The following is a 72,089-nucleotide window of genomic DNA, read 5'->3' as shown; positions in this document are numbered from 1 at the left end:
GCCAGTCGTCACTCCCTTCTCCCTGTTCCCTTCCTGGCACCTGAGGCTGTAAAAGCTGAATTATAGTTCCCTCTTCCTTATCTCTTCCTGACTCCTATGGCATCCAAGGACATGAGTTACTCGATGAGCCCAGCCTGACACCCAATGCCTAACACCCAAGGCTGTCAAGGAGGATCTATGTTCCAGAGATAAGACGCAGAGTGCCTGCTGCCTGGAGCCTGACTTCGACCCTCATGTCAGCAGATGCCTACTTCTTTGTTCTTTGTTAATTCCCCCTCGACCCCTCCCTATTCCCCTCGATGTATGCTTTAAAAACCAGCGTCTCAGCCTAATAAACGGAGACCTTGATAGAAAGGATCTACTTGGTCTTCGGCTCTTCTTTCTCTCCGGTCCCATTTTCTCCCAGGTTTGCATTCCCCCTTGCACCCACAAATAACTGAGTCCCACAAGACGGGATATTTTATGTTAGAATTTACCATTACTGATTGTTACTATTGTTTTCTATGTTACTGAAGTCTTTCTTAGATACTACAGTCCTACTCAGTAAGGGAAAGAGAATAATCTCTGGGAAGTTGAGGGAGAGAGGGATCTGAGAAAGAGAGAGGAGAAGGAGGGAAAGGAAGGGGTGTCTTAGTCAGGATTTCTATTCCTGAACAAATATCATGACCAAGAAGCAAGGTGGGGAGGAAAGGGTTTATTCAGCTTACACTTCCATAGTGCTGTTCATCACCAAAGGAAGTCAGGACTGGAACTCAAGGAGGTCAGAAAGCAGGAGCTAATGCAGAAGCCATGGAGGGATGTTCTTTACTGGCTTGCTCAGCCTGCTCTCTTATAGAATCCAAGACTATGAGCCCAGAGATGGCACCACCCACAAGGGTCCCTCCCCCCTTGATCACTAATTGAGAAAATGCCTTACAGCTGGATCTCATGGAGGGGAGGCATTTTCTCAACTGAAGCTCCTTTCTCTGTGATAACTCCAGCTTGTGTCAAGTTGACACACAAAACCAGCCAGTACAGGGGGCCAATTCAGATATGGAAAGAGATGGGGGAGAAGTACAGAGGTTCAGGAATTTGAAAGTAGGTGTGTAGCAATAGGGGAGGGGGAACATGGGGTAACCACTAGAAATTCCCAGATGCCAGGGACCAAGAGGTTCCCAGGACCCAACAGGAAGGACAGTAGCTGAAATACCTAACAAAAGGGAGATAGAACTTATAGAGACCATATCCAGTGAACAGGCTTGGCCCCCAGTTGAGGAATGGGGCCACTCACCCATCTCAAACATATTAATCCAGAATTCCTCCTGTCAAAAGGAAATGCAGGGACAAAGGGTTGAGCAAAAACTGAAGGAAAGGCCATCCAGAGTCTGCCTCACCTAGGGATCCATCCCATCTGCTAACACCAAACCCAGACACTTTTGCTGATGCCAAGTGTTTACTGACAGAAGCCCAGTTTAGCTGTCCCCTGAGAGGCTCTTCCAGAGCCGGACCAATACAGATGCGGACCGATACACAGCCACACATTAGACCCCAATGGAAAAGTTAGGGCAAGGACTGTGTAGCTGAAGGGGTTTGCAGCCTCATAGGAAGAACAATAGTATCAACCAACCAGACCCCCGAATCTACCAGGGACTAAACCATCTACCAAAGAGTACACAGGGTATACCTATGGGTCCAGGTGGATACGTAGCAATGGATTGCCTTAACACTGGGAGGGGAGCCCCTGGGTCCTGTGAAGGCTTGATGACCCAGAATAGGGGAATGCTAGGGCACTAAGGCAGGAGTGGGTGGGTGGGTGGGTGGAGGATCACCCTCATAGAAGCAGGGGGTAGGAAGGAAAGGATATAGGGCTTGTGGAGAGGAAATTGGGAAGGGAGATAACATTTGAAACGTTAAAAAATAAAATAACCAATAAAAATAAGACATAAAAAAAGAAATTTAATCATGAATTTCAATATTAAAAATGAAAAAAAAATGGAAGCGTTCATGGGGAGTAGCTGAGATCTGGCAACATTCGGCAGTGTCAGAGTCCCTAAAGAGACTAGAAGACGCCACTGGTAAAGTTCAACCTCAGTTTCAATGAGACCCCCATATTACTGGACATATCAGAGCCATGGGATGTCCACTATGGTGTTGGCAGATGTGGAGTGGAGCTGGCCTGAGCCTACAAGGCAAGTTTTGTGTGTGTGCTGCAGATGGCAAAGCCAGAGAAGTAGGACTAACCAAACCCTTTAGAGTACAGAATATCATGAGTGACTCCCAGATGTCAGATGTTGAACTCCACTGCTGGACTTACGTTTTACTTAAGTGTGATTGGAATAACCAATTATACAGGATAGTTTTGATTTTACAGGAATCCATAGTTAAGAGATTTAGAATATTAAAGATAATTTGTCTATTTAAATAATTGAAATTTTAAAACACAGAATCTTTTAAAGTGCTATATTTGTCTATATTATGATATTATTATGAAAATGGGGGAGAAACAAAAAGAGTAAGGTTATAGTTTAAGAACAATGTGCTTTTATGCCAACTTGACAAGAGGTAGACTTATAGACTTACAGTGGATAAATCTGATTATCAAGCTGACTTACCTTGGGGAAAAGAATCTCTTCTATAAAGAAATTCTAGGGGTTGGAGAGATGGTTCATCAGTTAAGAGCACTGGCTGCTCTTCCATAGGTCATGAGTTCAATTCCCAGTAGCCATATCGTGGCTTACAACAACCTATAATGTGATCTAATGCCATTTTCTGTCTGGCATGCAGTTGTACATTCAGTTAGAGCATTAATACACAAAAAATAAATCAATATTTTAGAAATTCTATGAAGAATTTCTTCTATCCTATTGACCTGTGGGACACTGTCTTGATTGATGATTGATGTATGAGGCCCCAGTCCACTATGGACCACACCATTCCTAGGTGGGTGCACATTGGCTGTATAGAAAAGCAAGCTGAACAAGACAGAAGTAGCAAGCATGGTTCTACTCTTGTTTCTATTTTAATAACCTGACAAGTTTCTGCCTTTGCTTTCCTCAATGATAGATTGCAACCCATAAGATCAAATAAACCCTTTCCTTCATATGTTGCTTTTGATAATGGTGTATATCACAACATCAGAAAGCAGACTAGGACCACCCAGAGAATATAGAAAACTTTTATATTAACTCACACTCTTTGCCTAATATAATCATCTCAGAGTCTATGCTCATTATCTATCTGCATCCTTTCCCCTGATATACTTTGTTTATTGCTACAAAGTGATGTATAAATTTATCACACATGCATACAATTGTAGTATAGTGATTTGCCATACTGTATATAATTTTTAACATTGCTGGATATTAAATCAGATACAACTATCCATTTCTCTTCATGCAATCTTTGTTCAAGTCTCTGTAATCTCTAAGACTATTTAATCATCATTTTAATGAGGATGTCTAACTTTAATTTTTCTTTTTTTTTTTTCATGTTGGTTCATCATCCATAGTGATGCCATAGCTATCTTCTGAAAACACAAATGGTAATACCATTTCCATGACCATTATTTTTCAGAAATTCCCTAAATAATGAAGGATATCTTCACATAAATATTTTTAATTTGTAGACTGTCCTATCACTGCAAAACATCACTATCCCCGTGACTTTGACAATTCTTCCATCTTGTTGTGGAGCCTCTTTCCACATTCTAGCATCTTCACTGGCCTTCTCACTTGCTTTATCAATAGAAGACAAAAATAACACAAACACAATTTCTGAGATTAGATTTAAAAGACCTGGTATCTTCTAATTTTATTTCCTGGAACATTTCTCTAAGTTAGCTATGCAAGGGAAACTCATTCACCTCTTAGAATGTAGGAGGCTTTGCAGAGAATAGCCAAGGTATCATAGCTAAAATTCAACACCAAGGGCCAGACAGATGAGAGAGGTCTTCTTCTATCTTCGAGACTAGTCAAATCCTACCCAAAATAAACACCTGAGTTACAGTTACAATCTCAGCATGAGGCTTTCAAGTAAGAGCAAAAGCAATCTAAAATTTAGAAAAAAAATATGGAAAATGAGATTTCAAAATGAATCTCCAATAAACATGAGAGTGCTAGCTAAATATTTGCATTGTAGCACATTTTTTTCACTTTGGCTTTTAACAGTTTCTTTTTAGGATACAACTCACATATCAAAACAACCATTCATTTGACATGAATACTGTAAGGTTTTTGTAATCTCACATAGTTTAAAACTGTCATTTCTGAAAATTACTTCAAAAAGAGTTACTCTTTAGCTAGTATATCTTACCCCTTTATGCTTCTCATCACCTAGCAGCCTTTTGCCTACTTTCATATCTCTATATTGTTTTTTTTTTGAACATCACGAGTAATTCATCATGTAAAAATGACATTTTGTGATTATCATCTTCCATACGTATTACGTTCAATGTCCGTCCATGTTGTTGTATGTAAAGTTGTTCTATTCCATCTATGACCAAACTACCTGCTATCATATGGGCATTCCATGTTTTGTTTACTCCTCAGTTCTTGGACCTTTAGGTTGATTCCCCCTTTTAGGTGTTGTAAATCTCATTTGTGTAACCTGTAAGCACTGGTATGCAAGTTGTTGTACTGATAGACATTTTAATTTCTCTTAACCGTGTGTCTATGATCAGAATTTATGAGTCAGATGATAAATATACATTTGAGCACGAAAATTGTTTCTAAAGCTTCTTCATAATTTCACATTGCTATTAAGTCAGTGAAGCTTCCAAATCTTTCCATATCTCTGCCAACACCATTTATAACCTGCTATTTTCATTCTAGCTGTTGTTGTGGTCTGAGACAGTGTCCAATTCTCGTTTTGATTTGCATCAGCTTTATGGTTAATGATGCCAACATCTCCATATATTTGTTAGAGAAATGTCTCTTGTCAATTTATTAGATTACTTATGGTCATCATGATTCAGTTATAATTATTCCATATAAGGAGATACAAACTCCTTATGAGACACATAATTTACAAAAGTCTCTATAGTCTTTGGTTGCTTTTTTTTGTATTTCTTTTCACTTCTCACTTCTCCCGTTGCTCTTTGAACCCAGGTCCTAACACATACTAGGCAATATTTCTATTAGTGAGGTACTCTCTCTGTCCTTTTCATTTTTTTTACTGATGATCATTTCAAACATTTATATAATGAGTTTTAGCCATTTCACCCCCATCTACCTCTCAACGCTGTTTTCCACTGGAAAGTGTCTTCTTCACACAGCTCTAGTTCTGTTTTTGCATATGTCGACTCAAGGAATTTAATAAGTTTCTCACATGAGCGTAGGTGGCTGAAAAGTTATTCACTGAAGCAAGGGAAACAACTCAGTGGCTACAGCACTACAGGAAACAACATGCCCCACTCCAGTAACTATTATCTTCCAATAGTCCATCAAGTGCTCTCATATGCACCCTCCTCTTTCTATGAGAAGCTGTTGATAGGCTTGTGCAGATTTTGTGTGTATAGCCACAGCTACAGTGAGTTTCCAGAAGACATCTGTTTGCTACATATCTCCCATGTTTGAACTCTAACATTCTTCCCATTTCCTCTGCCATGATATTCCCAAAGCCTTAGAGGAGATGATATAAATGTTCCATTTAGTACAAAGAGCTCTAGCATAACTTATTCTTGGCACTCTGGACAGTTATGGGTTTCTGCAATAACCACCACCCTGCTATAGTAAGAAAGTTTTCAGATGATGGCTCTGCTGACTATTATGGGGATAACCAGTCACCTTCTTTTACTAATTTTGAAAGTAAAATCACTTCATTCTAATTAACTCACAAATAAAATATCAAACAGCTGGTTTAAAGAAGCCATTCCAACTTTTGCCCAGACTAAAATTTCCTATCAACAAATGTCCATACATTTAGAACAGCCATTCTGAAACCAGGGAGTTTTGTTTGGGGCTTAACACTTCTGCTATCAATTGTGTGTTTGCTTCCTTATATCCATAACACAAAAAGAAAAGCCTACAGTAGATTTAAAACTAGAAAATGGATAGCTTTATATATTCTTTGACAACTCATATATTTATTTGCTTTCATTTCACCCTTTTCTGTAGGGTTGCCTTACCCCTTTCCCATCAACAGAATAGTCTTTTTTTCTTTTTCTCTCCCTTTCCTTTTTCTTTCTTGTCTTTTTTCTCCCCTACCCCCTTCCTGTGACTACTTTTTTTTAAACTAGTTCCTTGAGAATTGCATAGGTATTTTGATATCTACCCCTTCCAGTTCCCCTCAGATCCACCTGTACCTGTACCTTACCAGCCCAACTCATTTTTAGAGGAAAAAAAGTAACGATCAGTGTTATCCAACTGGGAATTCTGAGACCTCCAGCAGTAACTATATTGACAACATGTGCCTACTGGTATCATTGCTGGGTCTAGAGAGGTCAAAGGCCCTAGGGGAGAATCTGTTAAATAAACATAGTATTAACCCAAATCTAATGACTTACTGTTATGTAAAGAGATTAATGCATGTCTCAGCCCTCATCAGAGAAATTTTTATCTGTAGTAGATGGTAATTAGTCCAGAGAATAAATGACTATGGAGTAGCCATCCTTAAAAGAGACATCTTTATCACACCTCTCCTCCAAAGGCTCAGGGATTATGTCAATCACTTTCTGATTGGATTTGAAGGCTACTTCACAGGAAGGAACTCATTGCTGACTCTGTAAATCTAAGCAAGGGCCTGTCATTGTAAAAGCCATAGCCTCTAGAAAAGAACCTACAGTGAATGTTTTACTTAATGGTCATTTTATCAGACTACCTGCTATATGTTTATGCTAATGGCATATAGAAAAAGGTACTGCTTTTTATAAGTGTTTAGTAACTCTAGGTATTTATAATAGAGTCTTCTATTGTTTTGTTTTGTTTTGTTTTGTTTTTTCAAGACAGGGTTGCTCTGTGTATCCCTAGCTGCCCTATAACTTGCTCTATACTCCAACCTGACCTTTAACTTAGATGCCTCACAAATGCTGGGATTAAAAGTGTGTGCCGAGGAAATGAAAATGAAGCCACAACGTACCCAAACCTTTGGGACACAATGAAAGCATTTCTAAGAGGGAAACTCATAGCTATGAGTGCCTTCAAGAAAAAACGGGAGAGAGCACATACTAGCAGCTTGACAACACATCTAAAAGCTCTAGAAAAAAAGGAAGCAAATTCACCCAAGAGGAGTAGACGGCAGGAAATAATCAAACTCAGGGGTGAAATCAACCAAGTGGAAACAAGAAGAACTATTCAAAGAATTAACCAAATGAGGAGTTGGTTCTTTGAGAAAATCAACAAGATAGATAAACCCTTAGCTAGACTCACTAAAGGGCACAGGGACAAAATCCTAATTAACAAAATCAGAAATGAAAAGGGAGACATAACAACAGATCCTGAAGAAATCCAAAACACCATCAGATCCTTCTACAAAAGGCTATACTCAACAAAACTGGAAAACCTGGACGAAATGGACAAATTTCTGGACAGATACCAGGTACCAAAGTTGAATCAGGATCAAGTTGACCTTCTAAACAGTCCCATATCCCCTAAAGAAATAGAAGCAGTTATTAATAGTCTCCCAGCCAAAAAAAGCCCAGGACCAGACGGGTTTAGTGCAGAGTTCTATCAGACCTTCAAAGAAGATCTAACTCCAGTTCTGCACAAACTTTTTCACAAGATAGAAGTAGAAGGTATTCTACCCAACTCATTTTATGAAGCCACTATTACTCTGATACCTAAACCACAGAAAGATCCAACAAAGATAGAGAACTTCAGACCAATTTCTCTTATGAACATCGATGCAAAAATCCTTAATAAAATTCTCGCTAACCGAATCCAAGAACACATTAAAGCAATCATCCATCCTGACCAAGTAGGTTTTATTCCAGGGATGCAGGGATGGTTTAATATACGAAAATCCATCAATGTAATCCATTATATAAACAAACTCAAAGACAAAAACCACATGATCATCTCGTTAGATGCAGAAAAAGCATTTGACAAGATCCAACACCCATTCATGATAAAAGTTCTGGAAAGATCAGGAATTCAAGGCCAATACCTAAACATGATAAAAGCAATCTACAGCAAACCAGTAGCCAACATCAAAGTAAATGGAGAGAAGCTGGAAGCAATCCCACTAAAATCAGGGACTAGACAAGGCTGCCCACTTTCTCCCTACCTTTTCAACATAGTACTTGAAGTATTAGCCAGAGCAATTCGACAACAAAAGGAGATCAAGGGGATACAAATTGGAAAAGAGGAAGTCAAAATATCACTTTTTGCAGATGATATGATAGTATATATAAGTGACCCTAAAAATTCCAACAGAGAACTCCTAAACCTGATAAACAGCTTCGGTGAAGTAGCTGGATATAAAATTAACTCAAACAAGTCAATGGCCTTTCTCTACACAAAGAATAAACAGGCTGAGAAAGAAATTAGGGAAACAACACCCTTCTCAATAGCCACAAATAATATAAAATATCTCGGCGTGACTCTAACGAAGGAAGTGAAAGATCTGTATGATAAAAACTTCAAGTCCCTGAAGAAAGAAATTAAAGAAGATCTCAGAAGATGGAAAGATCTCCCATGCTCATGGATTGGCAGGACCAACATTGTAAAAATGGCTATCTTGCCAAAAGCAATCTACAGATTCAATGCAATCCCCATTAAAATTCCAACTCAATTCTTCAACGAATTAGAAGGAGCAATTTGCAAATTCATCTGGAATAACAAAAAACCGAGGATAGCAAAAACTCTTCTCAAGGATAAAAGAACCTCTGGTGGAATCACCATGCCTGACCTAAAGCTTTACTACAGAGCAATTGTGATAAAAACTGCATGGTACTGGTATAGAGACAGACAAGTGGACCAATGGAATAGAATTGAAGACCCAGAAATGAACCCACACACCTATGGTCACTTGATCTTCGACAAGGGAGCCAAAACCATCCAGTGGAAGAAAGACAGCATTTTCAACAATTGGTGCTGGCACAACTGGTTGTTATCATGTAGAAGAATGCGAATCGATCCATACTTATCTCCTTGTACTAAGGTCAAATCTAAGTGGATCAAGGAACTTCACATAAAACCAGAGACACTGAAATTATAGAGGAGAAAGTGGGGAAAAGCCTTGAAGATATGGGCACAGGGGAAAAATTCCTGAACAGAACAGCAATGGCTTGTGCTGTAAGATCGAGAATTGACAAATGGGACCTAATGAAACTCCAAAGTTTCTGCAAGGCAAAAGACACTGTCTATAAGACAAAAAGACCACCAACAGACTGGGAAAGGATCTTTACCTATCCTAAATCAGATAGGGGACTAATATCCAACATATATAAAGAACTCAAGAAGGTGGACCTCAGAAAATCAAATAACCCCCTTAAAAAATGGGGCTCAGAACTGAACAAAGAATTCTCACCTGAGGAATACCGAATGGCAGAGAAGCACCTGAAAAAATGTTCAACATCCTTAATCATCAGGGAAATGCAAATCAAAACAACCCTGAGATTCCACCTCACACCAGTGAGAATGGCTAAGATCAAAAATTCAGGTGACAGCAGATGCTGGCGAGGATGTGGAGAAAGAGGAACACTCCTCCATTGTTGGTGGGATTGCAGGCTTGTACAACCACTCTGGAAATCAGTCTGGCGGTTCCTCAGAAAATTGGACATAGTACTACCGGAGGATCCAGCAATACCTCTCCTGGGCATATATCCAGAAGAAGCCCCAACTGGTAAGAAGGACACATGCTCCACTATGTTCATAGCAGCCTTATTTATAATAGCCAGAAACTGGAAAGAACCCAGATGCCCCTCAACAGAGGAATGGATACAGAAAATGTGGTACATCTACACAATGGAGTACTACTCAGCTATTAAAAAGAATGAATTTATGAAATTCCTAGCCAAATGGATGGACCTGGAGAGCATCATCCTGAGTGAGGTAACACAATCACAAAGGAACTCACACAATATGTACTCACTGATAAGTGGATACTAGCCCAAAACCTAGGATACCCACGATATAAGATACAATTTCCTAAACACATGAAACTCAAGAAAAATGAAGACTGAAGTGTGGACACTATGCCCCTCCTTAGAAGTGGGAACAAAACACCCATGGAAGGAGTTACAGAAACAAAGTTTGGAGCTGAGATGAAAGGATGGACCATGTAGAGACTGCCATATCCAGGGATCCACCCCATAATCAGCATCCAAACGCTGACACCATTGCATATACTAGCAAGATTTTATCGAAAGGACCCAGATGTAGCTGTCTCTTGTGAGACTATCCCGGGGCCTAGCAAACACAGAAGTGGATGCTCACAGTCAGCTAATGGATGGATCACAGGGCTCCCAATGGAGGAGCTAGAGAAAGTATCCAAGGAGCTAAAGGGATCTTCAACCCTATAGGTGGAAAAACATTATGAACTAACCAGTACCCCTGAGCTCTTGACTCTAGCTGCATATGTATCAAAAGATGGCCTAGTCGGCCATCACTGGAAAGAGAGGCCCATTGGACACGCAGACTTTGTGTGCCCCGGTACAGGGGAACGCCAGGGCCAAAGGGGGGGAGTGGGTGGGTAGGGGAGTGGGGGTGGGTGGGTAAGGGGGACTTTTGATATAGCATTGGAAATGTAAATGAGCTAAATACCTAATAAAAAATGGAAAAAAAAAAAAATAAAAGTGTGTGCCACCACTGACTGTCTATAGTAGAGTCTTTAAGGCTTCTTGTGTATAGAACTGAGTTATTTCAAAATAAGTATACTTTAACTTATTTTCCTAATTGTATTTCTTATTATTTCCCTTCTCTTGTTTTTTTCCCCTGCTAAGAATTTGGGCACTGTATTGAATAGGTGTGAATAGAATGGTAGAATGGACAGGCCTGTCTCAATCCTGATTTCAAATTGTTCCAAATTATTTAATATGATATTTGCTATTAATTTGCCATGTTTAGTCCTTATTATGTGGTTCCTTCCAGCCCTGTTCTACTAAGGACTTTTATCATAAATGGACACTGGCTTTTGTTATAAACCTTTACTGCATCGTTTAACATGTTAATGTGATGTCTTTCTTTAAATCCATTTATGTGATTTATTGGATTCATTGTCAACATGAACATATTTATTGGAAATATGTTGAGCCATTCCTAAATCTCTGGAATAAAACCAACTTGATCATGGTGAACAATCCCTTTGGTATATTCCCATATTTGGTTTTCAGGTATTTTGATAAGAATTTTTACAACTATGTTCAACAAGGATATTAGTCTATAGCTTTCTTTTAGTTGTTCACTTATATCTGATTTTAGTATTACAGTGATACAGACTTTTAAAAGGAATATTAGATCATATTGTTGTTCCTCCTATGGGGCTACAAACCCCTTCAGTTCCTTGGGTGCTTTCTCTAGCTCCTTCTTTGGGGACTCAGTGCTCTGTCCAGTGGATAGATGTGAGCATCCACTTCTCTATTTATCAGGCACTGGCAGATCCTCTCAGGAGACAGCTATATCAGGCTCCTGTCCGAAAGATCTTCTTGGCATCCACAATAGTGTCTGGTTTTGGTGGTTGTTTATGGGATGGATCCCCAGGTGGGGCAGTCTCTGGGTGGTCCTTCCTTCAGTCTGTGCTTCACACTTTGTCTCTGTAACTCCTTTCATGGGTATTTTGTTCCCCCTTCAAAGAATTTTGTGAATTTTATCTTGGATATTCTGAGCTTCTGGGCTAATAGCTACTTATCAGTGAGTGCATATCATGTATGTTCTTTTGTGATTGGGTTAACTCACTCAGGATGATATCCTCCAGATCCATCCATTTGTCTAAGAATATGAACTAACCAGTACCTCCAGATCTCCCTGGGACTAAACCACCAACCAAAGAAAACACATGGTGGAACTTATGGCTCTAGCTGCATATGTAGCAGAGGATGGCCTAGTCGATCATCAGTGGGGGGAGAGGCCTTTGATTCTGTGAAAGTTCTATGCCCCAATATAGGGGAATGCCAGAGCCAGGAAGAGGGAATGGATGGGCTGATGAGCAGGGGTAGGGATAGTGGGGTTTCAGAGGGGAAACTAGGAAAGGGAATAACTTTGAAATTTAATAAAAGGAAACATATAATAAAAAAATAAATTAAAAAAGGAAGAGAAAAAATATTAGAAGTGTTTCTTCCATTTTAAATTTATTGTGTAATATGAGAAACATTGGTTGTAACAACATCCTTAAAATTCTGGTAGAATTCTGCTAGGAATCCATCCTTTTATATCATTGCTTCACTCGTTTTACTTGCTATATTTCTGTTCAAATTATCACCTTTAATTAACCTTGATGGTTCAGATGCACCTAGAGATTCGTTTATATCTTTTAAACTTTCCAACATAGTAAGATACAGGTTTTTAAAGTATGTCCTTATGGCTTTCTGAATTTACTTTACAATCTTTGTGATATCTCCCTTTTTGTGTGTAATTTTATTAACTTGGGTTTTTCTCCCTTTTGGTTAATCTGCTTAAGAATTTACCAAAACGGCTTTTTTTCCCCCAAGAAATCAACTCTGTGTTTCATTGATTTTTTTGTTTTTTTTTTATATTTTTATTTGTTTCCATTTCATAATCTCTGCACTTTTGTTATTTCTTTTAGTTCACTGCTTTGGAATTAGGTTGTTGCTGGTGTTTGTCTGTTTGTTTTTAAATAAGGTTAGGGAGATCAGCATCCACTTACTACCACATCTGACAACCAAAGTTTGATTCCTGAAAATCACATGATAGAAGGAGAGAACTGGCTCTTAAAAGTTGTCTTCTAACCTCTACAATGTATTACAATCCTCATACACACATATGCACACACACATACATGCACGTACACACTAAATGAAGTAAAATAGTTAAATTAAAGAAAAATGAAATGGTGAATGTATTTCTTTTTATAAATTTTTTTAATTAGGTATTTTCCTCATTTAATTCCCAATTCTATCCCAAAAGTCCCCCATACCCTCCGACCCACTCCCCTACCCACACACTCCCACTTTTTGACCCTGGTGTTCCCCTGTACTGAGGCATATAAAGTTTGCATGTCCAATGGGCCTCTCTTTCCAGTGATGGCCGACTAGGCCATCTTTTGATACATATGCAGCTGTTAGAGTCAAGAGCTCCAGGGTACTGGTTAGTTTATAATGCTGTTCCACCTATAGGGTTGCAGATCCCTTTAGCTCCTTGGGTACTTTCTCTAGCTCCTCCATTGGGAGCCCTGTGATCCATCCAATAGCTGACTGTGAGCATCCACTTATGTGTTTGCTAGGCTGTCAGCGTTTGGAGGCTGATTATGGGGTGGATCCCTGGATATGGCAGTCTCTAGATGGTCCATCCTTTTGTCTCAGCTCCAAACTTTGTCTCTGTAACTCCTTCCATGGGTGTTTTGTTCCCAATTCTAAGAAGGGGCAAAGTGTCCACACTTTGGTCTTAGTTCTTCTTGAGTTTCATGTGTTTTGCAAATTGTAACTTATATCTTGGGTATTCTAAGTTTCTGGGTTAATATCCACTTATCAGTGAGTACATATCATTTGAGTTCTTTTGTGATTGGGTTACCTCACTCAGGATGATGCCCTCCAGGTCCAACCATTTGCCTAGGAATTTCATAAATTCATTCTTTTTAATAGCTGAGTAGTACTCCATTGTGTAAATGTACCACATTTTTTGTATCCATTCCTCTGTTGAGGGGCATCTGGGTTCTTTCCAGCTTCTGGCTATTATAAATAAGGCTGCTATGAACATAGTGGAGCATGTGTCTTTCTTACTAGTTGGAACATCTTCTGGATGTATGCCAAGGAGAGGTATTGCGGGATCCTCCGGTAGTACCACGTCCAATTTTCTGAGGAACCACCAGACTGATTTCCAGAGTGGTTGTACAAGCTTGCAATCTCACCAACAATGGAGGAGTGTTCCTCTTTCTCCACATCCTCGCCAGCATCTGCTGTCACCTGAGTTTTTGATCTTAGCCATTCTGACTGGTGTGAGGTGGAATCTCAGGGTTGTTTTGATTTGCATTTCCTTGATGATTAAGGATGCTGAACATTTTTTCAGGTTTTTCTCAGCCATTCCGTATTCCTCAGGTGAGAATTCTTTGTTTAACTCTGAGCCCCATTTTTTAAAGGGGTTATTTGATTTTCGGGAGTCCACCTTCTTGAGTTTTTTATAGATATTGGATATTAGTCCCCTATCTGATTTAGGATAGGTAAAGATCCTTTCCCAATCTGTTGGTGGCCTTTTTGTCTTATTGAAGGTGTCTTTTGCCTTACAGAAGCTTTGCAGTTTCATGAGGTCCCATTTGTCAATTCTCGATCTTACAGCATAAGCCATTGCTATTCTATTCAGGAATTTTTCCCCTGTGCCAATATCTTCGAGGCTTTTCCCCACTTTCTCCTCTATAGGTTTCAGTGTCTCTGGTATTATGTGGAGCTCCTTGATCCACTTAGATTTGACCTTAGTACAAGGAGATAGGAATGGATCAATTCACATTTCTTAATCATCAATGTTTTCCTTGAACATGGAACTCAAGAAATGTACAACACCATCAGTCCACCTTTTGTATAAGATGAATTAATTCAGTTGTTGCTAAACAACTGAAAGATACTCATAAATCTCCCTCATGATATGAAAACAGTTCTAATAAATAGTCACTCTAGCAACAGTTGCTCTTACCAAATGAATAATCTGATGAGAGGTGACAGCAAATGTCTTTTTGTAGAATTCTGAATATGTATAGATATCTTCTAAAGAATGCTGAAGTGAAAAATAAATAGTAAGGTTGAAAAAATTGAAACAAATAGCCAGACATTATATACTAATAATCACAAGCCTAGGAAATTTTGAGAGGTTAGTGGGTGAACCCCACCGATGTTATAAAGCATTGCTGTAGATTTATGTTCCCTAGCCAGATAACATATTTGTATCTCTATTAATTTATTCCAGATGCAAATATATGGCCCATTGCTCTAAAAGTTATTAAATTCAATATTTAACTTGCATAGTTCCTGGCCAACATATTAGAACAATTAATTTTTCTTTCAGGAAAAACAAACAAGTATTTAAGTCATAGGGTGATTTGTTGAAGGTTGCTTTTCATATGGGCTCCATTGGAAACACTAGCCACTATAATTTTTTTGGTCTTATTTGATGAGACTGCAACTGACCAAAGGCCTATAGAATATTAACACAATGATTAGCAAGTTGATTTTTGAAAAAGACAGTTAAACATAGGAGTCTTGCTAGAACATTGTTGGTGAGAGATGCTTACTTTTCCAAGTTACAAGTTGTTATAAAAGTCTTGGGCCAGCATTTACATTTAAAATCAATTCTATCTACTGGCTCTAGGGTCCTCTAGTAGAGTGTCCTGATAACAATTCTATTCCAATTGGTTAGAAATCTCAATTGCCCCAAACATTGACTCACTGGAAATTTACTACTGGATTTATGGTTAACAGTACTTAGTAAGGTCTCATCCCATAAAATCAAGAACAATTATTCTCAAGTCTCTTCTAATAGATGAAATATTCTTGTTGAAGATCATAAAAATGTAGTTAAGAGAAACAATGTAAAGAGGTAGACTTAGCCCACAGTGGGGTGAGCATAAACATTTTGCAATATTTTGTCATGTCATTATGCAATAAGACAGGGTAGCAGAAGAGGTAAATGTTAGACATGATAGGAATCCATGTTCCAACAGATGGCACCACAGGCATGCATGTGCTGGCAGCACTAAATGAATTTAGTAGGTTTTAAAAGAGTATATGGAATTATTATTAAATAACCAATTGGCATGTTTTTCCCTGGGGAAGATAATTTCTCCAACTCTCATAATTCTTTAGTTTCTGTAGTTCTTTGTGTAGGTTTGAGGCCTCACTGGCTTTCACCCTTCCTCCTTGGCATGTCTTTTAGAATCATCCTTGTTCAGCTGATGTGTAGGTTGTCATGTTGATAATAGTCTATAAATAGGTGTAGCTTCTGACATTACTAAAAGGCATAATCTCACACCAAACCCCTGGTTCTCTGGCCCATACAATTTTTTTACTGCCTCTTATAGAATATTTTCAGAGTTCTGGTGCAAGAGTGTACCCATTAGCTCAACTCCACAATTCACATTTTGACAGGTTAGTTTTTCTGTAGTGGTTTCCATTGGTTGCAAATCTGGGAGGGAAATGTAGTAAGAGGATAGCAGTCAGGTGGGAGGGAGATGAGATGGATTTAATCAAGACACATTACATACATGTACAAAATTCTCCAATAATTATTTAATGCTTAAGCTTTCAATATCTGATTCACAGCATCACCAATGTATCCTTCAGTGAAGAGACTGAAAACCTGTAGGGCTACTCAGAGCAACTTTGGCCTATTAAGCCCAAATGTCTTTGCAAATTTTGCTAACTTATTGCAAGGATGTCATTAGACTATCCAAAAGAATGTGGGCGATAAATACAATATAGTTTTCAGTATAAGGAGTAATATTTTACATAAGTCTTTCTACTAAGTAAGTTCTCATCACTTAGTGCAAAATATAGTATGTCTAAATTTAAAAATGAATCAACTATTGTTTCAGTAACTCTAATAGCTGTAGTTTCTCAAAAAGAAAACCACGTGCCAGGTCATGATGTAGAATAAGACATTTTCAAATCCTATGGATGTTGGATAAAATCTATCTGATTGCTTTCAAAGTCCCTTTGAGGATTTGGGTGCCTTGCATGTCCCCATTTTTATAGCTTTTACAGAATTATGCTGCTAGCAATTGACATATGTCCTGAAAATAACTGGCTATCATGTGACAGTTGCTGCATTGGTGGCAGTCCACTCCATAAGTACCTTTATGGAGAAATTTTATTAATATTCCCTTGAAATGATCTGGAATCACCAAAGGACATCTTGAGAGTACTGGGGATTATGTCGGGGGGTTCCTTCATTTTCAGTGTCACTAAAATTTACCCTTTGAGAGTTAAGGGTATATAACCTTCATTGCAGCAACTTGTTTGACTTCATGTCCTGGTCCAGTTTTATGTTTATCATAGCTTCTTTACTGTAGGAGAATTTCAACCTTTATAACAGCCATCCTTCACGACAACAGGAATTCCTTGAATGTTTCTCGAGGTATCACCTCTTTTTTTTTTTTTTTTTTTTTTTAATTTTTGGTGAGAAATCCTCTCGTCCTAGGAGCATGTGAAGGTGTAAGGCTCCTCCCAAACTATGTCTGTTCTTAATGTGCATTCATTCTCTAATTTTGACGAGTTGACAAGTTCTGTAATGCAGTAATTCTGCTACCTGAAGCAGTTTTTCTGTGAGTAAAGAATCAAATTCCACCAACCTATTTTAAATGATAGACAATGGAGCCCTCTTCATAACTTCTGGTGTCAGTTGAGAACAGATCTATCAACCCAATGTTAGGTCATGTTTCTCAGTGAGATTGTTAATCCATGTAAGTGGGGTACATAACATTCGTCACTGAAACAAGGCCATGACACTGCTGCTGGTATTTCAGGAGAGCACAAGATTCAGTGAATTGCTCAGTGAACAGAGCTGTGAAAGGAGAATATGTTGAAGTCGGTGGATTGGGTAAAAATTGTTCTGTGCACTCAGCCAGTTAGTACCAGATGAGAAACCATGTGATTGGGCAGAGAGCCTAGAATTTGTTTCACAGAAGTATCAAGGACTGTAGCTTCACATATTTTTCTATGTCCAGGCAAATGGGGCTTTAAAATCTGGTCAAGGATGAGGCTATAGTAAGCACCAAGTTTGTGATGGCTCTCGGAGACCTAAATTCAAACCCTAAGTGTGCATCCACATCACTCCCACTGATGAAACAGTTCTTTTTTTTTTTAATTTTTCCTCTATCTTTTTTCTTTTTTTTATTACGTATTTTCCTCAATTACATTTCCAATGCTATCCCAAAAGTCCCCCATACCCTCCCCCCCACTTCCCTACCCATCCATTCCCATTTTTTTTGGCCCTGGCGTTCCCCTGTACTGGGGCATATAAAGTTTGTGTGTCCAATGGGCCTCTCTTTCCAGTGATGGCCGACTAGGCCATCTTTTGATACATATGCAGCTAGAGCCAAGAGCTCCGGGGTACTGGTTAGTTCATAATGTTGTTCCACCTATAGGGTTGCAGATCCCTTTAGCTCCTTGGGTACTTTCTCTAGCTCCTCCATTGGGAGCCCTGTGATCCATCCAATAGCTGACTGTGAGCATCCACTTCTGTGTTTGTTAGGCCCCGGCATAATCTCACAAGAGACAGCTATATCAGGGTCCTTTCAGCAAAATCTTGCTAGTGTATGCAATGGTGTCAGCGTTTGGAAACTGATTATGGGGTGGATCCCTGGATATGGCAGTCTTTAGATGGTCCATCCTTTTGTCTCAGCTCCAAACTTTGTCTCTGTAACTCCTTCCATGGCTGTTTTGTTCCCAATTCTAAGAAGGGGCACAGTGTCCACACTTTGGTCTTCATTCTTCTTGAGTTTCATGTGTTTAGCAAATTGTATCTTATATCTTGGGTATCCTAAGTTTTGGGCTAATATCCACTTATCAGTGAGTACATATTGTGAGTTCCTTTGTGATTGGGTTACCTCACTCAGGATGATGCCCTCCAGGTCCATCCATTTGCCTAGGAAGTTCTTAATGACTAAGGATTCCTAACAGAAAAGGTATTTTGAGAAGCCTTTTTGAGAATATGAAAGGTTAGTTGAGTTTGTACCTTCAGAATCAGAGTCTTAATTTAATCAGTCTGAGAGAGATGTTAAGATCAAGGAAGAATGGCCTTCTTTGCCTATGACATTCAGATATACTGTGTAGCCCAAGGTAAGTTTTATGGACTTTGAACCATCACGGATGATGCAAGATGGATAGTACAAACTAAATCTTGGTGTAATTTCCAAGAAAACTGTAAATAAACATTGGTCATTAAGCTGTGGAAAATACTATTTATACAAAGATTGCTAAACCAAAGATATACACAGCATGCCTCACATGAATTTCTCAAAGAGTCCAATATAGAATGTATTATGATAGCTCTGTCAAAGCAGAATGGCTTTAACATAAACCTTAACTAAGACTATTAGTGTGGCAAAGTTAGAGGTAAGTCAACAGGAAGGAGTTAGCCTATGGTCATCTGAAGGACAAGCTAGATTGAGGAATTGTCTAGATCAGATCAGTCTGTGAAAATATCATGTTTGAGAGATTGTGTTGATTATTAACTGATGCAGAAGGGAACAGTCAATTAGAAGATGGATGGTATCAAGCCGGGTGTGGTGGCACACACCTTTGATCCCAGCATTCCGGAGGCAGAGGCAGGTGGATTTCTGAGTTTGAGGCCAGCCTGGTCTACAAAGGGAGTTCCAGGACAGCCAGGGCTATACAGAGAAACCCTGTCTAGAACCACCCCCCCCCAAACAAAAAGCAGAAGATGGTATCAGACTACATAAGAAAGTAAGAAAGCCAGCTAAATATAAAGAAGGAAACAAATCAGAAAGCAATATTTCTCTCTGGTTTCTGCCTTTGAGTTCTATCCCTGAGGTCCTTCAATGATAGACTATGACCGGAATGTGTAAGCTAAATAAATTCCTTTTTTTTTTGTCAGAGCATTTATCAGAGCAACAGAAAGGAAACTAGAATATAAACATTGAATGTAGTTTAGTAGGGGTGTACATTTTTGCCCTAAATTGGAAGTGAGACAAAAATTGCAGAACCTGGCAATAATTAATTAAGTTAAGATGGATTTGGAAGCCAACATGAGAAGGTTCTAGATATACCTTTACACTAGTTTATTATCAGCTTTTGTAATTATATTATCCTTTGTCTGTCTCTTAGTCCATTTTCTGACACTGTAACAAAATATCAGGAATAAAAAAGCAATTTATATCTTTGGAAGTCCAAGAGGATAAACCTGGCATCAGCTTGACTTTTGTGAAGATCTTCCAGCTATATCACAAATGATGGACAGCATCATAATGGAAACATCTGACCCAGAGAAAGGGAAAACACATAGTGAGACAGCAAGAAAGACAAAAAGACCAATACAACTGGCTTTATAATAACCTTCTCAAATGCTATTGTACTCATCAAGACTCACATTTAATCCCTTCTGAAAGTGGTACCCAAGGCCTGTGCTATTTTCATTAGAGCATTAGACCTTCTTTTTTTTTCTTTAAGATTTGCATTTCCTTTTTTTCTTTTTTCTTTTAAATCTTTAATTTAAACTCCAGATTTTACTCCCCTCCTAGTCCACCTGCCAACTGTTCCACATCCCATACATCCTCCATGCCCCACTGTCTCCATGAGGATGTACCCACACCACCAGACCTCTAAACTGCCTGAGGCCTACAGTCTCTTGAGGGTTAGGTGCATCTTCTCTGACTAAACCCAGACCCAGCAGTCCTCTGCTGTACATGTGTTGGGAGCCTCATATGAACTGGTGTATGCTGCCTGGTTGGTGGTCCAATATCTGAGAGATCTCGGAGGTCCAGGTTAATTGAGACTGCTGGTCCTCCTCCAGGGTTGCCCTTCTCCTCAGTTTCTTCCAGCTTTCCCTTAGTTCAACCACAGGGGTCAGCAGCTTCTGTCCATTGGTTGGGTGTATCTGACTCTTTGAGCTGCTTGTTGGATCTTTTGGGGGATTTTCATGAAAGGTGCCCTTTTGTGAGCACTCCATAGCTGGGCATTCTTTTTCTCAGGCTCCTCTCCATTTCCATCCCTGCAGTTGTTTCAGACAGGAATTAATATGGGTCAAAGGTTTGACTGTGGAATGGCATCCCCCCCCCTCACATGATGCCCTATATTTCTGCTGGCGGTGGACTCTACAAGTTCCCTCTTCCCAATGTAGGGCATTTCATTTAAGGACCCTCCCTTTGAGTCCTGAGAATCTTTCAACTCCCAGGTCTCTGGTACATTCTGGAGGGTCCCCCCAACCTCCTACCTCCCAAAGTTGCCTGTTTCCATTCTTTCTGCTGGCCCTCAGAGCTCCAGTCATTTTCCCTCACCCAATACCAGATCAGGTTCCCCTCTTCTCCCAGCCCACTTTCCCTCCCAGGTCCCTCCCTCCCTTCCTACTTGTGATCTTTTTCCTCTCCCTCCCAAGTGGGATTGAGGCATCCTCACTTAGGCCCTTTACCTTGTTGACCTTTTTGAGTTCTGTGGACTGTATTCTGTACTTTTTTGGCTAATACCCACTTATTACATGCCATGTGTACATGCCATGTGTGTTCTTTTGGGTCTGAGTTACCACACTCAGGATGATATTTTCTAGTTCCAACCATTTGCCTGTAAAACTCAGGATGTCCTTGTTCTTAGAGCATACCTCCTTAAGGTTATGCCAGTTCACCCTATAACAATAGGGGCTTTGCCATCAGCAAGCAACTTAGAGTTTCAATGAGGGTCTGGAAACTCAACATTTAGCTCTTTAGAAAATTAACAAGAAAAAAAGTGAAACCTTAGTTTATAAGTCTTCATTCTATAGCCAGATTTATAAGGGAACAGAAAAATGAATAAACTAGTAAGACTCAATAACTTAGAAAAGATGAAAGATAGGGTATCCATTGAAATTTAGACTTTGTTTGCTAGAGTGAAAGGGAGGAGTACATGAGGGCTTACATATTCAACAGTCACATGCAGTTTATAAAAGGTTCAAAGTATTTCACACATAAGTGCACAGAAATAGAATCTAAGAACCCAAAAGACTCAGCCATTGTCTCTGCTGAAACACAGTATGTCTTCCTAAAAGCTCATCCACTTTTTAATCAAAAACAATGTCAAGAAAGATTATTCTTGATCACTTGATCAGCGATCCAGGCGCTTTCATTAAATTTACTGTCTGTTCACACAAGCATAGCAGGTGGGTCTTCCCACAGTTTGTTTTTCTCCTGGAAGACACCACAGAGAATCTCAAAATGCCATAACATCAAGTGTAGCCCAGGGTATATGACATGGTCCTTCTCTGCCAAGCTATCCAGCAATTTTCCTTTGTTGAAAATGCAGCTCCCTGTTTTGCAGCTCATCATAAAGGTGTCATAGAGCAACAAGAGTAAAACAAACTAGCCAAAAAAAAAAAATCTATCTACCCATCAAGATGGAACTGTTGACATTTTTCAGAAATGGGTAACATGAACAGTTTTTAAGCCAGCTGACAGACACATTTAGTAGCTCTAATTCCTTACAAAACAAAGTCTATCGAAAATAAAATATTTATGGAAGATATATATAAACACAATGTTTAAAGAATTTCTTGAGAGAAGGATGTTTAGTATTTCTAATTTATGAAAATAAATCTATGTAAGTATCACATAGAAAACATGTTAGATATACTACAAACCTTCTAATACATTACATGTCATATATATATATATACATACATACATAATATCACTAAAATTTCCCTCCAACTGTATCAAGATTCCCACATAAATAGGTTCCTATATCAGGAGTTAATTTTAAGCATCAAGATTTCGAAGATCAGTGGCATGAGTCCTGAAAACAAAAACAAAACAAAAACAAAAACAAAAAAATCAGTCTAAGATGTATAATATTCAAGTTAAATAATCTTACAACCATGGTAATGTTCAAAAAGTAATTAAAATGTTATAACACTAACACTGTTGTCTTACAGTAAACAAAGTTGCAGGAGTCTGATGCAGAAAGCTCTATCACGGGCAGTAGAAACGCTTACCATCATCTTCATCTTTCTCATGCAGAGTACAATGTTTAAAACATTCACATTACCAATGTTTACTCATACAAATCTAACATACTGCCTGTGAACGTCTTTGGATTTGACAATATTTCCCGTGTGACTCATTGCAGCACTTGAAATAACCAGCACCATTTCTAACTCCTTTTCCAGTGAAAGGGAAAAAACCTTCATGATTTTCGAGGGGTCTTTTGGAAATGTGACTAATTTTAGGGGGCTAATGAAACTAATCAAATGATGTTCTTGACACAAGTATCAGTTGATTTGCTATGGGTCACTAGATACCAACCCCCTCATCTCTCTGTACTTTTCCCATTCTTTGCTTGGCCAGTTAAAGTAAAGCTGCTTCCTCTATGTGCATAACTGCATACCAACACTTCCTGCCAATATTTTCCCATTAACTCAGAACTTAGTTGTTGCGGGCAGACCAGCGGCTCATGAGGAATGGTATGGCTGAGATGGCAGGCTCGAGCTGAAAGAAAGGAACTAGATGGATGGGAAAGAGAACAGAGCTGAGACAATTGGGTTCTGATCAAAGCTCAATTTTACTAATTCGTGCATCAAGTTATGAAGGAGGGGGAAGGGGCTAATTCCCACCAAATAATCCTGGGGTCCAGTTGCAGGGTGACCACATGTATGGCTCCAGAACAGCAAGACAGCAGGCTCCAGCAGTGGGTGTGGCAGAACGATTGAGCGGCAGGCTCCACCCTGATGCAAACAGTGAAACCTGAGCAAACAGGTTTCAGGCTGAGGGGGTGGGGGAGGTTACACTTAGTGGTATTTCCTGTGCTTTAGTAACACCCTCACCTCCACCTCTCACTTCCCTACTTCTTTAAAAGACCAAGCAAGAGGCTGTGTATGTATAAAATTTTGCTCGCCCATCCTTTCCATGAAACATTTGTGATTTAAGCTTTAAGAATCTTTGTGGGATGATTCTCCCCTCTTCCCATTGCAATAGACTTCTTAATAAAATGTTTTCAAGTTCCTGTCCAGATTGGATGACTTACTATAGTGGTAATGGTGCCATGATTTGAACAAAATTCTGGCTGCCCCTCAACTGTTGTTTTTCTTCAACTTGCTGTGATTGGACAGTATGCTGACTTCCAGCCTGCTCTCTTCAGGCAAGTGGTGGTGCTGTCTCGTTAAACTCTTTGAAACCTGACTTGGAAAGCAAAATCAAAAATGGTGAGTACCCTCCCAATTCCAATAACCCAGTATTATACACATTTTTTTTTTTTTGGTATCTCTCTAAGTCTACTTGTTTTTTCCTCAATTTCATCGTTTTCTACTATTTCTCTAAATCCTTCTACATTTTTTTAAAACATATGATTAAACTTCATGAATCCTTCTGAGGAAACCATACTTCAGTTTCAGGTCCACGGCTCCTAGCACTGGCAGGCATTTCTTTCACTGTCTAGGTAAACTTTCAATCATCTCTTACCCCACACATCCCGGACTTTGGGCACATGCTCTTGAGAGAACTTGGCATCTTCCTAAACTGTCTCATTCTGTGAGACTTCTTGATTTCATACCTCTGAGATCTCATCCGAGTAGCACACAGCCTTTCCTCCATCCACTTACTTTTTGCAGATGCAAAGCATGTTATTCCTTTAAAAAGTTTTTCAGAGGCAGCATCAGAGACCATCTTTCTTCCCCAGTGTCTCTTATCCTAAGACATTCCCATAACCTATTCTAACTCCAATCTTTCTACCCTCCTCAGTCTTTACTTACGTGACGTGAGTCCTTCAATCTCCTCAACTTCTACACCCCTACCCACTCTACTCCTTTGCCTCCAATTTTCAGATCTCACTTTGTCATTTAATTTCTTATGCTTTCTTGTAATTCTCTCTTACGTTACTGATGACTCTGCGTGAGTTTAGGGACACCAGTACACTAATAATAACAGTATCAGACCAAAAAGTCTAAATAACAGCAAACTAAATGTTTATCCACAAGAACAGGCCTGACAGACACCAGATAATAGCCACGGTCTCTCCTCTCGCCTCCCTTGCTTGCTTTAGCCCACAGGCTTTACAGAATTATATATCAGGTCAAAGGTCAACATAAAGCTGTACTACAGCAATAATAATGAAAAAGCTTCAGCTTTTATATCAAGCTTCGATTTACCCCTCTTCCAAAACCATAATCTTCGTAAAAATGAAAAACACAGGCAATGGGGTCCCATTCTTTTCTATAAACCAATGAGCTTTATATTTCTGTGATAATGCTTCAACTATGGCTAAAATTTAAAACTGGAAGATGTTAAGCTATTTATGTCTCTGTCTGTATATGTATGTATACATTCATGAATGTGTGTGCCTGTAAAGACTGTGTTTGTGCAATATTTTCTTACATCCAGATGGTATTACCACATTCAATTATAAAATCCCTTAAAGGAGCTCGTTTTGGATTGACTTGGGGGCTAAATAAATGCCCATAAAAATTAAGAAATCAAAGGTTTTATATGACCCATGTAAAAGCAGTGTTATTATAAAGACTTTAATAAAATGTTTTAAAACTCAAACTCACATGCTTCAGGTGCGTCTTTAGCTAATGGGAGTAATTTGATATGATGGCATTGTAACTACAACGAGGTCTTCTGAATTGTCAGCAAGGCAAGCATAGATTATTTCATTTGGGTGTTTCTTCCTTGTGCCAACATGCTTAATATGTTTTCTTGATATATGTATATATTATATATATAGATAATCTCCTTGGTATATGCTAACTACATGTTTGATATTTACGACATATGATGGCTCATGACTATTACATCTGAAATCTTTTTCTGTGAAAATTATGCTTATCTATTTCATAAGTTAGATGCCATATGCACTCTTCTTTGAAAAATAGAATTAATCTTTCCATGCATGTATATTTAGCCTAAACCTTTTGAATTGACTGTAAGTGTCAGACATATTTCCCCATCAATTGCATTATTTTGTGGTTAACTTTCATCAGGTCTTTTACTTTTCAAACTTTTAAAGTAATGGCAAGCACAGACTTTATAACTCTGCCTTCTCTAGTTGATTGTGTTTATACTCTGACACCTCCTAACTATCACCAGCAAATTAGGGCAGGGGGCTTTATCAGCAACAAAATAGAACTATCCCAGATACCCACAGAAAAAGATCATGCCAGAAGCCTCTGATGGTGCTTCATAAATTATCATGGGCCATAGCAATGTAAGAGTTGAGATTCCCACACCTCTGTAGTTGAAAAGATACTGTAGGTACATGACTGCTCATCAAAGATTAAGGAGAATAAGAATTAATCATGGAGGACAGGTTGACTGATGAGTGGCTAAAGAATTTCTCTCCAATGGCAGTAGTGCTTTGATCCTCTATTTTTTTCAGTGAAAGGAATATCTTTGGCTCTAGTTATTTGTCACTCAGTATATTTCTATAGACTTTGCTCATCTCTTATTACGGACATGAAAATTCTATTTCTTCCTCCTCAACTCACCCTTTCATATTTCAGAAATTCTTCCTGAGTTTTCTTTTTTTTTTTCCATTTTTTATTAGGTATTTAGCTCATTTACATTTCCAATGCTATACCAAAAGTCCCCCATATCCACCCACTCCCACTCCCCTGCCAACCCACTCCCCCTTTTTGGCCCTGGTGTTCCCCTGTACTGGGGCATATAAAGTTTGCAAGTCCAATGGGCCTCTCTTTCCAGTGATGGCCGACTAGGCCATCTTTTGATATATATGCAGCTAGAGTCAAGAGCTCCGGGGTACTGGTTAGTTCATAATGTTGTTCCACCTATAGGGTTGCAGATCCCTTTAGCTCCTTGGCTACTTTCTCTAGCTCCTCCATTGGGAGCCCTATGATCCATCCATTAGCTGACTGTGAGCATCCACTTCTGTGTTTGCTAGGCCCCGGCATAGTCTCACAAGAGACAGCTACATCTGGGTCCTTTCAATAAAATCTTGCTAGTGTATGCAATGGTGTCAGCGTTTGGATGCTGATTATGGGGTGGATCCCTGGATATGGCAGTCTCTACATGGTCCATCCTTTCATCTCAGCTCCAAACTTTGTCTCTGTAACTCCTTCCATGGGTGTTTTCTTCCCAAATCTAAGGAGGGGCATAGTGTCCACACTTCAGTCTTCATTCTTCTTGAGTTTCATGTGTTTAGCAAATTATATCTTATATCTTGGGTATCCTAGGTTTGGGGCTAATATCCACTTATCAGTGAGTACATATTGTGTGAGTTTCTTTGTGAATGTGTTACCTCACTCAGGATGATGCCCTCCAGGTCCATCCATTTGGCTAGGAATTTCATAAATTCATTCTTTTTAATAGCTGAGTAGTACTCCATTGTGTAGATGTACCACATTTTCTGTATCCATTCCTCTGTTGAGGGACATCTAGGTTCTTTCCAGCTTCTGGCTATTATAAATAAGGCTGCTATGAACATAGTGGAGCATGTGTCCTTCTTACCAGTTGGGGCATCTTCTGGATATATGCCCAGGAGAGGTATTGCTGGATCCTCTGGTACTACTATGTCCAATTTTCTGAGGAACCGCCAGACTGATTTCCAGAGTGGTTTTAAAAGCCTGCACTCCCACCAACAATGGAGGAGTGTTCCTCTTTCTCCACATCCACGCCAGCATCTGCTGTCACCTGAATTTTTGATCTTAGCCATTCTGACTGGTGTGAGGTGGAATTTCAGGGTTGTTTTGATTTGCATTTCCCTGATGATTAAGGATGTTGAACATTTTTTCAGGTGCTTCTCTGCCATTCGGTATTCCTCAGGTGAGAATTCTTTGTTCAGTTCTGAGCCCCATTTTTTAATGGGGTTATTTGATTTTCTGAAGTCCACCTTCTTGAATTCTTTATATATGTTGGATATTAGTCCCCTATCTGATTTAGGATAGGTAAAGATCCTTTCCCAATCTGTTGGTGGTCTTTTTGTCTTATTGACGGTGTCTTTTGCCTTGCAGAAACTTTGGAGTTTCATTAGGTCCCATTTGTCAATTCTCGATCTTACAGCACAAGCCATTGCTGATCTGTTCAGGAATTTTTCCCCTGTGCCCATATCTTCAAGGCTTTTCCCCACTTTCTCCTCTATAAGTTTCAGTGTCTCTGGTTTTATGTGAAGTTCCTTGATCCACTTAGATTTGACCTTAGTACAAGGAGATAAGTATGGATCGATTCGCATTCTTCTACACGATAACAACCAGTTGTGCCAGACCCATTGTTGAAAATGCTGTCTTTCTTCCACTGGATGGTTTTAGCTCCCTTGTCAAAGATCAAGTGACCATAGGTGTGTGGGTTCATTTCTGGGTCTTCAATTCTATTCCATTGGTCTACTTGTCTGTCTCTATACCAGTACCATGCAGTTTTTATCACAATTGCTCTGTAGTAAAGCTTTAGGTCTGGCATGGTGATTCCGCCAGAAGTTCTTTTATCCTTGAGAAGACTTTTTGCTATCCTAGGTTTTTTGTTATTCCAGATGAATTTGTAAATTGCTCCTTCTAATTCGTTGAAGAATTGAGTTGGAATTTTGATGGGGATTGCATTGAATCTGTAGATTGCTTTTGGCAAGATAGCCATTTTGACAATGTTGATCCTGCCAATCCATGAGCATGGGAGATCTTTCCATCTTCTGAGATCTTCCTTAATTTCTTTCTTCAGAGATTTGAAGTTTTTATCACACAGATCTTTCACTTCCTTAGTTAGAGTCACGCCAAGATATTTTATATTATTTGTGACTATTGAGAAGGGTGTTGTTTCCCTAATTTCTTTCTCAGCCTGTTTATTCTTTGTATAGAGAAAGGCCATTGACTTGTTTGAGTTTATTTTATATCCAGCTACTTCACCGAAGCTGTTTATCAGGTTTAGGAGTTCTCTGGTAGAATTTTTAGGGTCACTTATATATACTATCATATCATCTGCAAAAAGTGATATTTTGACTTCCTCTTTTCCAATTTGTATCCCCTTGATCTCCTTTTGTTGTCGAATTGCTCTGGCTAATACTTCAAGTACTATGTTGAAAAGGTAGGGAGAAAGTGGGCAGCCTTGTCTAGTCCCTGATTTTAGTGGGATTCCTTCCAGCTTCTCTCCATTTACTTTGATGTTGGCTACTGGTTTGCTGTAGATTGCTTTTATCATGTTTAGGTATGGGCCTTGAATTCCTGATCTTTCCAAAACTTTTATCATGAATGGGTGTTGGATCTTGTCAAATGCTCTTTCTGCATCTAATGAGATGATCATGTGGTTTTTGCCTTTGAGTTTGTTTATATAATGGATTACATTGATGGATTTTCGTATATTAAACCATCCCTGCATCCCTGGAATAAAACCTACTTGGTCAGGATGGATGATTGCTTTAATGTGTTCTTGGATTCGGGTAGTGAGAATTTTATTGAGGATTTTTGCATCGATATTCATAAGAGAAATTGGTCTGAAGTTCTCTATCTTTGTTGGGTCTTTCTGTGGTTTAGGTATCAGAGTAATAGTGGCTTCATAAAATGAGTTGGGTAGAGTACCTTCTACTTCTATTTTGTGAAATAATTTGTGCAGAACTGGAATTAGATCTTCTTTGAAGGTCTGATAGAACTCTGCACTAAACCCATCTGGTCCTGGGCTTTTTTTGGTTGGGAGACTATTAATAACTGCTTCTAATTCTTTAGGTGATATGGGACTGTTTAGATGATCAACTTGATCCTGATTCAACTTTGGTACCTGGTATCTGTCCAGAAATTTGTCCATTTCGTCCAGGTTTTCCAGTTTTGTTGAGTATAGCCTTTTGTAGAAGGATCTGATGGTGTTTTGGATTTCTTCAGGATCTGTTGTTATTTCTCCCTTTCATTTCTGAGTTTGTTAATTAGGATTTTGTCCCTGTGCCCTTTAGTGAGTCTAGCTAAGGGTTTATCTATCTTGTTGATTTTCTCAAAGAACCAACTCTTCGTTTGGTTAATTCTTTGAATAGTTCTTCTTGTTTCCACTTGGTTAATTTCACCCCTGAGTTTGATTATTTCTTGCCGTCTACTCCTCTTGGGTGAATTTGCTTCCTTTTTTTCTAGGGCTTTTAGATGTGTTGTCAAGCTGCTAGTATGTGCTGTCTCCCGTTTCTTCTTGGAGGCACTCAGAGCTATGGGTTTCCCTCTTAGAAATGCTTTCATTGTGTCCCAAAGGTTTGGGTACGTTGTGGCTTCATTTTCATTAAACTCTAAAAAGTCTTTAATTTCTTTCTTTATTCCTTCCTTGACCAAGGTATCATTGAGAAGAGTGTTATTCAGTTTCCACGTGAATGTTGGCTTTCCATTATTTATGTTGTTATTGAAGATCAGTCTTAGGCCATGGTGGTCTGATAGGATACATGGGACAATTTCAATATTTTTGTATCTATTGAGGCCTGTTTTGTGACCAATTATATGGTCAATTTTGGAGAAGGTCCCGTGAGGTGCTGAGAAGAAGGTATATCCTTTTGTTTTAGGATAAAATGTTCTGTAGATATCTTTCAGATCCATTTGTTTCATAACTTCTGTTAGTTTCACTGTGTCCCTGTTTAGTTTCTGTTTCCACGATCTGTCCTTTGAAGAGTTTTCTTATTTTCATTACTAAGGAGTTGTTTGTGCTGATTCAGTAGGAGTGTATCATATTCTCATTAATGGGACACAATTGGAACCACAGGTAACTTAGCCAGGTAATTGAGAATGACTCTTATTTCGTAGGACTATACGAATTTAAGAACTATGGTTGACTATGTGGGGAATTTCTCCTGGTTTCTGGCTTTCAAAGACTTCAGTCTTATAGGTGAGGAAGAAAATAGCTTCCCATCAGGCTCAGGAGCCAGAGCCTCTTTGGGGTTCTGAGGAAAATAGAATCGCTGCCATGATAACATGTTCTGCAAGCCATAGGTGGTGGTGAGCCCTTAGCTTGACTTCTTACCCACGGAAGCTTTGAGAGGTTTGAGAATCTCTGCTGCATCTTTCTGAAAAGCAAATGGAAGCAACCCCTCCTGAAACCTGCCATTCTTGCTACACCTGTGTAGATAGCTAAGACAAGCCCTACAAAATCAACTAAATCCCAGACTGAGGGGGTCCAGAAAAATTCTTGTCTCTGATCAAAAAGTGGGAGAGACTTTAGGAAGATATGCATGTTTCAGAGGACAAGGGGTCAGTCTTCTGGATCATCAGAGGCTAGTCCTGTGCACTAGTGTTCAACCTCCTTTGTAGCTCTTTTAAACTGCACGTGACTGTTGGATATGCAAGTTATGATTGCCAGAGATTCACTTGGTTTCTTCTTCCACTAGAGACATGTTAATTTGGGTGTCAAATTACAAACTAGAGGCAGTTCTTATATGTTACACAAATTGTCAAGCCTCATCAAACTTTCTGTATATTGCACAAATTGCCAGCCTTCAACCAAGCTTTCTGATCTCCCAATTTCTTTAAATATCTAACTATTTCTCTAAATATTTCTATATCTCTAAATTAACCTTCTGCTTTCTCTCTCTTCACCTTCAAGTGAGACTTGAATCTCTTTGTACAGATGTTCATTGTATACTGTGTTTTCTGCTTGTTTGGGTAGATAAATCCCAGTGTCTTGTTATGAATTTATAAAGAGGCATTGCTGTTGAAGGCTATGACTGGGCCCGATTTTATTCTAGCCATGCCACTGTTGATAACACTAAATATATCCATTTGAAATGCTGTTATAAATATTGTCCTAAGAGAGGTTGCCCGGGTACTATAGAACATCACCAAGAGCATCAGAAAACTTAAGGAGCTGCGCTAGTACCTTGCAATCAGAAAGGTCCATTCAGCACACCTACAGTCCCTGAAAATGGACATCCTTGGTTTCAGCTTCTGCTTCTTTAGTTAATGTATCACGTTTCCTGGATATTTCCATTTCCCTTTGCATGTGGTGACTGAAAGAAGATATCACTGATTTTGTCAGCATGCCAAACAGTCCTTCTAGGGCTGCTACCCCTTCAACTCCCTGGGTCTTTTCTCTAGCTCCTACATTGGGGACCCTGGGCTCAATCTAATAGATGGCTGTAAGCATCCACTTCTGTATTTGTTAGGCACTGACAGAGCCTCTCAGGAGACAGCTATATCAAACTCCTGACAGCAAGCACATGTTGGCATCCACAATAGTATCCATACTTTGGTCTTCCGTTTTTAGTTCCATGTGGTTTGTGAGTTGTATCTTGGGTATTCTGAACTTCTGGGCTAATATCCAATTATCAGTGAGTGCATATCACATATGCTCTTTTGTTATTGGGTTACCTCACTCAGGATGTTATCCTTCAGATCCACTCATTTGCCTAAGAATTTCATAAATTCATTGTTTTCAATTGCTGAATAGTAGTCCATTGTGTAAATGTACCAATTTTTCTGTATTCATTCCTCTGTTGAGGGGCATCTGGGTTCTTTCCAGCTTCTGGCTATTATAAATAAGCCTGCTATAAACATAGTGGAGCATGTGTCCTTATTACAAGTTGGAGCATCCTCTGGGTTTATGCCCAGGAATGGTATTGCTGGATCATCCAGTAGAACTATGTCCAATTTTCTGAGGAACTGCCAAACTGGTTTCCAGAGTGGTGGTGCCAGCTTGCAATCCCACCAGCAATGGAGGAGTGTCCCTCTTTCTCCACATCCTCACCAGATCTGCTCTCACGTGAGTTTTTTATCTTAACCATTCTGACTGATGTAAGGTAGAATCACAGGGTTGTTTGATTTGCATTTCCCTGAACTAAGGAGGTTGAACATTTTTTAGGTGCTTATCAGCCATTCTGAATTCCTCAGTTGAGAATTCTTTGTTTAGCTCTATGTCCCACTATTTTTTTTAGTTCTTTTTTTTTAATATTTTTACTATTATGTATTTTCCTCAATTACATTTAGAATGCTATCCCAAAAGTCCCTCTCCCCCACTTCCTTACCCACCCATTCCCATGTTTTGGCCCTGGCATTCCTCTGTACTGGGGCATATAAAGTTTGCAAGTTCAATGGGCCTCTCTTTCCAGTGATGGCCCACTAAGACATCTTTTGATACATATGCAGCTAGAGTCAAGAGCTCCTGGGTACTGGTTAGTTCATAATGTTGTTGCACCAACAGGGTTGCAGATCTCTTTAGCTCCTTGGATACTTTCTCTAGCTCCTCCATTGGGGGCACTGTGCTCCATCCAATAGCTGACTGTGAGCATCCACTTACATGTTTGCTAGGCCCCAGCCTAGTCTAAAAGAGACAGCTATATCAGGGTCCTTTCAGCCAACGCTTGCTAGTGTATGCAATGGTGCCATCGTTTGGAGGCTAATTATGGGATGGATCCCTGGATATGGCATTCTTTAAATGGTCCATCCTTTTGTCACAGCTCCAAACTTTGTCTCTGTAACTCCTTCCATGGGTGATTGTTTCCTATTCTAAGAAGGGGCAAAGTGTCCACACTTTGGTCTTTGTTCTTCTTCAGTTTCATGTGTTTTGCAAATTGTATCTTATATCTAGGGAATACTAAGTTTCTGGGCTAATATCCACTTATCACTGAGTACATATTTGAGTTCTTTTCTGATTGTGTTACCTCACTCAGGATGATGCCCTCCAGGTCCATCCATTTGCCTAGGAATTTCATAAATTCATTCTTTTTAATAGCTGAGTAGTACTCCATTGTGTAAATGTACCACATTTTTTGTATCCATTCCTCTGTTGAGGGGCATCTGGGTTCTTTCCAGCTTCTGGCTATTATAAATAAGGCTGCTATGAACATAGTGGAGCATGTGTCCTTCTTACCTGTTGGGACATCTTCTGGATATATGCCCAGGAGAGGTATTGTGGGATCCTCCAGTAGTACTATGTCCAATTTTCTGAGGAACCGCCAGACTGATTTCCAGAGTGGTTGTACAAGCTTGCAATCCCACCAACAATGGAGGAGTGTTCCTCTTTTTCCACATCCTCGCCAGCATCTGCTGTCACCTGAATTTTTTATCTTAGCCATTCTGACTGGTGTGAGATGGAATTTCAGGGTTGTTTTGATTTGCATTTCTCTGATGATTAAGGATGTTGAACAATTTTTCGGGTGCTTCTCAGCCATTCGGTATTCCTCGGGTGAGAATTCTTTGTTTAGCTCTGAGCCCCATCTTTTGATGGTGTTATTTGATTTTCTGGAGTCCACCCTCTTGAGTTCTTTATATACATTGGATATTAGTCCCCTATCTGATTTAGGATAGGTAAAGATCCTTTCCCAATCTGTTGGTGGCCTTTTTGTCTTATTGACAGTGTCTTTTTCCTTGCAGAAGCTTTGCAGTTTCATGAGGTCCCATTTGTCAATACTCAATCTTACAGCACAAGTCATTGCTGTTCTATTCAGGAATTTTTCCCCTGTGTCCATATCTTCGAGGCTTTTCCCCACTTTCTCCTCTATAAGTTTCAGTGTCTCTGGTTTTATGTGGAGTTCCTTGATCAACTTAGATTTGACCTTAGTACAAGGAGATAGGAATGGATCAATTTGCATTCTTCTACATGATAACCACCAGTTGTGCCAGCACCATTTGTTATAAATGCTGTCTTTTTTCCACTGGATGGTTTTAGCTCCCTTGTCGAAGATCAAGTGACCATAGGTGTGTGGATTCATTTCTGGGTCTTCAATTCTATTCCATTGGTTTACTTGTCTGTCACTATACCAGTACCATGCAGTTTTTATCACAATTGCTCTGTAATAAAGCTTTAGGTCAGGCATGGTGATTCCACCAGAGGTTCTTTTATCCTTGAGAAGAGTTTTTGCTATCCTAGGTTTTTTTTTTTTTTATTCCAGATGAATTTGCAGATTGCTCTTTCTAATTCGTTGAAGAATTGAGTTGGAATTTTGATGGGGATTGCATTGAATCTGTAGATTGCTTTTGGCAAGATAGTCATTTTTACAATGTTGATCCTGCCAATCCATGAGCATGGGAGATCTTTCCATCTTCTGAGATCTTCTTTAATTTCTTTCTTCAGAGACTTGAAGTTTTTAATCATACAGATCTTTCACTTCCTTAGTTAGAGTCACACCAAGATATTTTATATTATTTGTGACTATTGAGAAGGATGTTGTTTCCCTAATTTCTTTCTCAGCCTTTTTATTCTTTGTGTAGAGAAAGGCCATTGACTTGTTTGAGTTAATTTTATATCCAGCTACTTCACCGAATCTGTTTATCAGGTTTAGGGGTTCTCTGGTGGAATTTTTAGGGTCACTTATATATGCTATCATATCATCGGCATAAAGTGATATTTTGACTTCATCTTTTCCAATTTGTATCCCCTTGATCTCCTTTTGTTGTCGAATTGCTCTGGCTAGGACTTCAAGTACTATGTTGAATAGGTAGGAAGAAAGTGGACAGCCTTGTCTAGTCCCTGATTTTAATGGGATTGCGTCAAGCTTCTCACCATTTACTTTGATGTTGGCTACTGGTTTGCTGTAGATTGCTTTTATCATGTTTAGGTATAGGCCTTGAATTCCTGATCTTTCCAAGACTTTTATCATGAATGGGTGTTGAATATTGTCGAATGCTTTTTCCGCATCTAAAGAGATGATCATGTGGTTTTTGCCTTTGAGTTTGTTTATATAATGGATTATTTTGATGGATTTCCGTATATTAAACCATCCCTGCATCCCTGGAATAAAACCTACTTGGTCAGGATGGATGATTGCTTTAATGTGTTCTTGGATTTGGTTAGTGAGAATTTTATTGAGGATTTTTGCATCGATATTCATAAGGGAAATTGGTCTGAAGTTCTCTATCTTTGTTGGATCTTTCTGTGGTTTAGGTATCAGAGTATTGTGGCTTCATAGAATGAGTTGTGTAGAGTTCCCTCTACTTCTATTTTGTGGAATAGTTTATGCAGAAATGGAATTATACCTTCTTTGAAGGTCTGGTAGAACTCTGCACTAAACCCATCTGGTCCTGGGCTTTTTTTTTTTTTTTTTTTTTTTGGCTGGGAGACTATTAATGACTGCTTCTATTTCTTTAGGGGATATGGGACTGTTTAGATCGTTGACTTGATCCTGATTTAACTTTGGTAACTGGTATCTGTCTAGAAATTTGTCCATTTCATCCAGGTTTTCCAGTTTTGTTGAATATAGCCTTTTGTAGAAGGACCTGGTGGTGTTTTGGATTTCTTCAGGATCTGTTGTTATGCCTCCCTTTTCATTTCTGATTGTGTTAATTAGGATGCTGTCCCTGTGCCCTCTAGTGAGTCTAGTTAAGGGTTTATCTATCTTGTTGATTTTCTCAAAGAACCAACTCCTCATTTGGTTAATTCTTTGAATAGTTCTTGTTTCTACTTGGCTGATTTCACCCCTGAGTTTGATTATTTCCTGCCATCTACTCCTCTTGGGTGAATTTGCTTCCTTTTTTTCTAGAGCTTTTAGATGTGTTGTCAAGCTGTTAGTGTGTGCTCTCTCCAGTTTCTTCTTGGAGGCACTCAGAGCTATTAGTTTCCCTCTTAGAAATGCTTTCATTGTGTCCCATAGGTTTGGGTATGTTGTGGCTTCATTTTCATTAAACTCTAAAAAGTCTTTAATTTCTTTCCTTATTCTTTCCTTGACCAAGGTGTCATTGAGAAGACTGTTGCTCAGTTTCCACGTGAATGTTGGCTTTCCATTATTTATGTTGTTATTGAAGATCAGCCTTAGGCCATTGTGGTCTGATAGGATGCATGGAACAATTTCAATATTTTTGTATCTGTTGAGGCCTTTTTTCTCACCAATTATATGGTCAATTTTGGAGAAGGTCCCATGAGGTGCTGAGAAGAAGGTATATCCTTTTGTTTTAGGATAAAATATTATGTAGATATCTGTTAAGCCCATTTGTTTCATAACTTCTGTTAGTTTCACTGTGTCCCTGTTTAGTTTCTATTTCCACGATCTGTTCATTGATGAAAGTGGTGTATTGAAGTCTCCCACTATTATTGTGTGAGGTGCAATGTGTGCTTTGAGCTTTACTAAAGTGTCTTTAATGAATGTGGCTGCCCTTGCATTTGGAGCATAGGTATTCAGAATTGAGAGTTCCTCTTGGAGGATTTTACCTTTGATGAGTATGAAGTGTCCCTCCTTGTCTTTTTTGATAACTTTGGGTTGGAAGTCGATTTTATTCGATATTAGAATGGCTACTCCAGCTTGTTTCTTCAGACCATTTGCTTGGAAAATTGTTTTCCAGCCTTTCACTCTGAAGTAGTGTCTGTCTTTTTCCCTGAGATGGGTTTCCTGTAAGCAGCAGAATGTTGGGTCCTGTTTGTGTAGTCAGTCTGTTAGTCTATGTCTTTTTATTGGGGAATTGAGTCCATTGATATTAAGAGATATTAAGGAAAAGTAATTGTTGCTCCCTATTATTTTTGTTGTTAGAGTTGGCATTCTGTTCTTGTGGCTGTCTTCTTTTTGGTTTGTTGAGGGATTACTTTTTTGCTTTTTCTAGGGCATGATTTCCGTCCTTGTATTGGTTTTTTTCTGTTATTATCCTTTGAAGGGCTGGATTCTTGGAAAGATAAGTGTGAATTTGGTTTTGTCGTGGAGTACTTGGTTTCTCCATCTATGGTAATTGAGAGTTTGGTCGGGTATAGTAGCCTGGGCTGGCATTTGTGTTTTCTTAGTGTCTGTATAACATCTGTCCAGGCTCTTCTGGCTTTCATAGTCTCTGGTGAAAAGTCTGGTGTAATTCTGATAGGCCTGCCTTTATATGTTACTTGACCTTTCTCCCTTACTGCTTTTAATATTCTCTCTTTATTTAGTGCATTTGTTGTTCTGATTTTTATGTGTTGGGAGAAATTTTTTTTCTGGTCCAGTCTATTTCGAGTTCTGTAGGCTTCTTGTATGTCCATGGGCATGTCATTCTTTGGGTTTGGGAAGTTTTCTCCTATAATTTTGTTGAAGATATTTGCTGGCCCTTTAAATTGAAAATCTTCATTCTCATCAACTCCTATTATCCTTAGGTTTGGTCTTCTCATTGTGTCCTGGATCTCCTGGATATTTTGAGTTAGGATCTTTTTGCATTTTGTATTATCTTTGATTGTTGTGCCGATGTTCTCTATGGAATCTTCTGCACCTGAGATTCTCTCTTCCATCTCTTGTATTCTGTTGCTGATGCTCGCGTCTATGGTTCCAGATTTCTTTCCTAGGGTTTCTATCTCCAGTGTTGCCTCACTTTGGGTTTTCTTTATTGTGTCTACTTCCCTTTTTAGGTCTAGTATGGATTTGTTCATTTCCATCACCTGTTTGGATGTGCTTTCCTGTTTTTCTTTAAGGACTTCTACCTGTTTGGTTGTGTTTTCCTATTTTTCTTTAAGGACTTGTAACTCTTTAGCAGTGTTCTCCTGTATTTCTTTAAGTGAGTTATTAAAGTCCTTCTTGATGTCCTCTACCATCATCATGAGATATGCTTTTAAATCTGGGTCTAGATTTTCGGTTATGTTGGGGTGCCCAGGACTAGGTGGGGTAGAAGTGCTGGGCTCTGATGATGGTGAGTGGTCTTGATTTCTGTTAGTAGGATTCTTATGTTTGCCTTTCGCCATCTGGTATTCTCTGGAGCTAGTTGTTATAGTTGTCTCTGGTTAGAGCTTGTTCCTCAGGTGATTATGTTAGCCTCTATCACCATACCTGGGAGACCAGCTCTATCCTTAGTTTCAGTGGTCAGAGTTCTCTCTGCAGGCAAGCTCTCCTCTTGCAGGAAAGGTGCCCAGATATCTGGTATTTGAACCTGCCTCCTGACAGAAGTTGTGTTCCACTCACCATAGGTTTTAAGAACCCATGGTAGGTCCTGTGGGGGTCCTTGCGGGTGTCAGGAGACTCTGAGGGCAAGGAACCCCAGAGCTGGAGTTGACAGGAAGGGACTTATGACCCTGATCAGGCCAGGTTTTCTGCTTCCCTAATTATTGCAGTCTCAGGTCCTGTGAGATTGGATTGGAGCAGACGCTGTGTTCCACTCACCAGAGGTCTTAGGATCCTGTGGGGGATCCTGTGTGGGTCCTTGCGGGTGTCCAGAGACTCCCCGGGCCAGGGATCCCGGTGCTGCAGTGGACTGGAAGGGACGTGTGCCCTGGATCAGGCCGGGTTATCTGCTTCCTTAATTAATGCAGTCTCAGGTCCTGCAAGATTGGATTGGAGCAGGCACTGTGTTCCACTCACCAGAGGTCTTAGAATCCCATGGTGGATCCTGTGTGGGTCCTTGCGGGTGTCCGGAGACTCCCCGGACCAGGGATCCCGGTGCTGCAGTGGACCGGAGGGCTCTATGTCCCACTATTAATAGGGCTATTTGTTTCTCTGGAGTCTAACTTCTTGAGTACTTTATATATATTGGATATTAACCCTAAATCGGATTTAAGAATGATAAAGATCTTTTCCCAATCCCTTGGTTGACAATTTGTCCTATTGACAGTGTCCTTTGCCCTACAGGATCTTTGCAAGTTTATGAGGTCCCGTTTGTCGATTCTCGATCTTACAGCACAAGCCATTGCTGTTCTGTTCAGGTATTTTTTTCCGTGTGCACATATGTTGGAGGCTCTTCCTCACATTTTACTCAATAAATTTCAGTATATCTGGTTTTATGTGTCAGTCCTTGATCCATCTGGACTTGAGGTTTGTAGAAGGAGATAAGACTGGATCAATTTGCATTCTCCTACATGATAACCGCCAGTTGAACCAGCACCAATTGTTGAAAATGCTGTCTTTTTCCCCACTGGATGGTTTTAGCTACTTTGTCAAACATCAAGTGACCATAGGTGTGTGGGTTCATTTCTGGGCCTTCAATTCTATTCCATTGATCTACCTGTCTGTCACTGTACCAGTACCATGCAGTTTTTATCACAATTACACTGTAATACAGCTTTAGGTCAGGCATGGTGATTCCACCAGAGGTTCTTTTATTGTTGAGAATACTTTCACTATCCTAGGTTTTTTTGTTACTCCAGATGAATTTGCAAATTGCCCTTTCTAACTCTGTGAAGAATTGAGTTAGAATTTTGATAGGGATTGTGTTTAATCTGTAGATTGCTTTCAGCAAGATAGCCATTTTTACTATATTAATCCTGTCAATCCATGAGCATCAGAGATCTTTCCATCTTCTGAGATCTTCAGTTTCTTTCTTCAGAGATTTGAAGTTCTTACCATACAGATCTTTCACTTCCTTAGAGTCACGCCAAGGTATTTTACATTATTTGTGACTATTGAGAAGGGTCTTGTTTCCCTAATTTCTTTCTCAGCCTGTTTATCCTTTGTGTAGAGAAAGGCCACTGATTTGTTTGAGTTACTTTTATATCCAGCTACTTCGCTGAATTTGTAGGATTTAGTAGTTCTCAGGTAGAATTTTTGGAGTCACTTAAGTATACTATCATACCATCTGCAAATAGTGAAATTTGACTTTGTCATTTCCAATTTATATCCCTTTGACCTCCATTTATTGTCTAATTGCTCTGACTAGGATTTCAAGTACTATATTGAATAGGTAGGAAGAGAGTGGGCAGCCTTGTCTAGTCCCTGATTTTAGTGGGATTGCTTCAAGTTTCTCTCCATTTAGTTTGATGTTGGCTACTGGTTTGCTGTATATTGCTTTTACTATGTTTAAGTATGGGCCTTGAATTCCTGATCTTTCCAAGTCATTTATCATGAACAGGTGATGGATTTTGTCAAATGCTTTCTCAGCATCTAATGAGTTGATCATATGGTAATTCTCTTTGACTTTGGTTATATTGTAGATTATATTGATGAATTTCCTTATATTGAACCATCCCTGCATCCCTGGGTTGAAGCCTTCATGATCATAATGGATGATCATTTTAATGTGTTCTTGGATTCGGTCAGCAAGAATTTTATTGAGTATTTTGCATCAATATTCAGAAGGGAAACTGGTCTGAATTTCACATACGTTGTTGGGCCTTTGTGTGGTTTAGGTATAAGAGTAATTGTGGTCACATAAAATGAATTGGGTAGAGTACCTTCTGTTTCTATTTTGTGGAATAGTTTGAGGAGAATTGGAATTAGGTCTTCTTTGAAGATCTGATAGAACTCTGCATTAAACCCATATAGTCCTTGGCTTTTTTTGGTTGGGAGACAGTTAATGACTTTTTCTATTTTATTTAGGAGACATGGGACTGTTTGGGTCATTAATCTGATTCTGATTTAACTTTGGTACCTGGTATCTGTCTAGAAAATTGTCCATTTCATTCAGGTTCTCCAGTTTTGTTGAGTATAGCCTTTTGTAAGAGAATCTGCTGACCCTTGGATTTCCACAGTTTCTGTTGTTATGTCTCCCTTTTCATTTCTGATTTTGTTAATTAAGATACTGTCCCTGTGCCCCGTAGTTAGTCTGGCTAAGGGTTTATCTATCTTGTTGATTTTCTCAAAGAACCAGCTCCTGGTTTGGTTGATTCTTTGTAGTTCTTTTTGTTTCCACTTGGTTGACTTCAGCCCTGAGTTTTGTTATTTCCTGCCTTCTACTCCTCTTGGGTGAATTTGCTTACTTTTCTTCTAGAGCTTTCAGGTGTGCTGTCAAGCTGCTAGTGTGTGCTCTCTCCAGTTTCTTTTTGGAAGCACTCAGAGCTATGAGTTTTCCTCTTAGGACTGCTTTCATTGTGTCCCATAAGTTTGGTTATGTTGTGGCTTCATTTTAATTAAACTCTAAAAAGTCTTTAATCTCTTTCTTTATTTCTTCATTGACCAAATTATCATTGAGTAGAGTGCTGTTCAGCATCCACATGTATGTTGGCTTTCTATTATTTATGTTGTTATTGAAGATCAGCCTTATTCCGTGGTGATCTGATAGGATTCATGGGATAATTTCAAAATTTTTATATCTGTTGAGGCCTGTTTTGTGACCAGTTATATAGTCAGTTTAGGAGAAGCTACCATGAGGTGCTGAGAAGAAGGTATATCCTTTTTGTTTTATAGATATCTGTTAAGTCCTTTTGTTCCATAACTTCTGTTAGTTTCACTGTGTCTCTATTTAGTTTCTGTTTCTATGATCTGTCCACTGATGAGAGTGGGGTGTTGAAGTCTCCCACTATTATTGTGTGTGGTACAATGTGTGCTTTGACCTTTAGTAAAATTTCTTTTATGAACGTGGATGCCCTTGCACTTGAAGCATAGATGTTCAGTTTTGAGCATTCATCTTGGTAGATTTTACACTTGATGAGTATGAAATGTCCCTCCTTATCTTTTTTGTTAACTTTAGGTTGAGAGTCAATTTTATTAGATATTAGATTACTCCAGCTTTTTCTTGAGACCATTTGCTTAGAAAATTGTTTTCCAGCCTTTTACTCTGAGGTAATGTCTGTCTTTGTGACTGAGGTGGGTTTCCTGTAAGCAGCAAAAGGTTGGGTCTTATTTACATAACCAGTCTGTTAGTCTATGCTCTTTTATTGGGGAATTGAGTCCATTTGTATTAAGAGATATTAAGGAAAAGTAATTGTTGTTTCTTGTTATTTTTGTTGTTATAGTTGGAATTCTGTTCATGTGGCTATCTCTTTTAGGCTTGTTAAGAGATTATTTTCTTGCTTTTCCTATGGTGTAGTTACCTTCCTTGTGTTGGAGTTTTTCCTTTATTATCCTTTGAAGGGCTGGATTTGTGGAAAGATATTGTATAAATTTGGTTTTATCATGGAATACCTTGGTTTCTCCATCTATGGTAATTTAGAGTTTTGCTGGTTATAGTAGCCAGAGTTGGCATTTGTGTTCTCTTAGGGTCTGTATGACATCTGTCCAGGATTATTGTCTGGCTGTCATAGTCTCTGCTGAGAAGTCTGGTGTAACTCTGATAGATCTGCATTTATGTTTCTTGACTTTTTTTCCCTGACTGCTTTCAATATTCTTTCTTTCTTTAGTGCATTTGGTGTTTTGATTATTATGTGATGGGAGGAATTTCCTTTCTAGTCCAAACGATTTGGAGTTCTGTAGGCTTCTTGTATGTTCATGGGTGTCTCTTTCGTTAGGTTAGGGATGTTTTCTTCTACAATTTTGTAGAAGATATTGACTGGCCCTTTAAGTTGGAAATCTCCACTCTCTTCTATACCTATTTTCCTTAGGTTTGGTCTTCTCATTGTGTCCTGGATTTCCTGGATGTTTTGGATTAGGATACTTTTGCATTTTGTATTTTCTTTGAGTGTTGTGTCAATGTTTTTATGGTATTTTCTGGACCCAAAATTCTCTCTTCTAGAGGCCCCTAGGTCTTGCAAACTTTATATGCCCCAGTACAGGGGAATGCCTGGGCCAAGAAGTGGGAGTGGGTGAGTAGGGGAGCAGGGCGGGAGAGGGTATAGGGAACCTTCAAGATAGCATTTGAAATGTAAATAAAGAAAATATCTAGTAAAAAATAAAAATAAAGGAAAAAAAGATTCTCTCTTCTATCTCTTGTATACTGTTGGTGATGCTTGCATCTGTGGTTCCTGATTTCCTTCCTAGAATTTATATCTCCAGAGTTGTCTCCCTTTGTGGGTTGCTTATTGTTTCTAATTCCATTTTTAGATCCTGGATGGTTTTTTTCAATTCCTTCATCTGTTTGGTAGTGTTTTCCTGTAAATTCTTTAAGGGATTTTTGTGTTTCCTCTTTAAGGGTTTCTACCTGTTTACCTGTGTTCTCCTGTATTTCTTTAAGGGAGTTATTTATGTCCTTCTTAAAGTCCTCCATCATCATCATGAGAAGTGACTTTAGATCCATATCTTGCTTTTCTGGTGTGATGGTATATCCAGGATTTGCTATGGTGGAAGAATTGGGTTCTGATGATGCCAAGTAACCTTGGGTTTTGTTGCTTCTATTCTTAGGCTTACCTCCTGCCATCTTATTATCTCAAGTGCTCCCTTCCCTTGCTATATCTGATTGGAGCCTGTCCTTCCTGTAATCCCAGTTGAGTCGGAACTCCTCAGAGTCCAGCTTTCTCTGTGATCCTGTGATTCCAGGATCCTGTGATCCTGAGATTCTGGATTCGTTAGAGTTCCTGGGAGTCAAGTTGCCTCTGAGACCCTGAGATCCTGGTGTGACCAAGCTCCTGGGATCCCGGGATCCTAAGATCCTGGGTGTGCTAGAGCACTTGGGATTGGTACCTCCTCTGGGGACTGTGGGACTGTCTGCCAAGTTTGCACCCACAGTAGACCAGCACTAACTGTAAGGAACCTGAGCCACTGGTTGAGCAGGGTTCCTGAGTCCCTGGATCCTGCTGTTTCCAGTCACTACTGGTGGTATTGGAACAAATGTTGTGTTCTACTCACCAGTGACCCTAAGATCCTGGACGTGCTAGAGTGCCTGAGAGTGGAGACTCCTCTGGGGACTGTGGGACTCCTCTCCAGATATTTTAAGTGAAGATCTTATTTCAGTAATAATCAAAAACATGGTCAAATCAATACTGAACATAAAAATAATTCTGTTAAGAACCCAAATGTTTAGCTTCTTGAGTGATTACTCATAAGGTAAATAAAAGTCTTTTACTTTATCTTATAAAGAAAAGATGACTAATCTAAGAAAATGTCATCATTTCAATAAAGAAAAGCAAATAACAGTATTGCATCAGCATAAGATTGAATACTAAAGGTTTATTTAAAATTTTATAGACAAATTCATTTATACTTTCTCTTTTGTACTCTAGAAAAGTATTCATGTATTTAAGTAAAAAAAAAAATCCTTCTTTTTCTTAACAATACATATGTAGACGAGGATGGCCTTATCTTACATCAATGAGTGAGGAGGCCCTTGGTCCTGTAAAGGCTTGTTGTCCCAGCATAGGGGGATGCTAAATCAGTGAGGTGGTAGTGGGTGAGTGGGTGGAGGAGTACCCTCATAGAGGCAAAGGGAAAGGGGGAAAGAAGGGATGGGATGGGGGATTTGTGAAGGGGTAACTGGGAAGGGGGATATCATTTGAAATGTAAATGAATAAAATAAGTAATTAAAAACTCAAAAAACTTATTCATGCTTTTTATCCAGTGATCCTCTCAGTCACTCTAATTATTCTCATCTCACCCGCATACATTGATTATAACCCTTTACTGCATATATTTTGCAGAAAATCTTTGGTGATAGAAAAAGAGAAGTTACAGGTCCGGGGAAGGTAACCAGCAAGGATGGTCTTAATGGAGCTCCTGAAGAGGAAGGAATAGGAACACATAGCTTCATATTTATTTAGAATGAGCAGAGGTGAAGTAACAGTAGATGGAAAAATTTGAGAGTAATTTGATTAATATCAAGGGGATGTATTCTTGTTAAGTTGTCTTTAAAAGTTGTTTGCTTAGAGAGAAATGGAATGGGGGGAGCATCTTTGAGATCAGCTAGAAACCTAGAAAAATAGAAACTACCAGGAATCTATGAGACTGATCCTAGCTAAGACTCCTAGCAATAGTGATAAGGAACCTGAAAGGCTGTCTTCTGTAGCAGGCTCAACTTTAGGACTTCTGATGGAAGGATTGGGGTGCCATCCTATCTGTAGGACTTCTAGGATGTACAGGGGTGGAGGTGGAGCAAGAATTAGGGGAAATGGCCAGCCAAGTACACAACAAGCTAGAGACCCATGCCATAGGAGGGAGCCCATTCCTACTATTATTTTAATGATACTCTGCTGTACTTGCAGACAAAAGCCTAGGATAACTGCCATCTGGAAGGCTTCACCCAACAACTGATGCAAGCTGATGCTGAGACCCATGACTGAACATTAGGTGGAGCTTGGGTAATCCTGTGGGAGATAGAAGAAGGATTAAGGAAGCCAGGGAGACACCACAGGGACATCTATGGAATCAAGTAACCTGGGCCTGTAGGGTCTCACAGAGACTGAACCACCGACCAAAAAGCATGCATGGGACAGACCTGGGCCCTCTGCATGTACGTAACAGTTGTGCAACCGGGTCTTCAATGTGAGATCTTTAACAGCAGGAGCAAGTACTGTCTCTGACGCTGTTGCCTGCCATCCCTTTCCCCTAACTGGGCTGCCTTGTCTAGATAGGAGAGGATGCACCTCTTCCCAATGCAAGTTGATGTGCCAAGGCAGGTTGATGTCCATGGGAGACCTCTCCTTTCCTGAGCAGAAGGGGAAGTGGGAGGGTCTGGGAGGAGAGAAGAGAGGGAAGCTGCAATTGGGATGTAAAGTAAATAAATTTATTAATTAATGAAAAAAGTTATTTGCTAAAAGAACACTGAAAACCCAAGTACCAGGGGTAAAGACTAGGGAGGCTGATAAAGCATCAAGCCTCAAGAGTGGGAATTTATCATGATGAGAGATTGCTTTTGGTGACTCTTTCACCGAGATTCATTGCTAACACAGAATGGGTATACCAAGGCTAAAGCCCAGTATGAAGAAAGCCCAAAGGAGGCTGACCAATGTTTGAAATTTGGTCATGATGAGACTCTTTTTGTTTGTTTGATTGTTAAATTAGTTAAATTAGTTCTTAGATGAAACCCCCACACATTGCCACAGTTCCTCTCACCCCCCAGTCTCTTTGCAAGATTTTTGACATTTTGTACCATCCCCTGGGTTTAATCAGAATAATCTATGTGATCACTGAATTAAGACTATCGATCAGAGCCTGATGGAGCCATGAGCAGTTACAAACTGAAAGGAATGATGCCTTCTTGCCCCACATCAAGAATAGGAAATAATTCAGTACTGAGGGGTGGGGCCTCCTGAATTCTCGCCTTCTTTTTTGTCTAGCTGTGGAAAGCTTCATCCCCACATAGACCAAGCTTAGCCACTCACATGAGAGATGGAACAGCCTTCATTCTAACATACTGCTAAAGATAAGATTGGTTTTTTTTTTTTTTTTAAATAATGGTTCAGAGTTGATGAGAATTCCTGATTGAACTGGCTGTTTGTTGTCCACAAGCTTGCATTTTACAGCCCTTCTCCCTACTTCTGGTTCTTACAGTTTCTCTTCCTGAGACATGATGTTGCCAAGACCTTGCAGGAGACAACGTAAGTGCTTCAGTTATGGCTGAGCACTCAACTGCTACATTCAGGGAACCTTGTGTAGCCAGAATACCTTGCCTGCATCACTACTCTCTAGAAACTGAAGTTTCTCTCCATAAGACTGAGTGGTGATTATCTTGGTGTCTTGTCTAGACTGACCTCAAATTATTATTCCTCAGCCTCCTCCACAATGGAACCACAGGCATGCAACACCATGCCTAGCTAGTAATTATCACTTACCTTCTACATATTACTACTTTGTAGAAGATTAGCAGAGTTTATAAATATGTATCTCACTTATAGTCATTAATATGATTTATAGTAGAGATTCTCATGATGACAAAAATAAATATGTTCATGAGTATACCCCAAGTATACAGGCCTTGGATATCATATGGAAATAAGAGGCAAAGATATATAGGTTTAGCAATTAGTGCTGCATTGTTTCATCTAATTTAAATATGATCTATGTATGTAGTAAATATTCATTTGAGCAACATGAAGGAAAAAGCCTTCAATATAACACACTGCTAAAGATATGACTGTTTTCTTCAAAATAATGGTTCTTTTGAATACATATACATTTCTATATTTGTGCCCAGAGAAACATCAGCAGTTGAAATGATAACTTATTAAGACAGCCTGGATAAATTAAAAAAGAAAACACCAAAGTACATAAAAACAATGTTTTTAATACTTAATACTGAAAACTTAGGGCATGCACCTGTTTGTATTAAGTCACCAATATTAAATTAGGAGCTTTTGATAAATTTTACCTATTGCATGAATTAGAATTCTTAAAAAATTTGAACTTGTATTTGCTAAGATTCATTTTTAATTAGGTATTTTCATCATTTACATTTCCAGTGCTATCCACATACCCTCCCCCCCTTCAACTCCCCTACCCACCCACTCCCACTTCTTGGCCCTGGCGTTCCCCTGTACTGAGGCATATAAAGTTTGCATGTCCAATGGGCCTCTCTTTCCAGTGATACATATGCAGCTAGAGACACGAGCTCCGGGGGGTACTGGTTAGTTCATAACGTTGTTCCACCTATAGGGTTGCAGATCCCTTTAGCTCCTTGGGTACTTTCTCTAGCTCCTCCATTGGGGACCCTGTGATCCATCCAAAGGCTGAATGTGAGCATCCACTTCTGTGTTTGCTAGGCCCCAGCATAGTCTCACAAGAGACAGCTATATCAGGATCTTTTCAGCAAAATCTTGCTAGTGTATGCAATGGGGTCAGCGTTTGGGGGCTGATTATGAGATGGATCCCTGAATATGGCAGTCTCTAGATGGTCAATCCTTTTGTCTCAGCTCCAAACTTTGTCTCTGTAACTCCTTCCATAGGTGTTTTGTTCCCAATTCTAAGAAGGGGCAAAGTGTTCACACGTTGGTCTTCATTCTTCTTGAGTTTCATGTGTTTTGCAAATTGTATCTTATATCTTGGTTATTCTAAGTTTCTGGGCTAATATCCACTTATCAGTGAGTACATATCATGTGAGTTCTTTTGTAATTGGGTTACCTCACACAGGATGATGCCCTCCAGGTCCATCCATTTGCCTAGGAATTTCATAAATTGATTCTTTTTAATAGCTGAGTAGTACTCCATTGTGTAAATGTATCACATTTTCTGTATCCATTCCTCTGTTGAGGGGCATTTGGGTTCTTTCCAGCTTCTGGCTATTATAAATAAGGCTGCTATGAATATAATGGAGCATGTGTTCTTCTTACCACTTGGAACATCTTCTGAATATATGCCCAGGAGAGGTCTTGCAGGATCCTCTGGTAGTATTATGTCCAATTTTCTGAGAAACTGCCAGACTGATTTCCAGAGTGGTTGTACAAGCTTGCAATCTCACCAACAATGGAGGAGTCTTCCTCTTTCTCCACATCCTCTCCAGCATCTGCTGTCACCTGAATTTTTGATCTTAGCCATTCTGACTGGTGTGAGGTGGATCTCAGGGTTGTTTTGATTTGCATTTCCCTGATGATTAAGGATGCTGAACATTTTTTCAGGTGCTTCTCAGCTATTCGGTATTCCTCAGTCGAGAATTCTTTGTTTAGCTCTGAGTGCCATTTTTTAATGGGGTTATTTGATTTTCTGGAGCCCACCTTCTTGAGTTCTTTATATATATTGGATATTAGTCCCCTATCTGATTTAGGATAGGTAAAGATCCTTTCCCAATCTGTTGGTGGCCTTTTTGTCTTATTGACAGTGTCTTTTGCCTTACAGAAGCTTTGCAGTTTTATGAGGTCCCATTTGTTGATTCTCGATCTTACAGCACAAGCCATTGCTGTTCTATTCAGGAATTTTTCCCCTTTGCCCATATCTTCGAGGCTTTCCCCCACTTCCTCCTCTATAAGTTTCAGTGTCCATTTCATCCAGGTTTTCCAGTTTTGTTGAGTATAGCCTTTTGTAGAAGGATCTGATGGTGCTTTGGATTTCTTCAGGATCTGTTGTTATGTTTCCCTTTTCATTTCTGATTTTGTTAATTAGGATGCTTTCCCTGTGTCCTTTAGTGAGTCTGGCTAAGGGTTTATCTAACTTGTTGATTTTCTCAAAGAACCAACTCCAAGTTTGGTTCATTCTTTGAATAGTTCTTCTTGTTTCCACTTGGTTGATTTCACCACTGAGTTTGATTATTTCCTGCCATCTACTCCTCTTGGGTGAATTTGCTTCCTTTTGTTCTAGAGCTTTTAGGTGTGTTGTCAAGCTGCTAATGTGTGCTCTCTCTAGTTTCTTTTTGGAGGCACTCAGAGCTATGCGTTTTCCTCTTAGAAATGCTTTCATTGTGTCCCATAAGTTTGGATATGTTGTGGCTTCATTTTCATTAAACTCCAAAAAGTCCTTAATTTGGAGCTCCTTGATCCACTTAGATTTGACCTTAGTACAAGGAGATAGGAATGGATCAATTTGCATTCTTCTACATGATAACCACCAGTTGTGCCAGCACCATTTGTTGAAAATGCTGTCTTTTTTCCACTGGATGGTTTTAGCTCTGTTGTCAAAGATCAAGTGACCATAGGTGTGTGGGTCCATTTCTGGGTCTTCAATTCTATTCCATTGGTCTACTTGTCTGTCACTATACCAGTACCATGCAGTTTTTATCACAATTGCTCTGTAGTACAGCTTTAGGACAGGCATGGTGATTCCACCAGAGGTTCTTTTATCCTTGAGAAGAGTTTTTGCTATCCTAGGTTTTTTGTTATTCCAGATGAATTTGCAGATTGCTCTTTCTAATTCGTTGAAGAATTGAGTTGGAATTTTGATGGGGATTACATTGAATCTGTAGATTGCTTTTGGCAAGATAGCCATTTTTACTATATGGATCCTGCCAATCCATGAGCATGGGAGATCTTTCCATCTTCTGAGATCTTCTTTAATTTCTTTCTTCAAAGACTTGAAGTTCTTATCATACAGATCTTTCACTTACTTAGTTAGAGTCACGCCAAGATATTTTATATTATTTGTGACTATTGAGAAGGGTGTTGTTTCCCTAATTTCTTTCTCAGCCTGTTTATCCTTTGTGTAGAGAAAGGCCATTGACTTGTTTGAGTTAATTTTATATCCAGCTACTTCACTGAAGCTGTTTATCAGGTTTAGGAGTTCTCTGGTGGAATTTTTAGGGTCACTTATATATACTATCATATTATCTGCAAAAAGTCATATTTTGGCTTCTTCCTTTCCAATTTGTATCCCCTTGATATCCTTTTGTTTTTGAATTGCTCTGGCTAGGACTTCAAGTACAATGTTGAATAGGTAAGGAGAAAGTGGGCAGGCTTGTCTAGTCCCTGATTTTAGTGGGAATGCTTCCAAATTTTAGCACATGAAAAGTTCAAGTTTTCTCATTTATACTACTGTTTGGAATACTCCCTTTAAGGCCAAGGAGATTATTTAGCATGTAATGGCATTTGCCACTAAACATACTGACTGGAATTTGATCACTGGGAACCCCCCCCCTCCATGTTGTAAAGAAAGAACTGACTCCAAGTTTTCCTCATGTCAACCTTGAGAGTTTCGGTGTTTCCATGGGACTCACAGATTTGCAGTGGAACAGTGTACGTGTATTCTGATTGAAGCAGTGCTAAAGTTTTGATAGCAATATACTGTTAATATTGATAGTGGGCCCAATAAATAAGAGTAGTCAGGGAATCTAAAACAAAGCAGGTCTGGATACTCTGGAGAATATTTTGTGAGGTTCTGTATTTTGACTGATAAAGTAGGTCAAATATTTTTCTCTCGCTGCACATGTTCCTTCCTATAATGAATGCATCTGATTATAATTATATCTAAGTCCAAATATGCAAAGGCAGTGACTGAAAGTATGGTATTCTTCCTAAAAGTTCACTTGAAGGACAGTTTGCCTTACTGTAGAAACATCTGAAAACAGTTTGGGCCTGATTTTCCCTTCTTCTGCTCTTCATACTAGATACACTAGGAGTACACTTAAGTAGTAACTGTCTAGATTTGATTGTTGCTTTGAGTGAAGAAACTTTTAATCTTGGTCACAGAGGGTGTACCGTTAGTTTAATGCAGGTAAGGGTACTAACAGGGTCTGAGATTTCTCTGTGCATTGTTTGAAAAGAAAGGTGTATGCAGATATCATGCAGGTGAGGGAACTAGGCTACCAAGTTTAAGAGATGGATACATGATACAAAACCAAATAGGGTTCCAGGCCACTAACTTGTCTGCCTCAACTTCCCTCTGAGAGACTTTTACCCAATACATTAGGGAAGCTGAATGCAGAGAAGATCAGTCTTCTTGTAACTGCTTCACACAGAGTAGGGATGCAGAGCTAAGGCTCTCCCATTCTGTCCCTAATTCTGAGACAATAATTGGAATGCATATGCAAAATTTCTCAACCTGTTAGTCCAAGGTCTAGCAGATGTATCCCACTGGCTATGATCAACCAAGTTTCCAGATAGATGGATGTATGGGTGAGTGGGTGAGTGCATGGATGGATAGATAGATAGATAGATAGATAGATAGATAGATAGATAGACAGACAGACAGATAGCAAGAGAATCAGAGAGAAGGGTTTTATTTGAGCTAGAATTTGATCCTACTTCAGTCTCTTTCATGGTCATGGAGTTTAAATGGCTAGACACCGAGGAGAAGCAGGAACATGGACCATGGAGAGGAGAAAGTCCATGCAAGGGCACAGTGGAAGGTCTTTAAGTACAATACCTGCTCAATGACTAACCCTGCGGCTTCCTGCAAGGAGCTGTGAGACCAATTCCCACCCAGGTACTTGAGGCAGTTTAATTGTGTAAGCAAAAAGGGAATTTAATAGTTGAATTCCAGGCTACACGTGTGCATCAGGGCCTGGCACTTGCAGTTTGCATAATTGTATTGCATCCCTTTGAAATGTCACTAATCCCTGTTGCTTATATCTGTCTATTCAAAGAAGGGGTTATAAGAAGCCAGCATCAGGGGTCCCTTGCCCGCGGAGTCTCCGGACACCCGCAAGGACCCAAACAGAATCCCCCACAGGATCTTAAGACCTCTGGTGAGTGGAACACAGCTTCTGCTCCAATCCAATCGAGCGGAACCTGAGACTGCATTAACTAGGGAAGCAGATAACCAGGAAGGCACAAGTCCCTTCTGGTCCACTCTAGCACCGGGGTGCCTTGCCCTCGGAGTCTTCGAATACCCGCAAGGACCCACATAGGATCCCCCATGGGATGCTAAGACCTCTGGTGAGTGGAACACAACTTCTGCCAGGAGGCAGGTTCAAACACCAGATATCTGGACACCTTACCTGCAAGAGGAGAGATTGCCTGCAGAGAGTACTCTGACCACTGAAACTAAGGAGAGAGCTATTCTCCCAGGTCTGCTGATAGAGGCTAACTTAATCACCTGAGGAACAAGCTCAAACCAGAGACAACTATAACAACTAGCTTCAGAGAATACCAGATGGCGAAAGGCAAACATAAGAATCCTACTAACAGAAATCAAGACCACTCACCATCATCAGAACACAGCACTCCCACCCCACCTATTCCTGGGCACCCCAACCCACCCGAAAAGCTAGACCCATATTTAAAAGCATATCTCATGATGATGGTAGAGGACATCAAGAAGGACTTTAATAACTCACTTACAGGAATACAGGAGAACACAGCTAAACAGGTAGAAGACCTTAAAGAGGAAACAGAAAAATTCCTTAAAGAATTGCAGGAAAACACAACCAAACAAGTGATGGAATTGAATAAAACCATCCAAGCCATAAAAAGGGAAGTAGACACAATAAAGAAAACCCAAAGTGAGGCAACGCTGGAGATAGAAACCCTAGGAAAGAAATCTGGAACCATAAATGCGAGAATCAGCAACAGAATACAAGAGATAGAAGAGAGAATCTCAGGTGCAGAAGATTCCATAGAGAACATCGGCACAACAATCAAAGAAAATACAAAACGCAAAACGATCCTAACTCAAAACATCCAGGAAATCCAGGACACAATGAGAAGACCAAACCTACTGTAATAGGAATTGATGAGAATGAAGATTTTCAACTTAAAGGGCCAGCAAGTATCTTCAACAAAATTATAGAAGAAAACTTCCCAAACCTAAAGAATGAGATGCCCATGAACATACAAGAAGCCTACAGAACTGCCAATAGAGTGGACCAGAAAACAAATTCCTCCAGACACATAATAATCAGAACAACAAATGCACTAAATAAAGATAGAATATTAAAAGCAGTAAGGGAGAAAGGTCAAGTAACATAAAGGCAGGCCTATCAGAATTACACCAGACTTTTCACCAGAGACTATGAAAGCCAGAAGAGCCTGGACAGATGTTATACAGACACTAAGAGAACACAAATGCCAGCCCAGGCTACTATACCCGGCCAAACTCTCAATTACCATAGATGGAGAAACCAAAATATTCCACGACAAAACCAAATTCACACATTATCTTTCCATGAATCCAGCCCTTCAAAGGATAATAACAGAAAAAAAAAAAAAACAATACAAGGATGGAAATCACGCCCTAGAAAAAGCAAGAAAGTAAGCCCTCAACAAACCAAAAGAAGACAGCCACATAAACAGAATGCCAACTCTAAAAACAAAAATAATAGGAAGCAACAATTACTTTTCCTTAATATCTCTTAATATCAATGGACTCAATTCCCCAATAAAAAGACATAGACTAACAGACTGGCTACACAAACAGGACCCAATAATCTTCTGATTACAGGAAACCCATCTCAGGGAAAAAGACAGACACTACCTCAGAGTGAAAGGCTGGAAAACAATTTTCCAAGCAAGTGGTCTGAAGAAACAAGCTGAAGTAGTCATTCTAATATCAAATAAAATCGACTTCCAACCCGAAGTTATAAAAAAAGACAAGCAGGGACACTTCATACTCATCAAAGGGTAAAATCCTGCAAGAGGAACTCTCAATTATGAATATCTATGTTCCAAATGCAAGGGCAGCCACATTCATTAAAGACACTTTAGTAAAGCTCAAAGCACACATTGCACCTCACGCAATAATAGTGGGAGACTTCAACACACCACTTTCATCAATGAACAGATCGTGGAAATAGAAACTAAACAGGGACACAGTGAAATTAACAGAAGTTATGAAACAAATGGGCTTAACAGATATCTACAGAACATTTTATCCTAAAACAAAAGGATATACCTTCTTCTCAGCACCTCACGGGACCTTCTCATAAATTGACCATATAATTGGTCACAAAACAGGCCTCAACAGATACAAAAATATTGAAAATGTCCCATACATCTTGTCAGACCACAATGGACTAAAGCTGATCTTCAACAACATAAGCCAACATTCACGTGGAAACTGAACAATACTCTTCTCAATGATACCTTGATCAATGAATGGAATAAAGAAAGAAATTAAAGCCTTTTTAGAATTTAATGAAAATGAAGCCAAAACATACCCAAACCTATGGGACACAATGAAAGAATTTCTAAGAGGGAAACTCATAGCTCTCAGTGCCTCCAAAAAGAAACTAGAGAGAGCACACACTAGCAGCTTGACAACACATCTAAAAGTTCTAGGGAAAAAAAGGAAGCAAATTCACCCAAGAGGAGTAGATGGCAGGAAATAATCAAACTCAGGGGTGAAATCAACCAAGTGGAAACAAGAAGAACTATTCAAAGAATTAACCAAACGAGGAGTTTGTTCTTTGAGAAAATCAACAAGATAGATAAGCCCTTAGCTAGGCTCACTAGAGGGCACAGGAACAGCATCCTAATTAATAAAATCAGAAATGAAAAGGGAGACATAACAACAGATCCTGAAGAAATCCAAAACACCACCAGATCCTTCTACAAAAGGCTATATTCAACAAAACTGGAAAACCTGGATGAAATGGACAAATTTCTAGACATATAACAGGTACCAAAATTAAATCAGGATCAAGTCAACGATCTAAACAGTCCCATATCCCCTAAAGAAATAGAAGCAGTCATTAATAGTCTCCCAGCCAAAAAAAGCCCAGGACCAGATGGGTTTAGTGCAGAGTTCTATCAGACCTTCAAAGAAGATCTAATTCCAGTTCTGCAAAACTATTCCACAAAATAGAAGTAGAAAGTACTCTACCCAACTCATTCTATGAAGCCACAATTTCTCTGACACCTAAACCACAGAAAGATCCAACAAAGACAGAGACCTTCAGACCAATTTCCCTTATGAATATCGATGCAAAAATCCTCAATAAAATTCTCACTACCCGAATCCAAGAACACATTAAAGCAATCATCCCTCCTGACCAAGTAGGTTTTATTCCAGAGATGCAGGGATGGTTTAATATACAGAAATCCATCAACGTAATCCATTATATAAACAAACTCAAAGACAAAAACCACATGATCATCTTGTTAGATGCGGAGGAAGCATTTGACAAGATCCAACACCCATTCATGATAAAAGTTCTGGAAAGATCAGGAATTCAAGGCCCATACCTAAACATGATAAAAGCAATCTACAGCAAACCAGTAGCCAAAATCAAAGTAAATGGTGAGAAGCTGGAAGCAATCCCACTAAAATCAGGGACTAGACCAGGCTGCCCACTTTCTCCCTACCTATTCAACATAGTACTTGAAGTCCTAGCCAGAGCAATTTGACAACAAAAGGATATCAAGTGGATACAAATTGAAAAAGATGAAGTCAAAATATCACTTTTTGTAGATGATATGATAGTATATATCAGTGACCCTAAAAATTCCACCAGAGAACTTCTAAACCTGATAAACAGCTTCAGTGAAGTAGCTGGATATAAAATTAACTCAAACAAGTCAATGGCCTTTCTCTACACAAAGAATAAACAGGCTGAGAAAGAAATTAGGGAAACAACACCCTTCTCAATAGTCACAAATAATATAAAATATCTTGGTGTGACTCTAACTAAGGAAGTGAAAGATCTGTATGATAAGTACTTCAAGTCTCTGACGAAAGAAATTAAAGAAGATCTCAGAAGATGGAAAGATCTCCCATGCTCGTGGATTGGCAGGATCCATATAGTAAAAATGGCTATCTTGCCAAAAGAAATCTACAGATTCAATGCAATCCCCATCAAAATTCCAACTCAATTCTTCAACGAATTAGAAAGAGCAATCTGCAAATTCATCTGGAATAACAAAAAACCTAGGATAGCAAAAAGTCTTCTCAAGGATAAAAGAACCTCTGGTGGAATCACCATGCCTGACCTAAAGCTTTATTACAGAGCAATTGTGATAAAAACTGCATGGTACTGGTATAGTGACAGACAAATAGACCAATAGAATAGAATTGAAGACCCAGAAATGAACCCACACGCCTATGGTCACTTGATCTTTGACAAGGGAGCTAAAACCATCCAGTGGAAGAAATACAGCATTTTCAACAAATGGTGCTGGCACAACTGGTGGTTATCATGTAGAAGAATGCAAATTGATCCATTCCTATTTCCTTCTACTAAGGTCAAATCTAAGTTGATCAAGGAACTCCACATAAAACCAGAGACATTGAAACTTATAGAGGAGGAAGTGGGGAAAAGCTTCGAAGATATGGGCACAGGGGGAAAATTCCTGAATAGAACAGCAATGGCTTGTGCTGTAAGATCAAGAATTTACAAATGGGACCTCATGAAACTGCAAAGCTTCTGCAAGGCAAAAGACACTGTCAATAAGACAAAAAGGCCACCAACAGATTGGGAAAGGATCTTTACCTATCCTAAATCAGATAGAGGACTAATATCCAATATATATAAAGAACTCAAGAAGGTGGACTCCAGGAAATCAAATAACCCCATTAAAATATGGGGCTCAGAGCTAAACAAAGAATTCTTGCCTGAGGAATAACGAATGGCTGAGAAGCACCTGAAAAAATGTTCAGCATCCTTAATCATCAGGGAAATGCAAATTAAAACAACCCTGAGATTCCATCTCACACCAGTCATAATGGCTAAGATCAAAAACTCAGGTGACAGCAGATGCTGGAGAGGATGTGGAGAAAGAGGAGCACTCCTCCATTGTTGGTGGGATTGCAAGCTTGTACAACCACTCTGGAAATCAGTCTGGTGGTTCCTCAGAAAATTGGACATAGCACTGCTGGATTATCCTGCAATACCTCTCCTGGGCATATATCCAGAAGATGTCCCAACCAGTAAGAAGGACACATGCTCCACTATGTTCATAGCAGCCTTATTTATAATAGCCAGAAGCTGGAAAGAACCCAGATGCCCCTCAACAGAGGAATGGATAGAAAAAAATGTGGTACATTTACACAATGGAGTACTACTCAGCTATTAAAAAAATGAATTTATGAAATTCCTAGGCAAATGGTTGGACCTGGAGGGCATTATCCTGAGTTAGGTAACCCAATCACAAAAGAACTCACATGATATGTACTCACTGATAAATGGATATTAGCCCAGAAACTTAGTATACCCGAGATATAAGATAAAATTTGCAAAACACATGAAACTGAAGAACGAAGACCAAAGTGTGGACACTTTGCCCCTTCTTAGAATTGGAAACAATCACCCAAGGAAGGAATTACAGAGACAAAGTTTGGAGCTGAGACAAAAGGATGGACCATCTAGAGATTGCCATATCCAGGGATCAATCCCATAATCAGCCTCCAAACCCTGACACCATTGCATACACTAGCAAGCGTTTGCTGAAAGGACCCTGATATAGCTGTCTCTTGTGATACTAGGCTGGGCCCTAGCAAACACATAAGTGGATTCTCACAGTCAGCTATTGGATGGATCACAGGGCCCCCAATGGACGAGCTAGAGAAAGGACCCAAGGAGCTAAAGGGATCTGCAACCCTGCAGGTGCTACAACAATATGAACTAACCAGTACCCTGGAGCTCTGTACTCTAGCTGCATATGTATCAAAAATGTCCTAGCAGGCCATCACTGGAAAGAGAGGTCCATTGGACAGGCAAACTTTATATGCCCCAGTACAGGGGAATGCCAGGGCCAAAAAAGTGGGAATGGGTTGGTAGGGAAGTGGGTGGAGGGCATGGGGGACTTTTGGGCTAGCATTGATATTTAATTGAGGAAAATACGTAATAAAAAAAAGAAGAAGAAGAAGAAGAAGAAGAAGAAGCCAGCATCAGCATAGAACTGAGCCTTATTTGCCAGAAGCTTATTTGCAAGGAGAACACAGATTCAGTCCTTCTAGAAATCAGCTAGCTACTGGCAATCAGCCCAAGGGAAAGAACAGGAAACACGCCCAAAAGTCCCACCAGGCACTTCCACTGTGCCCTCACATGGGCTTTCTCCTTTTCCTTGGTCCATGTTCCTGCTATCCTTCCTCACTTGTCTGGCCATTTAAGCTCAGACATCTGCTGCAGAAGGCCCATCTCTCAACCAATTCACATTCCCTTCCTGTAAACATATACTAAAATCATTTCCCCCTCACCAAGTAAAATCACAAAATTATTTCAACTATTATTGGATCCTTAACTAGACACTTCATACTATCAAAGGTCAGACAATCCAGTCTAGCCAAACCATCTTAGAATCTTCCTTCCAGTTGGTATTTATCTGGTACTTATCTGGTGCCTGGAGCCCCACGTGGAGATCAGAACCCTGGCCTACTAACTGGATACCATAGTGAACCCAACCTTGAGAAATTTAAAAAAAAAAACAAGAAAACAAAACAAAAAAAAAAAAAAAACATGACCATGAGAGTACATAGGATCAAATTCAGGTTCAAGTAAACCCTCGTGGGAGTGGACCTCTAAAATGAGAGAGACTTAGACTTACTGCAGGACAAAAGGACATTGATCATAACTCCAGGATGGATGCTTCTTTAGAAAAAAAAACCTGGAAAAATACAACAGAATGCCAAAAATATTTTCAGAGTAGTAGATACAACTAAGAGTCTGCATATCAGACTTTCAACTCTAAGCGGGTAAAGAAAATGCTGCTGGAATTCCCCCAGGATCCTCCTCTCTCTGACTCTCCTGCTTATTCTAGATAAGCAGGTCATCGTAGATAGATAGATAGATAGATAGATAGATAGATAGATAGATAGATAGATAGATAGATAGATACATACATACATACATACATACATACATACATACATACATAGACAGATAGATGTGTATATGTATGTGCATGTGTGTGTGTGTGTATGTGTGTGCATTTGTGTGTGTGTGTGTATGTGTGTGTGTATGTGTGTGGGGGGGGGATGTTACCTTTTGGAGTTGATTCAGGAATGGGCTTTCATCTTATGTGTGTTTCCTATTCTTTCCCTTGGGCTGATTGCCCTTAGCTAGCTGATTTCTAGAAGGACTGAATCTGTGTTCTCCTTGCAAATAAGCTTCTGGCAAATAAGGCTCAGTTCTATGCTGATGATGGCTTCTTATAACCCCTTCTCTGTATAGACAGATATAAGCAACAGGGATCATTTCAAAGGGATGCAATACAATTGAGCAAACTGCAAGTGCCAGGCCCTGATGCACATGTGTAGCCTGGAATTCAACTATTAAATTCCCTTTTTGCCTATACAATGAAACTGCCTCAAGTACTGGATGGGAGTCAGTCTCACAGTCTCACAGTCTCATAGTCTCACAGCTCCTTGTAGGAACCCGCAGGGTTAGTCATTGGGCAGGTATTGCACTTAACGACCTTCCACTGTGCCCTTGCATGGACTTTCTCCTCTCCATGGTCCATGTTCCTGCTTCTCCTCAGTGTCTAGCCATTTAAGATCAGACATATACTGCCGAAGGTCCACCTCTGGACCAACTGGAACTGTGTTCTCAAAAAACAAAAACAAAAAAACAAACAAAACCAACTACAGCAAACAGGAAGCAATTGCTCCCTGGAAAGTATCTCGTAAGAGGCCTGTTTTGTATATTCATCAAGGCAATGAGGCATGTGGGTAGCCATTTTTCTGAAGTCTCTTGCAAAAGTTTGTCTAGAACACATTTTAAGATTTCATTGGCTCTTTGGGCTGTTCTGGAGAGCTGAGGCATCTCGGTAGAATGTAAATGATATTTAATGCCTTAAAACTTTTTAGGTTGTTGTGAATTAAAAGTATCCAAGGGAAAAATTAGTAAAGTGTTTGTTACTTCCCATAGCTCTCTTTGTTCTATTGGGGGGAAAATTGTCTACCCATCCAAAAAAAAAATGTTCATTAGAGTTTACTTCCACTGAAGACTGTCATGTAAGTAAGACCTACTTCTCTTTCATGGTCCTTGCAGTGAGTGCATTTCTGCTACTGGTTTGAGCCCCTCAAAGGGATTGCAACCCACAGGTTGAGAGCCACTGGTTTAGAGAGACTATGGATTCTGTTTTATTCTTCTCTTACATTAACAATGAATGTAGTTCATATCTATAGAAGAATAATTTGCTTATTCATAACATCCAGAGCTTACTGTGACTCATCAGTGGGGATGAAGATATTTTCTGGTGGAGGCAATGCCAATCTCTCCATAAGAGCCATAAGAATCTTAAATGTCCTTAACTCTTCCTATATTCTTGGAAAATACAACGGGAGCTGAATGAAGGAAGGTCTGATGGAGTATTTTGTCAGGGTCCAGGCTTTGCTTGAACTTCGGGTAATCCTTCAAGGATAACCCCAATTATGGCTGCCATCCTTGTGGTTGTAATTTGTCTCTAAATTAATTGTCTTTCCTCCTTTGAGTTGTGATTTTTTATAGACTGTGAAGGTCATTGCCACTAGTAGGATTAGTGGATCTGGATCTGACATGTAAGTTTTGTGTTAGAGTCAAACTGTGTGATGAAATATTGTCCCATTAAGGCTTTTGCTTCTAGAGTTGTAGGGTCGATATTAGCATCTTTACAGAAAGTTTCCTTGAGTCTACTTGAAAAGAGCAGAATTTCCAGATTTCCCTTTGGTCATCTTTCTGATTTTGTCATAAACAAGTGAATTATGTCCTTTTTAAAATTCACCTGATAAGAATTTCCAGGACTTTTGCTGCCATCCATATTTCTTTCTTAGTATTGTAATTCACAATGGGTAGAGCAGTTGTTATCTTGATTCCTAGCAATCATCTCTGCCTCCTTTCTAGTCACTGACAGGATTCATTCTCTATAGTAGTGTAGAAAGTAACAAGAACAAATATCTTCTGGGACAGATCAGTTGATAGGGTCAGAGTCTGGAACACACTGACAAGTTTATCTGGACATTCAGAATAACCATTCAATTTGTCCTTCACTGATGAATATCTGCCACTAAAAGGGCTATTTACACTGTAGAAGTTCCTCTGGGCCCAGTTATCTCCTGTACAGAAATATGTCTTTCTCTTCTACTTCCTCTTCCTCTTTCTCTCCTTTTCCTTCTGTCCTTCTTCTCCTTCTCCTTCTATTTCTTCTCCTCCTCCTTCTTCTCCTTCTCCTCCTCCTTCTACTTCTCATTCTCCTTCTTCTCCTCCTCCTTCTCTTTCTGCTTCTCCTTCTCCACCTTCTTCTCCTCCTTCTCCTTCTCTTTCTGCTTCTTTTTCTCCTTCTTCTTCTCTTTCTGCTTCTCCTTCTCCTCCTTCTTTTCCTCCTTCTCCTTCTTCTCTTTCTGCTTCTCCTTCTCCTTCTTCTTCTCTTTTGGGCTTCTCCTTCTCCTCCTTCTTTTCCTCCTTCTCCTTCTTCTCTTTCTGCTCCCTCCTCCTTCTCCTTCCTCCTCCTCCTTCTTCTCCTTCTCTTCCTTCTTCTCCTCCTTTTCTCCTTCTGTTTCTCCTCCTTTTCTTCCTTCTCCTCTTTCTCCCCCTTCTCCTTCTCTTTCTGCTTCATCTGCTCCTCCTTTTTCTCCTTCTTCTCCTCCTTCTCTTTCTCCTTCTTCTCCTTCTTCTCCTTCTTCACCTTCTTCTTCTCTTCCTTCTTCTTCTCCTCATTCTTCTCCTTCTTCCCCTTCTCTTCCTTCTTTTCCTTCTTCTCCTTCTTCCCCTTCTCTTCCTTCTTTTCCTCCTTATCTTCTTTCTCTTCCTCCTTCTCTTCCTTCTCTTCCTTCTTCTCCTTCACCTTCTTCTTCTTTTTCTACTGCATTATATTAGGTTTCCGTGTAGATGTTACAGACAAGTATAAATTATGGTTCCTGGAAATCAAGGGAGCATCAGAAACTGCAGGGGAAGAACAAGGGTTTTTTATTTCCTTGTGGCATAAGACAAGAACTAGGAATTATTCAAAAATTGCAGGATGCTGATTACCCTTAAGAGACAAAAGAACCTTGAAATTTAGGGTCCTCCATTATATCTACATTTTCTTCATCTATCTTCACATGTCTTTTGCAGGGGTGGTGCTACACAACCATAAACATCTGAACATGAGGCATCACATACTGTTTCCCCTGTTTTCTGTGGCAATAATCTAATTGGACTAGAATGAAGGATGGTGCTATAGTTAAGGCTGCAATTTGAGGGCCACATTTTTCTATATCCCATTATTATTGTGACATATGAATTGTTAACTAGGTCAAACTTCAGCCAATGGGTAAGGATATAACTGAAGGGAAGAATATAGTAAAACAAAAAAGAGAACTTGCAATGAAGAGGAGAAGGAAAGAAAGAAAGAAAGAAAGAAAGAAAGAAAGAGAGAGAGAGAGAGAGAGAGAGAGAGAGAGAAAGAAAGAAAGAAAGAAAGAAAGAAAGAAAGAAAGAAAGAAAGGAAGGAAGGAAGGAAGGAAGAAAGAAAGAATTGTTAATCTGATTCTGTGAAAAAAAGGAATACACTTAAGAAAAAAGACAGACAGGATAAGTATGAGTTCCCAGAGTACTGCCCATTAAATCTGAACCTCTTAGTACCTTAGGTTATTGATGCCTCTTTTGCATCCTTAAGCTTAGAAAAAAAATTCTTCTCAGGTACATTTTAGCTGTGGCACCACTCAATGGAAAAATAACAATTTTAGCCACCCTGCAGTTGAGGACCTGGTCTCTTGCCAATGAGCCTCTTGAGAAAGACAGGATCATGTATCGAGTTACTCCCTCAGTGAGGGTTAGAGGAGAAGTTCTATCTATCGTAAGGAGTAGTAACTCCTACTCCTCCTCCTCCTCATCATCATCATCATCATCATTATCATCATCAATATCAAATACTGGCAGGCCATATACTCAGTCAATTAACTTAAGAAAATGTCATGCTTTTTCATACATACCTTTCTATTTTTGAAAGAGGCATGACATAAGGTGTTTCATGAGTTTGGACCAAGTAAAGAGTGATTCTTCCCTAACCAAAAAAGGAGGATTAGTCCAGCTCACAGGACAGAAATTGCAACATCTCCGAATCTTTGAATCCATAGACTCTATTACTTAAAGCCTGGGAGGCTCCTAGAGTTTATTAATGAGATGTTTGAAGCAATCATAAGACATTAAGTCACAGAAAAGGGGTGTTAAAAATATTCATATTGGTGATACCAGACAGCAGATGGTTTAAATCCAGAAGAAGCCATCAAGCAAGGGTAGCCAGAGGTGTCCCTATTCTAAGAAGATCATATTTTCTCAATGAATAAAAGTTTAACTTTTAGTGCTTCTTTCCCTTTCAACCATTTACTTGCCTTTATAGGCAAGCCTATTGCCCACTCAAGCAGTATGGCAAAAAAAAAAAAAAATGTGTTTCTAATGTTTGAATTTCAAGAATAGTAAAACTTAAAGAACCACTTCAGATTTGTATAAGATCGAAAGGGAAGGCAGAAGAAAAGGAAATGGAGAGGAAAAAAATATTTATCAATTCTAAGAAGCTGTGAGAGTTCAGTTTTGCCCCATTGTCCTTTCATCTTTTGTGTTTCTGTCCAAGGAGATGGTGGATAAAGTCCAGCCATGGCCACTTGCATTTTATAGTGCAGAGAAAACATAGTCGGATGGATCTTTCCAACCAAACTAGTAAGTTAAACTTGCCATAGATCTCCAAATGAGGAGGACCATAGTGTAATGTTGGAAGTGTTCAAGAGTAATATAGCAGAGGATTTATTGTCTTACCTCCTGACTGGCTCAACAATTATTTCACCTTTGGTGAGGGTCTCCATTGGGTTCTGAGTTGTCAAACCTTCCCAACTTCTTGGCCTCTTGTCTAAAGAATGGAAAAATCAGAACTCAGAGAGACTTGCAAGTGAAGCAATAAATTCTTTTTTCTTAGTGAAGCAATGCTACAAATGTTTCAGGGATGTACTGTTAAGTTTGACAGTGGAGCCTTGAACTCATTGGCATGGGTGGAAATTTCCTAAACAGAACTCCAATGGCTCAGTCTCTGAGATTAAGAATTGATAAATGGGATCTCATGAAACTGAAAAAGCTTCTGTAAGGCAAAGAACAAGCCAATAGGACAAATAGGCAACCTACAGATTAGGGGAAAAAATCTTCACTAACCTGACATCCAATAGACAGATTATATCCAAAATATATAAAGAATTCAGGAAGCTAACCACTAAGAAACAAAACAACCCAATCAAAAAATGGGGTATAGAACTAAACAGAGAATTCACAGTACAGGAATCTCAAATGGCTGAAAAGCATTTAAGGAAATGTTCAAAATCCTTAGTGAACAGGGACTTGCAAATCAAAACAACCTTAATATTCTACTTTATACCAGTCATAATGACTAAGATCAAAACTTCAGATGACAGCACATGTTAGCAAGGATGTGGAAAAGGGGAACACTCCTCCATTGCTGGTAGGATTGCAAATGGTACAACCACTCTGGAAATCAATCTGAAAAATGGAAAATATATCTACCTGAAGATCCAGCAGTACCAATCTTAGGAATATACCCAAAAGATGCCCCACCATGCCACAAGGGCAGGTGTTCTACTATATTCATAGGGGCCTTATTTGTGACAGCTAGAAGTTGGAATCAACTGAGATGTCCCACAACAGAAGAATGGATACAGAAAATGTGGCTCATTTACTGCTCAGCTACTATGAATGAGAACATCATGAGTTTTGCAAGCAAATAGGTAGAACTTAAAAATATCATTCTGAGTGAGGTAACTCAGACCCAAAAGGACATGCATGATATGTATTCACTAATAAGTGGATATTAGCCAAAAAAAAAAATACAGAATACCAGGGATACAATCCACAGAACTCAAAAAGTTAATAAGCTGTAGGGCCCAAGTGAGGAACCTCAATCTCACTTGGGAGGGAGAAGAAAGCAACCGCAGGAGGGGGGAGGGAGGGAAGTACCTGAGTGGGAAAGGAGACAGGGAAGGGAAGAGGGGAGCATGATGAATATTGAGTTGGAGGAACAGGAGTGAAGCCCTGAGGACCAGCAAAAAGAATTGAAACAGTCAACTCCTGGGGGAAGGGAGGTAGGAGGTAGGGAAATCCTCTAAAATGTACCAGAGACCTGAGAGGTGAAAGACTCTCAGGACTCAAAGAGAGGGACCTTAGATGAAATGCCCTACAGTGGGGAGAGGGAGCTGGTAGAGCCCACCTTCAGCAGAAAGACAGGGCATTAAGTGGAGGAATGGGGTTGCTATTCCACAGTCAAAAACTCTGACCCACAATTGTTTCAGGTCCAGCAACAGGCCCAAATTGGAATCCAGCTCAAGGGGAGGCCCCACGGCCGGACAATATTATTGATGCTATGGTGTGCTCACAAAAAAAGGAGACCTATCATGACTGCCCTCTGAAAGATCCAACAAGCAGCTGAAAGAGTCAGATGCAGATATTTACACTCAACCAATGGACAGAAGCTGCTAACCCCTGTGGTTGAATTAGAGAAATGCTGGAAGAAGCTGAGGAGAAGGGCAATCCTTTAGGAAGACTAGCAGACTCAACTAACCTGGATCCAACATCTCTCACATGCTGAGCCACCAACCAGGCAGTATACATCAGCTGATATGAGGCCCCCAACACATATACAGCAGAGGACTGCCAGGTCTGTACTCAGAGAAGAAGCACCTAACCCTCAAAAAACTGGAGGCCCATTTTTCTATCTGGGGTCTCTCTGAGGTGGGTCCTTGCAGGAGAACACACGGGCCGCAGAAGCAACAGAGCTTCTTGGACAGAGGCCCTTCTGGCCTTCATCCTCAGCCAGGAGGTAGAGCTGATCCTCAGTCCTCTGTGCACCTTTCCTGCCAGGGGAGAGTTGGTCTCCAGGGAGTGCTCTGACTCCTGGACTCAGGAGATAGCTAGTCTCCCAGGAGTGCTGACAGAGGCTAAAAGACTCACAGAAGGAACAAGCTCCAGCCAGAGACATCTAGAACATCTAACACCAGAGATTACCAGATGGTGAAAGGCAAATGTAAGAATCTTACCAACAGAAACCAAGACAACTAGGCATCATAAGAACCCAGTACTACAACCACAGCGAGTCCTAGATACCTCAACACATCAGAAAAAGCAAGATTCAGATTTAAAATCATAGCTCATGGTGCTGGTAGAAGATTTTAAGAAGGACATTAATTACTCCCTTAAAGAAATACAGGAGAACACAGGTAAACAGGTAGAAGTCCTTAAAGAGGAAACACAAAACTCCCTTAAAGAATTACAGGAAAATACAACCAAACAGCTGAAGGAATTGAACAAAACCGTCCAAGATAAAACTGAAAGTAGAAACAATAAAGAAAACCCAAAGGGAGACAACTCTGGAGATAGAAATCCTAGGAAAGAAATCAGGAGCCATAGATGTGAGCATCACCAACAGACTACAAGAGATGGAAGAGAGAATCTCAGGTGCAGAAGATTCCATAAAGAACATGGACACAACAATCAAAAAAAATGTAAAATGCAAAATGATCCTAACTCAAAACATCCAGGAAATCCAGGACACGATGAGAAGACCAAACATAAGGATAATAGGAGTAGATGAGAATGAAGATTTTTCAACTTAAAGGGCCAATAAATATCTTCAACAAAATTATAGAAGAAAACTTCCCTAACCTAAAGAAAGAGATGCCCATGAACATACAAGAAGCCTACAGAACTCCAAATAGTTTGGACTAGAAAGGAAATTCCTCCCATCACATAATGATCAAAACACCAAATGCACAAAACAAAGAAAGACTACTGAAAGCAGTAAGGGAAAAAAGTCAAGTAACAAGATTACGTTCTTGTTTTTTCTAGGGTGTAGTTTCCCTCCTTGTATTGGAGTTTTCCCTTGATTATCCTTTGAAGGGCTGGATTCATGGAAAAATATTGTGTGAATTTTGTTTTGTCATGGAATACCTTGGTTTCTCTATCTATGGTAATTGAGAGTTTTGCTGGGTATAGCAGCCTGGGCTGGCATTTGTGTTCTCTTAGGGCCTGTATGACATCTGTCCAAGTTCTTCTGGCTTTAATAGTCTCTGGTGAGAAGTTAGGTATAATTCTAATAGGCCTGCATTTATATGTTACTTGACCTTTTTCCCTTACTGCTTTTAATATTCTATCTTTATTTAGTGCATTTCTTGTTCTAATTATTATGTGTCAGGAGGAAAGTAGGAAAGGGTATAGCATTTAAAATATAAATGAAGAAAACATCTAATTTAAAAAACAAAAAGAAACTGGAAACCCCATTAAGTGGAGAAGTCAGGTGGGATGGTTGGGGGGGGGGGCATCCTCGTGGAGATGGGGAAGGAGGTATGGATGGGGAACAATCAGAGGGTGGCCCGGGAGGGGGATAAAGTCTGGACTGTAACAAGAGCTTAAATAAATTTTTAAAAAAAGATTGACAGTGGGCCTTCTAAGTAAGAATAGTCACGGACCCTAGTTTACAGCCTGGGGTCTCTTTTAATGAAGGCTAAAGGAAGGCAGGAATGGCTACTAAGAAACCTATTTTAGGTAGTTCATTATTTTGATTATAGATCATGTCATATATCCATTTTTACCGCACATATTCCTTCTCATAATTCATATGATTTTAATCATAAATAGGAAAAATTAAGCAAAGAAAAAAAAACGGAAAATAAAATTTTTCTCCTAAAAGTTTACTTGAATGACTAAGATTACCTTACTGTACATATACTCAAAACCAGTTCAGGCTGGATTGATCCTTCTATTCATACTAGATACATTGAGACAATACTTGAATAGAGACTGTCTAAATTTGAATGTTGTTAGGGGCAGAGAAGTCTATGCTATTACTCAGAGAGGGATGTTACTGTAACCCAATGCAGGTGAGGGGTTAAAGGGATTCTGTAATTTCTCTGTGCATTGTTCAGAGAGGGATATATGTACATAGTACATGCAGATAAGTGAACTATAATACCAAGCCAATCATGAGACAGGAGTATACTTGACCTAATGAGGTCCCAAATACTCCCTAGACTTTTACTCCTCTCTCTGATCTCCACACTCATGTATGTCATAAGCATGTGCAGGTAAGAATGAATGAATGAATGAATGAGCAAGTGAATAAATGAATGAATAAAACTCATTTAGCTGTAAGTTAATCAGAATAGAAGTTGTAAAAATATGATCAGCTTTAATAATATTATCTGATAGTAGGAAAATACTACATTCTTATAGATATATATGCATATATATATATATATATATATATATATATATGTTAACCATAAATCAAGCATAAACACAGAAACATTATATTCAAGACCCTCATTTTCCGAGTAGTGACAAATTCTTCAAGTTGTCCTTAAAGGAAATTAGATAAATAGAAAAGTCACTTATTCAATTTTCTGTCATTTTTCATCTAATAGAGACATAATATTTATAAACAGTCAATTCATTGGCAGAAATTACTATATGACCATAAGATAAATAAAATCCATCATTGAAACTAAACTGAAAATTAAAAAAAAAATATATATATATATATATACCTTACCTGCTGTCAACAAAACAGAGCCTCGAATACAGGATCAGGACCTAGACTCACCAGTTTGTGCCAGGGATTTTTGGTAGAAACAGAGCCCTCAAGCTCCAGGCAGCCTTCTTACCCAGTGGAAGACGTGAGTAACTGAGGGCAAGGTCCGTATCCTGAGTTACAGCACCACCTGCTAAAGCCAAACCAGAAAACATTACTCACACTATTGCAAGCACGACTTGCTAAAGTCGTAGGAAATAAATGAAGATAGGAGCATTACTCACACTGTTGCAAGAGGGAAACCACCTCTGAGATGCGGCTCACTAACTGATGGACTGCACAGGTCTGCAGGAGCTTTTATATGATCAAGAGCACAGCAGTTACTTAGATGTGGTTTGTGGTTACTGTGAGCACCCACCCAACTTTTTCCAGCTAGCGGATGAACAGGAAATGTTTGTCTTACAAAAATGACCAAAGTGTTGATGAGACAGGAAGATGTGGTGGAGGGTGATTTTCTCACCTCCCACTCCCTTATGACGCATGCCAGGTACTTGCTATGTAGGCCAGCCTGTCTTAGAATTTCAGTACTTCCTCCTCTGCCTCTCAGTACTGGGATGACAGTTGTGTGCCTTGCACAACTTTCCACACTCTTTATTTGCACTTATCTAGGTCTAATTTGCATGAACTTTGCCCTGTACAATTTCTCTATCCTAAATGACACCTTCCTCCCTCCCTCCCTCCCTCCCTCTCTTCCTCCCTCTACCCTCCCTCCCTTCCTTCCTTCCTTCCTTTCTTCCTTCCTTTCCTTCCTTTCCTTCACAATTCAATCTCTTCAGAAACACCAGAAGGAACTAAAATAAAGATATTATTTTATTATATTACCAATCTCTTTAAAAATGTTTTGGGCCAGTGACATAGTTCAGTCAGTAAAATGGCCTGCAATAGAATGTGATTTTTGTCTGATCACCAAGACCCACATGGTGAAAGAGAACCAAATATTGCAAGTTGTCTTCTTACTTTTACCCACATACATACGCACAAGCACACACACACACACACACACACACACACACACACTGTCACACTCAGATTGTACACTCATAGGAAAACAAATACAATATTTTTTAAATGTTTGTATTGTCCTCATTGCCTTCTAAAGAATCTGGACTACATAGCATGAGGGTGAGATCCTTCATTGTCTGACTCACCTATCAACTGGTCTCTGCATTCCAGCTCTGCTGACAGCCAGTAGCTTTCTTACTCCATCTTTATCTCCACATCCAGCCATGACATATGATTCTCTTCCTGATTCAAAGGCCCTCCTTCCATCTTATGAGGTCCTGGTGTCCGAATACTGGAACTTGAACAGCACTACTGCCTCCGATGACTCCCACAGATAGTAACGTAATGCCACAGCCTAGGCAACTTTATATGGAAATGAAGTCTGTTTGGGACTCATGAATTCCAAGTCTGAAGTCTGCAGTTTATGATGGTTCTCTTGCTGGTAGAATCCGAGGGAGTACTGAGTATGATGGTTAACATTAGTTACCTAACTTGATTGGATGGGGAGATGCCTAAGAAATCGTTAAATCACATGTCAAGTTGTGTCAGTGAAGGTATTTATTATTAAAGGGAGATAAGAATACAGGCACCTCCATCCCAGTGTTTTGGGTCCCAGACAGAGAAAGGGAGAGAATGTGCTAGTACAGTGATGCTGCTCTGTGTTTCCTGCTGTCCATGTGGAAGGAAGATGCTTTGCCGCCTCCTCTCCACCATGGTGGTCTGAAACTTCATTCAGATTGCTCCCATTCCCACTATCTTCTTGAGGTCAGGTTTACTTAAACTCCTCTTTTCTTTAACTTTCCCCTATGCGGCACATACTATACCAAATTTTTTTCTTAGTTACTAGACCAGAAACTCCTGGAACCATGTGCCATATGTTTCTTTTTATATGGCAAGAGATAATAAATGGTTACAGTGGTGAATAGACATCAATGCTCCTATAAGCAGAATCTGGTACACTACAGACATTCACTAACTGCTTGTGAAATTAATAAATCGTGAGCTTAGCTAACATTTAACACTGAACAACATGCAGAGTTGGCAAAGTACGTCTCATAGTTCTGATGTGGCAATAAGACAAACTTACATGCAGAAGTAGGAATTAAAGATGCATGGGGGAGAGAATGAAATGATGATCGGTTTTTTTAAAACAAATCAGTTGCATCTCATACAGCCTAGCACCTGCTAGCCAGCCACATTAGCAACTGTTGGACCACACTGGAGGTCTGTATGTGCACTTATTCCAAGATCACTTTTTCTTTTCTCTAAACCAAGGGAGTTCCTCCTTAGAGGTTAGCCCTGAGACAGCATCAGAGAAAGCCACATACTGAAATTAGTTTTACTAGTTTCTAGCTAACTAATTGGGATGCTTTCCTATTTCCAGGACCATGATGTAGGGTCCTCAAAGTCAAAACCATATATAATAGCAGCGTGACTCCTGCACAATACACTGTGTATAACTAAGGCTCTGTCTGTACCTGCTGAAGCATAGACTCCCAGCATAGCATTCCACTGCTTACAGGACAACCATGAAGTCCCCAAAATAAATCTTAATTTCCCTTTCTCCACATGTGTTCTACTTGCAATGTACTTGCATTATTTAGACCATAGTCACAATATTAGAAAAGAAAAATATGCATCTTTAGTAATATTCATAAATATAGTAAGGTATAATTTCCCCCCAGGAACAGGCTCCAAACCTGTAGATCAGTACCATACACAAATTGACTCTTGAGACTCCCGATCTCAGCAGAGGATGGTAATGGTAGTATGGGATGTCTTGTGGAAGACACAGGGCTTCATTTGGATTTCTCAAGGAAAAAAAAAAAAAACCTGACACAAGGATTACTGCAGGTTATTTGGAAGACAATCTCAGGGAATATCAGTAGTGAAGCTGAAAATGGACATAAGCAAGAAGAAAGCCAAAGGAAACCCCTGCTCTAATATCAAGTGTTCAGGAGGTAGTGTAGAACGTGCTTATGAGATGAGTCCATTGAACAACTGGAAAGTTAAGGATGTTTAATGCCTGGGGGAGACACATCAGTATTGCTTGAAAGATATTCTGATAATATCCCTCAACATCTGCTTCATTGATTGACTGTTAAAAGTATTGTCTAACAACTGGATTTCTAAACTCTCTCCTGGGACTTTCATCCACTGCTTTTCTAAGGGAATCTGATTACTTACCTTAAGCAAATCCAGGGTCTTTGTCCTCTGCTTTAACCCTTTCTTCAATCCTACTGAAATACCATTTTTATAAA

At 39.5% G+C, this 72,089-nt stretch overlaps 1 long non-coding RNA gene across 2 annotated transcripts; it reads right to left on the bottom strand.

The window, feature by feature from the left end:
• Positions 1-23,699: 23,699 nt before the first annotated feature.
• Positions 23,700-69,177, bottom strand: Gm41331. 2 transcript variants are annotated; one of them, XR_003951501.1, is made up of 4 exons: positions 69,051-69,092; positions 68,788-68,959; positions 63,999-64,089; positions 23,700-23,895 (listed from the first exon to the last, which is right to left on the bottom strand). It is a non-coding gene; the product is annotated as a predicted gene, 41331 (long non-coding RNA). The 2 variants fall into 2 exon arrangements; XR_875373.2 differs by having other exon boundaries at positions 68,788-69,177.
• Between the last annotated feature and the right edge of the window lie 2,912 nt (positions 69,178-72,089).

The sequence above is a fragment of the Mus musculus genome, chromosome 15, assembly GCF_000001635.26.
Source record: "Mus musculus strain C57BL/6J chromosome 15, GRCm38.p6 C57BL/6J".
Classification (NCBI taxonomy): Eukaryota; Metazoa; Chordata; class Mammalia; order Rodentia; family Muridae; genus Mus; species Mus musculus.
The sequence above is the reverse complement of the archived record's forward strand: the minus strand, read 5'-3'. Positions and strand labels throughout refer to the sequence as shown.